Source organism: Lactuca serriola, chromosome 7 (genome assembly GCF_051521515.1).
Source record: "Lactuca serriola cultivar US96UC23 chromosome 7, Lser_US96UC23_V15, whole genome shotgun sequence".
In the NCBI taxonomy this organism is placed as follows: Eukaryota; Viridiplantae; Streptophyta; class Magnoliopsida; order Asterales; family Asteraceae; genus Lactuca; species Lactuca serriola.
The window spans coordinates 2,644,404-2,716,492 of NC_136414.1; the positions used below are offsets into that span (position 1 = coordinate 2,644,404).

The 72,089-nt window shown below is 38.9% G+C and overlaps 1 protein-coding gene and 2 long non-coding RNA genes across 4 annotated transcripts; 1 reads left to right on the forward strand and 2 right to left on the reverse strand.

Annotated features, from left to right (window-relative positions):
- Positions 1-23,314: 23,314 nt before the first annotated feature.
- On the forward strand, positions 23,315-25,041 carry LOC145061463 (abscisic acid receptor PYL9-like). Its single transcript, XM_079008941.1, has 3 exons — positions 23,315-23,685; positions 24,258-24,494; positions 24,659-25,041. Exons 1-3 carry the CDS (start codon positions 23,584-23,586, stop codon positions 24,878-24,880), a joined length of 561 nt encoding a protein of 186 aa, XP_078865067.1. The 5' UTR covers positions 23,315-23,583; the 3' UTR covers positions 24,881-25,041.
- Positions 25,042-25,438: 397 nt separating this feature from the next.
- Positions 25,439-27,054, reverse strand: LOC145061464 (uncharacterized). Of its 2 annotated transcripts, XR_013687225.1 has the most exons (3): positions 26,664-27,003; positions 25,917-25,990; positions 25,439-25,671 (listed from the first exon to the last, which is right to left on the reverse strand). It is a non-coding gene; the product is annotated as an uncharacterized LOC145061464 (long non-coding RNA). The 2 variants fall into 2 exon arrangements; XR_013687226.1 differs by lacking the exon at positions 25,917-25,990 and having other exon boundaries at positions 26,664-27,054.
- Positions 27,055-34,324: 7,270 nt separating this feature from the next.
- On the reverse strand, positions 34,325-36,161 carry LOC145063182 (uncharacterized). The gene is made up of 3 exons (XR_013687866.1): positions 35,998-36,161; positions 35,058-35,823; positions 34,325-34,892 (listed from the first exon to the last, which is right to left on the reverse strand). It is a non-coding gene; the product is annotated as an uncharacterized LOC145063182 (long non-coding RNA).
- Positions 36,162-72,089: the final 35,928 nt, after the last annotated feature.

Genomic DNA, 72,089 nt, shown 5'->3' on the forward strand with positions numbered 1-72,089 from the left:
ACTCACATTTGGAGAACTTGGATTACAAGCTCTCCCTCCTCAAGGTCTCCAAAACCTCTCTCAGATGCTCCTCGTGCTCTTCCTGCGTCTTGAAATAAACCAAGATGTCATCAATGAAAACTATCACAGACCGATCCAACATCGGTCTACACACGCGGGTCATGAGGTCCATGAACGCAGCAGGAGCATTGGTGAGCCCGAACGGCATCACCACGAACTCATAATGGCCATAGCGCGTCCGAAACGCGGTCTTCTGTACATCCTCTTCTCTGACCCTCATCTAATGATAACCTGAACGCAAATCGATCTTGGAGAACCAAGATGCTCCCTGCAGCTGATCAAAAAGGTCATCAATCCTCGGGAGTGGGTAACGGTTCTTCACCGTCACCTTATTCAGCTCCCGGTAATCTATACACATCCGATGTGACCCGTCCTTCTTCTTCACAAACAGGATCGGGGCTCCCCAGGGTGAACTGCTCGGTCGAATAAACCCCTTGTCTAGCATCTCCTGCAGCTGCGTAGACAACTCCTGCATCTCGGGAAGAGCCAACCGATAGGGTGCCTTGGCTATCAGAGCCGCACCAGGAACTAGGTCGATCCTGAACTCCACCTGGCGCTCCGGAGGTATTCCAGGAAGCTCCTCCGGGAACACATCAGCATAGTCTCGCACCACTGGAACCTCGTTCACCGTCGCCTTGCCCGTCTCCCGGGTATCCATAACATACGTGACATATCCCGTGTAACCCTGCTGAAGGTAGCGCCTAGCTCTCGCTGCTGAACATACTACAGGTCCACGTTGTGGCCTCTCGCCGTGGATCACCAACTCTCCCCCGCTTGGGGTCCTGACCCGCACTAGCTGCTGTGCGCAATCTATCACCGCCTTATTAGGGCTCAACCAGTCCATGCCTATGATCACCTTGTTCCCCCGCAAAGGGATGGGAACCAAATCCACCAAATAGCGCTCATCAAATAACCTTAGGACACAATCCCTGAATACTGTTGACGCTCGCACCGATCGATCATCGGCAATCTCTACCTCTAAAGGGTAATCCAACATGCCCGAAGACTCAGTAAACCTCTTGCTAAGCGCAAGGGAGACAAATGATCGGGTGGCACCTGAGTCAAACAACACCTGGACAGGAATACCGTTCACATGGAACGATCCTAATGCATATACACAAAGCACATATCAATATCATAACATCATAAAAATAAAGTAGAGGGAAAGAATCATACCCATCACCACATCGGGTGCGGCACGTGCCTCCTCTGCCGTCAGCTGAAACGCCCAGCTCCTCACCACCGGAGCCTCTGCCTTGCCCTGCCAGCCATCTGTAATACGCAGGGTAGCTGGGGCTGGCGCCTTAACCGGCGCCGATACTGTCAACTGGGGGCAATTGGCCTTCATGTGGCCCCTCTGGTTGCAGTGGAAACACAGCAACTCAGATGTCTGAACAACTGAGACAGGAGCAGTACAATCCCTGCTAAAATTCCCCGCCTTGCCGCACTTGTAGCAGCCTGATGATCCCAACCTACATGCTCCCTCATGCGACCTGCCGCATTTCCCGTAGCGGCCCGGCCCTCCTTGGCCTTTCGGCCTACCATCTGATCCTTTGGGCTTCTTCCCCGAAGCCCCAGCCACCTGCCCCGCCTCTGCCTTCCTCTTTCAAATGTGCTCTAAATCAATCTCCCTTTCCCTCGCCCTGGAAATCATGGACTCCAGGGTTGGGCAAGCTGAAAAGCTAACATGCTCCCGGATGTCAGCCCGTAGCATGTCATGATAACGGGTCCTCCTCATATCCTCATCTCCCGCGTACTGGGGCACCAGTAATCGCCTCTCCCGGAACTTGGCGGTGATCTCCACCATAGTCTCCGTCGTCTGTCGCATGTCCAAGAACTCCCTGGCCAGCTGCTGAAGCTCGACAGCCGGCGCGAACTTCGCCCTGAACCTGGTCATGAAGTCCGACCAAGTCATAGCCCCGACAACCGAGGCTCCCAACGAGTCCCCCACGGACTCCCACCAATCCCTAGCTCGATCTCGTAAACACCCTGCTGCGAACCTCACCTTCGACCCCTCAGGGCAGAAGCTAATCATCTGTGCAGACTCAATGTCTGCAATCCATCGTCTGGCAGCTGTGGGGTCCTTCACCCCGTGAAAATCCGGCGCACCACTGCCCCGAAAGTCCTTGAAGGACAGCGTGCGAGATCCCGACTGGCCAGATGCCATGTCGCTCCTGAATGCCCGGAGGTGATCCTCCATCAACTCCAATATCCCTTCCTTGATCGACCCGAAGATAATGGGGGTCGACTCAAGGATGCCTCTGGTGATCTCTAACGCGATGAACTCGCGTAGCCCCTCATCTACTGGCTCGGAACCTGATCCCGAACCCGATCCCTCTCATGTACTGCCAATTACTGGCCTCGAGCGTAGTACCACCATTCTGAAACACAAAAGAAATAACAACTGTTAGCGATACTGATACTTCTGGAGGGATCACCTCTACTACAAGTTCACTGGTCTTATCTGGGCCTTCCTCGATTCGGGTACGGATCCTCTGCTTTCAGTAGTACGGGCCCATACTACCTTCCACATCTATCCGTACCTTCTCCAAGGACTGCCTTGACTCCACCAGGTCCCTTTTCACTACTGCTAATCTCATCCTAGGCTTACCCTAGGAAACCTCTAACTCCACTCAACACAGTCCTCAGCTACGGAAGGTCTCTTGGTGATGCCAATTAGCTATTACCTAAATACAATCACAATGGACGAGGCTCGGATAATCCTTTGAGTAAGGGACTCATCCCTACAACGGTTAGGACTCAAACAAGAGCTACGTAATAGGGTCAAATCCAACACTCTGAGATTATTCAACCCTGATCACATGTGACCTTAATGTATTCACCTAACAGCTAACTCTCATCACTCAAGACCCACATAGCACAAAGCAAACAGCATTTGGACAAAAAAGGAAACAATTCTCAATCAACTCTATTCTCTTAGAGAAAAACTGAACTAGCATACAATGCTAAACTAGTACTATCAGGCATAACCTAAACAGGCTATCCTACTGCTGTCTACTCAGTTCTAGCATGCAACTTTTCATACACTAAAGCACATAAAGCAGGCACATAAGGCATCACTCCTAGATCCTTAGTCCTATTCTAGCATGCTGTTCTACTGAAACTGATAAACATAACATAAGCTTGTATGGGTACTTTGGGGAATACTTACTTGAGCTCAGCCGGTCGCGCACATCACACACTTTGTTCTTTTTTAAAACCCTTTACTTAGCCTTTTAGAAAACATTTTTTTTTTCCCATAACCTTTTAATCCCCCGATTTGAGTTCAAACACCCCCGAAGGTGTGTCCGAATCCCTCAAACCAGGGCTCTAATACCAACTTGTAAGGTCCCAAAAATACGAGCCAAAATTTTCATTTTTAAAAACATGTACTTAGCAAAACTTTAGAAATAAAACTTTCAACAATCATATCATTTCACAAAAGATGTTGCATGTCTGGAAAACATTTTTATAAAACATAAAAGTGTCAGAGTACAAGTCCCCAGGTGACAACATAAAGCGGAATATAGAGCATGTGTGTGATGTACCGCTACCGCACCAGCTCCTTCCCCTTCGAAGAAGAGGTACCTGAAACCAAAACTGAAAACTGTAAGCACGAAGATTAGTGAGCTCCCCCATAATACATCATAACATACAAACATACAAACATACAAACATACAATGAACAACTAGGAGATACGGGCCTCACCCACACTCCGCTGCTAACCCATAATATACAAGTATCACACAGACAACAAGTATAGACAACTCTATCGTACTGGCATATATCATAATCACCTCAACCAAGAGATACGGTCTCGGCCCACACTCTAATACTAACATCTCGTCTATACGGGCCGGCCTTGGTGCCTTAGACCCGTTACTACTGGAAGGAAACTCACCTCAATGTAACTGCTGATCTGCGTGGGAGCTGACTATCTGCTGCTGCTGCCGCTCCAGAAATCCTCCGGCTATAAATCCCACAAAACCCTTAGTCAAATACTACTAACCGACCTTAGGGTAAAATGACCATTTACCCTTAAAAAATCACGAGCCAAGTCAAGTCAACTGTCAGTTGGCCCGACTCGCCGAGTTGACTTGCCAACTCGCCGAGTCCCTATCTCTTGTCCGACCCTAAACCCATCTCTACTCGTCGAGTTAAGCATTGACTCGACGAGTTCTCCTTCTAAACTAAAGGCCAATAGTCCTTCATCCTACTCGCCGAGTTGTATGAACAACTCGCCGAGTTCGTCTTCATCCGAAGAACATTCTAAGCTGCGACTCGCCGAGTTGTATGAACAACTCACCGAGTTGTTCTTGAGGCAAGAAGATTGCCTTGAACGCGCCGAGTCATGGCACTGACTCGCCGAGTTGCTTCACGAGTGAGTCTAGCTTCCGACTCGCTGAGTCCTATCCCACGACTCACCACTCCACCCCGCAAGCACGAAAAGGGGGAAACTCGGGGACTCGCGACTCGACTCGCTGAGTCAGATGAACGACTCGCCGAGTCGGCCACATGCAAATACTATACACGTGATTCTGCTTGAATCCAGCTTATGCTATTCATTGATCTGGGTTCCTAGGGCATGAATAACACGTAAATTTCCAACTTTACGTGTAAATATTCACCAATGAAGGTTTTAGGGCTCAAATGCACCAAAAGAGTAGATCTGGGGCTTTCATGCAATATGGCTCCATAAAGGCAGTAGATCTAAGCTCCTTGAGCTCGATCCCACCTAGATCTAGAGGCTAACAACTTATTACAAACCATAAGTCACAAAACAAGCTTGGGAAAAACTCAAGAAGGACTTCCATGGAGCTCAAAAGGGACTAAAAGAATGAAAACAGAGGGAAAACGAGTTATACCTCAAGAAAAACACTGAGATAGCTCAAAGATGCCTGGTCTTCTCCTCTTCTTCTTGATCCACTCTTCTTCCTTCTCCAAATCTTCAAGAAAACATACTAAATGCTTCAAACTCACAATGAACAAGGCCTTGAACGAAGAATAGGGCTCTGAGGGTGAAGGGGGCGAGCTTGGGGGCGGATAAGAGGGTTTAAATAGGGTGCAAACCCTTGAAATTTAGGGTTTCATCAGACAGCGGAGACTCGTCGAGTCCGGAATATGGACTCGCCGAGTCGCCAACTTAAACGCGTTCCGGGTCCCGTCTCTACTCGGCGAGTCGGACCTACAACTTGCCGAGTCCAAGGCTAAAAAAATGAAAAACACTAGGATAAATTTTACGTACCAGGAACCAAGTGCTACATAGTGTCTAAGTCCATAACTAAAAATGGTATGTACTTGACCCAAATTTAGCATGGTCCATTTGGGTTGCACTTCACCGGAACAATTTATATGGATAGTCTTTTGTGAATAGTATGTTTATGATTTATATTAATATATTATAAGTTCTAATATATTAATATGGAATCATATTATTTAATTAGTATTGATCAAGAATTAATTTAGTGATAAAAAAGTAACTAACTAAATATGGACTCTTATATATATATATATATATATATATATATATATATATATATATATATATATATATATATATAGAATGGGCCAAGTTGTAACGTCCCAAAAATCCGAACCAAAAAATTTTATTTAAATCATTACCAAAGCTATATTCATAAAAACATATCATGAGTTATAACATGAATTCAGAGTATCATTTCCAAAACGTATTTTCATTATCAGAGTAAACATCCCAGGCTGACTAAACAATGGTGTGTGCCATGCGATCACCCCAAGCTCTTCCATCCATCCATTACCGGAAGTACCTGAAACCAAAACTGAAAACTGTAAGCACGAAGCTTAGTGAGTTCCCCAACCTACCACATACCCTGCATAAGCACATACAACACATACTGGGCTACGCCTGCTACAACGGCCCCGCCGCTCCAGGCCCCACCTAGCTTCGAGCCCCACTCGGGTACAAATCTGTTTCACTTAGGCCTCGCCTGTCACTGGGCCTCGCCCGCTAACATATACTAACACATAAACATATCACAACACATAAGCTAAACATTTACTAATGAATCTTGTCCTAAGGCCTCGCCTATCTTGGGCCTCGCCCTTGTCCTGTTACTGATGAGTCATGGAACCCCGTCCACGCTCCTACTGATAGTGAGATACGGGCCCAACCCACACTCACTCCTTCTCTAACTTGGGCCTCGCCCCTGTTCTGCTGCTAATGAGATGTGGAACACCGTCCACACTCTGCTATTGGTGAGATACTGGACCTCGCCCACACTCACCTCCCTACTAGGCACATACAAGTATCACACAGACAACAAGTATACTCTATCATGCAAACCCTTCCTTGGGCACCCGCCCGCTATCAATGGACCTTGGTCCTAAACATCATACTGGCATACAGTGCCTAAGGCTAACCCCTGGGTCTTCCAACTCATATCTACATGGGCCGGCATTGTGGCCTTAGACCCATTCATACAATGGGAAACTCACCTGCACTGCTGAACTTGCTGACAACCCTCTGGCTGCTGCCCGATAATTCTCTGAACCGCTGCTCCACTAGCTCCCCGAGCTATCAATATCAATATCATATAACACTCAGATCCAAACAGAACTCTAGAAGCCAACTAAGTCCACTCTTGACAAAGTCAAAGTCCTGGTCAATGTCAACCTTCCTGACTGACCCTACTCGCCGAGTCAACCCGTTGACTCGTCGAGTCCTTATACTCAGAAACTCACACAATACGCCTCAACTCACCGAGTCACCCCGACGACTCGTCGAGTTCAACGATCTCCGAGTCCCATCATGACCAACTCACTGAGTCACCACTCAACTCACCAATCTAAGTCTTAACCCGGAAAGGTTAGTGCTTCGCGACCTGACTCGCCGAGTCCATGACAATGTTCAACAGACTCACCGAGTTGTTCTTCCAACTCGTCGAGTTCCTGCCTATCTTCATCCAACTCGCCGAGTCTACCCATGTGACTCGCCGAGTAGCTTCAGTTCTTAATCCATACAGTGGCTTTTCGAGTCATGCAGAGGCTCCAAACCATAGATCCATTCTTCCCAAGTCTATTCCTCACGTAAAGTTGCAAACTTTACGTGAAACCAAAGAGATATGGGCTTAAAACACTCTAGGGCTAGGTTTTGTGACCAAGGGGCTTCACCAACAACTTATTGGCATAAACTTTATGGCTTTCTGGATCCTTAATAGCCTAGATCTGAGGTAGCAACCTCAGATCTACTCGAAATAAACCTCCTCCATACTCAAAAATGCCCAAATCTCAACCATAAGATAGAACTAAATGCAATAAGGTCAGCTTATTACCTCAAGGGATCTGAAAAGTCACACCAACTCTGGATCTAAAGCCAATCCTTAAATCACCAAAGGTTCCCTTCCTCTTTCTTCCTTCAAATCACCCAAAATAGAAAGAAAGCTTGAATGTGCTAAAATGGAGGCTTAGGGTTTCGTGTTTTGGATAAGAGAGGCTATAGAGAACCCTAAGGGAGAGAATGAGATGTTTATATAGTGCACAAAGTCCCGGATTTAGGGTTTTCCTCTTCAGACCGGACTCGCCGAGTCCTCTTGCCGACTTGTCGAGTCGGTCACTTACTCAGAGACCCGGATCCCGCTCTGTGACAACCCGAAATTTCCATTTTGTACAAACAATATCACTTCAATAGAAGTTATAGCAGTCACAGTTAATTTTCAGACTTTTTTGTGTAAGTTTGAGTAATTCAGGGTTTACACTTCAGGAGATATCAGGAGAGTGGATGCACTAGCATTTAGTGCAACACTGTTATTCCAACACTCTGTTATATTAGAAATCATTACTGGAATAAAAATATTTTCTGCCAAAAATATCTCAGGACTATAAATAGAATTCTGAACCAAATTCATTCATTATTCGCATTTCCAACTAGAGAAAAGTCATTTTCTCTCTCACGGATCTTCGGGTTTTTATGTCAAATCATGAGTACCTCTCTCTAGTAGTGTTATATAGCTTAAAATGTGTTCATAACATAGATTACATAGCTAAATAACTAGATTTAGGAGTTTACTCCCCAAGGTGTTCTTGGGCGGTAAACTCCCGAAACAATACCTATACCTTCCCTTATGATATGATACTACCTTGGACACATATAGAAGTGTATTTAGGACATGAAAACAACCAAGAATCACCAAGTTTTGGGTTTTCACGGCCCAAGAAGATCTTGGGCCGTGAACTCCAAAATCATGGACAAAAGGGTGCTTTTAAGGCACCTAAAGCCTTGGACATTTACTAGGAATTGTTCCCACTTAAGTCAAGGACCAAAACACATCAAAAACACCCCTCAAACTAAGTTCATGGCCCTAATAAGGTTCTTGGGCCGTGAACATCAAAGGAGGGCACCAAAGTGTGCCTAAGGCCTTCATATGCTTAGGATAAAAGTCTAAGACCTATATCACATGTGTAAGGGACTTGAAAGCAACAAAAACACCATTCCAAGGGAGTTTACGGCCGTAAACTCCAAAGGAAATGGCCTTGGGGCCATAAACTCCTCTAAGGAGGGTTTCTAGGCCTTAAACCCCTCCAAGGATTTAACCACCAAGTTGGAATAATTCTAGGAATCATTTAGAACTTCAAAACACAAAATACCACCAAGTTTGGGAGTTTACGGCCGTAAACTCAAGAGTTTACAACCGTAAACTCCATGTGTGATGCTATATGAAGAGTAAACTCATATATGGGGTCCTTTGGAACCCTAAACCCAAGTACCTTGTCCCACAATAGCTTAGATGCAATCCTTAGGGCTTAAAACACTTATATAAAGTGTTTATTATGTTCTAGGATGTCTTAATTTTATCAATTAGTAATTTAAGACTAATTGAGTGCATATATGTGTGATTATATGTTCATTAGGATCATAGTGTGTCTACAAGTCCTCACTTGACACCTAACAATCCTACACCGTCCAGTTCATCCGAACCACCATCTACAGGTGAGTTCATACCCCAAATCAATGTTTAAATGTTTTTAAATGCTTTAATGGGGGGGGGATACAAGTAGAAAACAACATGTTATTAAATCATCTATATGTATTTTATAACTGTGTTTTCATTCAACAGATTTCACATACTACAAAATGTGATGCATGAAATGGTTTTCTATCTTTAAAATACTTTGTTATCAAATGTATTACTTTTGAAATGTTTATCAAAATGACATCAAGTCACTTTTATATTTGTTCAAAACCCTTAGATGTCTTACAAAACCATTTTACATTCTTGAACTAAACTATGCATATACACTTATATTCTTATATATGTATTGATGATATAGTTTACATCTTTCATTTAGTTTCCCACACCCTTGAGTAGTAAGAGTGTATAAACCTACTTGAACAACCAATTACCTTTCAGTAAATTATCATAGGGATAATTTGTAGATATGAAACATTATTCCTATTACAAGGAATCACACAAGAGTCAGTTCATTCATGAGTCTATACCAGTACATTACCTTATACATGAGTATATTTACATATGATTACATGATACATGAGTACGTTTACATATGCTTACATGACACATGAATACGCTTACATGAAGACATTACATGAGTACCTTTACGTAGATACATTTACCTGTGTATATTAACATGAATATTTGTATCTCGAATTGCGAGGATGATTTATTAGTACCTTCTGTGTAAATCTTCCTGCCTATCCCTAGTACCTTGGGATATCTAGACAGGACCTTATCCCTAGTACCTCGGGATATCTAGACGGGACCCTATCCATAGTACCTCGGGATATATGGACGGGACTAACCATTCCGGAACCCAGCTGTTAGCAACAGTGGGTGATGAACATCTATGGATGTATAAGGTTATCACTTATAATAGATAGATTGATATCGGAACTAACCATTCCTCCATCCCGCTGTTGCAACAGAGGATGAGATGAAAATCTTCGGATGATCATTAGGTTACCACTTATATTAGGAGTCGGCTACGGGACTAACCCTTCCTCCAACCTGCTGCTGCTACAGAGGACAATTGGACCATCTTCGGAGGTTCATTAGGTTATATATGTCGTGTTAGCCCTAGTACCTCGGGATGACATTTACATACGTCGTGTTAGCCCTAGTACCTCGGGATAACACTTAATTTAGTATATTTTCCTATTTACTTTATTTTGTGATATATTCACATAAACGATGAGTTACACTAATTACTGTTTGTAGTAGTTGAGAAGAAGGAAAAACTATCATTTTACTTACAAAACATTTGGGTCTTGGTAGAAGACTACATTATCATAAACAAAACATTCGGGTCTTGGTAGAAGACTACATCTCAAACTACTAGAAAATAAGGGATTTTCTAGGGCTTTTCATACTTACATCAACATTTTCATTTAAAGGTTTACATGACTTTTAAAACAGCTTTTAGTAAGCAAGACAATGACACTTAAATACTTATGAATTCACTAGCTTTAAAGCTGATACTCTCTTTCAAAATAACTTGTATTCTCAGGTCATCAGTAGACAGGTACGGTGGCCAGGTTTTGAGAAGATGGAGCAGACAAGTCTCGTCTTTTATTTTGATCATATATTTTGGTGTCTTATTACAATGAAACAACACTCATGTATTAAAACTTTACTTATAATGCAATGGATGATGTTGTTGCTTGTTTACTATTTTACATTGTTGTGATACTGTACATGACGTCCTCCACCCCGGAACGTTTCCGCCGTTCTTGGTTTTGGGGTAAGACAGATTGGTATCGGAGCATTGTTTATAGTGAATATAGTATATCAACCCATAAAAGATATACTAACTATAAATACATAGGGATTAAAACACTCTGTCTAAGAGTTATACTTTTAAATAATAAAATATTTAAGTAAGTATACGTGCCTGCATTCATACTAAAATCAGTGTCACAATGACAAGAACAAAAGTATTACGATTGTTGAATATCACAAGTAAGCCTGGGGATATATGGTCAGTCTTGGGAATGGCATAGCCTGATCAACTATGCTGGTACGAGGAGTGATTAGCATATGCTCAAGAATGGTTGTGATATGGCAACAAGTCTAAAAACTTACCAACACAACCATAAAGAAATACCATAGGGGTATTTGGTCTTACTATAATTATCTTAGTCAGTTCGTCTATTTAGCTATTTCTTATAACCCTTTTCTCGCATAGATTAAAATGGTTGGATTTCACCACGGTGATCTGTACTTCCCGAACCAAGGCAATGCTGGTTGGCTAGAGGCAGAACCAGAAGATGATCACCCAATCCCTTTGGATGATCACCATGCTGAGGGTTTTTCCGATAGTTCTGACTCGGAGCCTGAAGTCAACAACCTACCCCCAGGTGCTCAAAACCCAAACCCGAACCCCCGTCCCGCGTTTCACAACCCACACCTCTGTGGGCCACTAACTTGACTAGATGGAGTCAGGAACAAGGTCAGCCCATTCCCTACAATGGAGACCGAAGTTTCTACAACCTCACTGAAGGAGGTTCTGCTGACAGGGTCCTACCCATCATGGTTCGTAGAATTTCCAGAAACACGATACTGGGTCAAGCAACTATTAATCGGGTCGTGGAGATTGAAGCCAATTCTGACCTTAACACTGTCCACATTCTCCAACTGGAGTCTGCTCATGAAAGGACTCTGGTCCGCAATGCAAATCTGCAGAGGGAACTTGTTGAAACTCAAGCTGAAGTTAGGGAACTTCGAGCTCAGCAAGTGAGAGCTGACAGGCGTATGAGAGACATGGAACGTCTACTATCGGGATCAAGAACCCATGCTAGCAGTTCTCGTCGCCGATAGAATCTTGTCGACTCATCTTTTGGATATAACCTAGTTTATGTAAAAACTTTGGTCTAATTTCTTGTCTTTATAAATCTTAGACCTGTTAGGTCTTGATCTAGTATTAATTCTGTCAAAATTTTCCATCTTGGTTGATGTAAGGCCTACTCCTAGGCCAATTTTCCCGAACTTGTTACATCTGTAATTCCAGTATTATTGACAGATACCTAATCATATGGAAATTATTATCCAAATATGTTATCTTCATTTAGTCATACTATACCTTATGTTGTTGGGCTATGGGGAGTTAGTCCATGAGACACATTCATTAATCATTTATTCTTATCCATGTCGTCATCTTTTAAACGTATAGTTAAAGATGCCGCCACGCAGAAATACCAGGCGTAACCCAAACAACGAAGCACCGATACCACCACCACCTGAACCTCTTCAACCACCTAATCCTTTCGATGCCAATATGTTCCAGGCAGCTTTCACAGCAGCAGTTGCAACTGTTGTGTCAGCAATCAACGCTCCTGCCCCTAGTGGATCAGGAACAGGTGCACCTCCCTCGAACCACGGCGAAAGCCATGGGCACCCTCGGGGATGCACCTACAAGGACTTCATGAACGCCAAACCCCGCAACTTCAATGGAACTAGGGGTGTTATGGTGTTGAGACAATGGATTGAAAAAGATGAAATCCGTCTTTGAAATCTGTGCTTTCCAGAAGGGCAACAAGGTCAAGTTTGCAGCTTGTACCTTCTCTGACAGAGCACTAACATGGTGGAACGGCCATGTTAACTATATGACTTTGGTGGTAGCGTATTCCATTAGCTGGGAAAAGTTAAAGGACATGCTGATGAAAGAGTACTGTCCTCGACGTGAAGTACAGAAACTCGAACAAGAATTCTGGGGTCTACAAATGGTTGGATCCGAAATCACAACCTACACAAATAGGTTCTGTGATCTGGCGAATCTATGCCCTGATATGGTTGCTCTTGAGAGCAAAAAGATAGAGAGATATATCTGGGGACTGTCACCCCAGATCCAGTCAAGTGTGATAGCTTCTAGGCCTATTACCTTCGATAGCGCCAAGGAACTGGCACAATCTCTCATCGATCACCGGAAACCTCAGAACCCAACAATCCCTACACCCGTACCACAAAAGTCCAACCCTGACCACAACAGGAAGGGGTGGAATAAGAGGAAAAAAGGGGCTTCGCAAGGATCCTCCAAGAAACAACAACTTGTGGCGGTCAATGCTGCCATAGTGACTCCCGTTGTCCCTGCGAACCCCTTACCAGCAAAAACTTATGCTGGAACTCTTCCGAAGTGCAACAAATGCAGCTTCCACCACCACAGACCTTGCAAGGAGATGCAGTGCTCTAACTGAAACAGGAAGGGGCATACAGCCCGTTACTGCAAGGCTCCAATAGCTCAGGCCGCCCAAGTTCCTAATGCCGGTATGGGCCAAGCTTGCTACGGTTGTGGCGAAGTGGGCCACTACAAGAGGAACTGCCCTAAGGCAGGGATGGCTGGAGGAGTAGGAAGAGTTATGGCCCTAGGCCACGAGGAAGCAGTAGCTGATCCTACGATAGTTACTGGTACGTTTCTCCTTGATAACTCATATGCTTGCATACTATTCGATAGTGGAGCAGAGAAAAGTTTCGTAAGTCACAAATTTGCACACCTGCTTAAACAAAAACCATGTGCGTTAGATAGTTCATTCACGGTAGAAATGGCTAACGGGAAAACAGAGAGTACTAACTGCATATACGTAGGTTGTACTTTAACTTTAGATGGCCATACTTTCAAGATAGATCTCATGCCAGTCCCAATTAAATGTTTCGACGTTATCATCAGCATGGATTGGTTGAGTCTTCTTCGTGCCGACATCATGTGCTTTGAAAAAGCAGTCCGTCTTAACCTTCCTAACAACGAAACTTTAATTATATACGGCGACAAACCTAGTACGATCCTTCGCATCATTTCGTGCATTCAAGCCCAGAAGTGCTTGCGAAAGGAGTACCATGCATTCCTCGCACACGTCGTTGATACAAGTCAAGAAACGAAAGACATTCAGAACATCCCAGAAGTACGCGACTTTCCCGACATCTTCCCAGAAGAACTTCCCGGTTTACCACCGCAACGCCAAGTCGAGTTCAGAATCAACTTAGTGCCAAGAGCTACCCCAGTAGCCAAATCTCCTTATCGTCTGGCACCGGCCGAGATGCAGGAACTTTCCAGTCAACTTAACGAAATTCTAAAGAAGGGATTCATTCGACCAAGCTTCTCACCATGGGGAGCACCGGTCTTGTTCGTCAAGAAGAAAGATGGATTGTTTCGCATGTGCATCGACTATAGAGAACTCAACAAACTTACCATCAAAAATCGTTATCCTTTGCCCCGCATTGACGATTTATTTGATCAACTTCAAGGAGCCAACTACTTCTCGAAGATAGATCTACAATCCGGATATCACCAACTACGAGTGTTAGGGGAGGATGTTCCCAAGACAGCCTTCCGAACTCGTTATGGGCACTACGAGTTTGTAGTGATGTCGTTCGGATTAACTAACGCGCCCGCAGTATTCATGGATCTGATGAATAGGGTGTGTCGTCCTTACTTGGATCAGTTCGTCATCGTCTTCATCGATGACATACTCATCTACTCTTGAAGTAAGGAGGAACATAGTCAACATCTCCGTAAAATCTTAGAAACATTGCGGTCGGAGAAGCTCTACGCGAAGTTCTCCGAGTGCGAATTTTGGATTCGGCGAGTCGAATTTTTGGGCCATGTTGTTAGCGAAGAGGGAATACACGTGGACCCTTCCAAAATTAAGGCCATCGAGAACTGGTCAGCACCGAAGACACCTACAGAAATTCCCCAATTCCTAGGTCTCGCTGGCTACTATCGCAGGTTCATTCAGAACTTCTCCCGCATAGCAAAACCTCTTACAACACTGACCCAGAAGGGCGTAGCCTTTAACTGGGAAGAGAAACAAGAAAGAGCGTTCCAAATGCTCAAACGAGCCTTGTGCACCGCACCAATACTATCCCTCCCCGAAGGGATAGAAGACTTCGTTGTCTATTGTGATGCATCAAATCAAGGACTCGGATGTGTTCTGATGCAGCGAGGTAAAGTCATAGCCTATGCCTCGAGACAGCTGAAGACACATGAAGTTAACTACACCACCCACGATCTTGAGCTAGGAGCAGTTGTGTTTGCTCTAAAGATCTGGCGACATTACCTATATGGTACAAAAAGCACGATCTTTACAGACCATAAGAGTCTACAATACATTTTCGACCAGAAAGAGCTTAACATGAGACAACGACGGTGGTTCGAACTACTCAGTGATTACGAGTGCGATATTCATTATCATCCGGGTAAAGCCAATGTAGTAGCCAACGCCCTAAGTCGAAAAGAATATTCTGGTCGAAGGGTCAAATCTTTGACTCTAACTATCCATTCACACCTGTCCACGCAAATAAAGGAGGCTCAGCTCGACGCTTTGAAACCTGAAAACGTGGCTGGTGAATCCCTTAGAGGGATGGATAAGAACTTGGAAGTAAAGGATGGCGGAGCCTTGTACCTCATGGATCGGATCTGGACACCGAAATGCGGTGGCTTCAGAGACTTGGTCATGACGGAAGCTCACAACACTCGTTATTCCGTCCACCCGGGTTCAGATAAGATGTATTTGGATCTTAAAAAGTTATACTTGTGGCCTAACATGAAAGCAAATATTGCTACCTTCGTGAGTAAATGCCTTACTTGCGCAAAGGTCAAGGTCGAATACCAGAAACCCTCCAGTCTCCTGCAGCAACTGGAGATACCAGAATGGAAGTGGGAGCGGATCACTATGGACTTCATAACCAAGTTGCCCAAGATGACGGGTGGACTTGATTCCATATGGGTCATCGTCGATAGACTGACCAAGTCTGCACACTTCCTACCGATCAAAGAAACAGACAAGATGGAGAAACTTACCAGAACTTACATTAGGGAGATTGTAAGGCTGCACGGTGTTCCTTTATCTATCATCTCGGACAGAGATAGTAGATTCACTTCGAGGTTCTGGCAGTCATTACAAAGTTCCCTAGGAACTAGGCTGGACATGAGTACAGCCTACCACCCACAGACCAACGGGCAAAGTGAGAGAACTATCCAAAACTTAGAAGATATGTTGCATGCCTGTGTGATTGACTTTGGAAAAGCTTGGGATACTCATTTACCCCTTGTCGAATTTTCCTACAACAACAGTTATCACACGAGCATAAAGGCAGCTCCATTCGAGGCCCTCTATGGCCAAAAGTGTAGATCCCCTCTCTGCTGGGCTGAGGTGGGTGATACCCAGTTAGCTAAGGGACGAGTTCCCAAAAGCACTCTCACGGGCCCGGAGATCATTCGGGAAACGACAGAGAAGATCGTTCAAATTCGTGAACGATTGAAAGCCTCTAGAGACCGACAGAAAAGCTACGCTAACAAGCGAAGGAAACTGTTGGAATTCCAGGTGGGCGACCGAGTCCTACTAAAGGTCTCACCCTGGAAGGGCTTGATACGCTTTGGAAAGCGTGGAAAGCTCAATCCAAGATACATAGGGCCTTTCGAGATTCTCGCGAGAATCGGCCCTGTAGCTTACAAACTCAATCTACCGCACGAACTCAGTAACGTACATCCTACCTTCCACGTCTCGAACTTGAAAAAGTGTATGTCCGACGAGACTCTTGTTATTCCACTCGACGAGATCGAGATCAACGAGAGCCTCAACTTCGTGGAGGAACCAGTAGAGATCATGCACCAAGAGGTCAAGCAAACAAAGCAAAGTCGTATCCCGATAGTGAAGGTTCGCTGGAACGCAAAGCGTGGACCTGAATTCACTTGGGAACGAGAGGATCAGATGAAACTTAAATACCCTCACCTTTTCGCTTAGTTATTTATAACTTCTTAATTGCTTAAATTCTAATTTCGGGACGAAATTCCTTCTAACGGGGGGATGATGTGACAACCAGAAATTTCCATTATGTACAAACAGTATCACTTCAATAGAAGTTATAGCAATCACAGTTAATTTTCAGACTTTTTCGTGTAAGTTTGAGTAATTCAGGGTTTACACTTCAGGAGATATCAAGAGAGTGGATGCACTAGCATTTAGTGCAACACTATTATTCCAACACTCTGTTATATTAGAAATCATTACTGGAATAAAAATATTTTCTGCCAAAAATATCTCAGGACTATAAATAGAATTCTGAACCAAATTCATTCATTATTCGCATTTCCAACTAGAGAAAAGCCATTTTTTCTCTCACGGATCTTCGGGTTTTTATCCCAAATCGTGAGTACCTCTCTCTAGTAGTGTTATATAAGTTAAAATGTGTTCATAACATAGATTACATAGCTAAATAACTAGATTTAGGAGTTTACTCCCCAAGGTGTTCTTGGGAGGTAAACTCCCGAAACAATACCTATACCTTCCCTCATGATATGATACTACCTTGGACACATATAGAACATGAAAACAACCAAGATCACCAAGTTTTGGGTGTTCACGGCCCAAGAAGATCTTGGACCGTGAACTCCAAAATCATGGACAAAAGGGTGCTTTTAAGGCACCTAAAGCCTTGGACATTTACTAGGAATTGTTCCCACTTAAATCAAGGACCAAAATACATCAAAAACACCCCTCAAAGTGAGTTCACGGCTCTAATAAGGTTCTTGGGCCGTGAACATTAAAGAAGGGCACCAAAGTGTGCCTAAGGCGTTCATATGCTTGGGATAAAAGTCTAAGACCTATAGCACATGTGTAAGGGACTTGAAAGCAACAAAAACACCATTCCAAGGGAGTTTACGGCCGTAAACTCCAAAGGAAATGGCCTTGGGGCCGTAAACTCCTCTAAGGAGTGTTTCTAGGCCTTAAACCCCTCCAAGGATTTAACCACCAAGTTGGAATAATTCTAGGAATCATTTAGAACTTCAAAACACAAAATACCACCAAGTTTGGGAGTTTACGGCCGTAAACTCAAGAGTTTACAATCGTAAACTCCATGTGTGATGCTATACGGAGAGTAAACTCATATATGAGTCCTTTGGAACCCTAAACCCAAGTACCTTGTCCCACTTGACACCTAACAATCCTACACCGCCCAGTTCATCCGAACCACCATCTACAGGTGAGTTCATACCCCTAATCAATGTTTAAATGAGTTTAAATGCTTTAATGGTGGGGGGGATACAAGTAGAAAACAACATGTTATTAAATCATATATATGTATTTTATAACTGTGTTTTCATTCAACATATTTCACATACTACAAAATGTGATGCATGAAATGGTTTTCTATCTTTAAAATACTTTGTTATCAAATGTATTACTTTTGAAATGTTTATCAAAATGACATCAAGTCACTTTTATATTTGTTCAAAACCCTTAGATGTCTTACAAAACCATTTTACATTCTTGGACTAAACTATTCATATACACTTATATTCTTATATATGTATTGATGATATAATTTACATCTTTCATTTAGTTTCCCACACCCTTGAGTAGTAAGAGTGTATAAACCTACTTGAACAACCAATTACCTTTCAGTAAATTATCATAGGGATAATTTGTAGATATCAAACATTATTCCTATTACAAGGAATCACACAAGAGTCAGTTCATTCATGAGTCTATACCAGTACATTACCTGATACATGAATACATTTACATATGATTAAATGATACATGAGTACGTTTACATATGCTTACATGATACATGAGTACGTTTACATATGCTTACATGATACATGAATACGCTTACATGAACACATTACATGAGTACCTTTACGTAGATACATTTACCTGTGTATATTAACATGAATACTTGTATCTCGAATTGCGAGGATGATTTATTAGTACCTTCTGTGTAAATCTTCCTGCCCATCCCTAGTACCTCGGGATATCTAGACAGGACCTTATCCCTAGTACCTCGGGATATCTAGACGGTACCCTATCCCTAGTACCTCAGGATATATGGAAGGGACTAACCATTCCGGAACCCAGCTGTTAGCAACAGTGGGTGATGAACATCTACGGATGTCTAAGGTTATCACTTATAATAGATAGATTGATATTAGAACTAACCATTCCTCCATCCCGCTGTTGCAACAGAGGATGAGATGAAAATCTTCAGATGATCATTAGGTTACCACTTATATTAGGAGTCGGCTACGGGACTAACCCTTCCTCCAACCTGCTGCTGCTACAGAGGACAATTGGACCATCTTCGGAGGTTCATTAGGTTATATATGTCGTGTTAGCCCTAGTACCTCGGGATGACATTTACATACGTCGTGTTAGCCCTAGTACCTCGGGATAACACTTACTTTAGTATATTTTCCTATTTACTTTATTTTGTGATATATTCACATAAACGATGAGTTAGACTAATTACTGTTTGTAGTAGTCGAGAAGAAGGAAAAACTATCATTTTACTTACAAAACATTTGGGTCTTGGTAGAAGACTACATTATCATTCGGGTCTTGGTAGAAGACTACATTATCATAAATAAAATATTCGGGTCTTGGTAGAAGACTACATTGTCATAACAAAACATTCGGGTCTTGGTAGAAGACTACATCTCAAACTACTAGAAAATAAGGGATTTTCTAGGGCTTTTCATACTTACATCAACATTTTCATTTAAAGGTTTACATGACTTTTAAAACAGCTTTTAGTTAGCAAGACAATGACACTTAAATACTTATGAATTCACCAGCTTTAAAGCTGATACTCTCTTTCAAAATAACTTGTATTCTCAGGTCATCAGTAGACAGGTACGGTGGCCAGGTTTTGAGAAGACAAAGCAGACAAGTCTCGTCTTTTATTTTGATCATATATTTTGGTGTCTTATTACAATGAAAGAACACTCATGTATTAAAAATTTACTTATAATGCAATGGATGATGTTGTTGCTTGTTTACTATTTTACACTGTTGTGATACTGTACATGACGTCCTCCACCCTGGAACGTTTCCGCCGTTCTTGGTTTTGGGGTGTGACACGCTCGGACTCGTCGAGTTCCACCCTGGACTCGACGAGTTGACCCCCTTGACTTAGGGTTTTCCTTTCCTTTCTTAGTCTTTCTGATTATGGGTGTTACACAAGTTCATTTAGGTTGGGCTATGCTTGCATGGATAGTCCATGGAGTTTTTAACGCATGGATCCTATGGAAATGAAAGATCATGGGTATTAGGGTTTACATGGATGAAACCCTAATACTCCATATTATATAAAGAGGTCTTGGCACATGAAATGGCATTACTGTGTGAGGATACAAGAGTGGGTCACTTTCTAGTGTGCTTACTATTCTCTTAAGTTTTCCAAGGTGTTTTTGGTGATTTGTGATTCCACTTGAGACTTCCACACTATAAGGGCTAAGCTCTTAAAGTTCAAGACTTCAAGCTTCATCAAAAGGTATGTAATCTAACTAGGCTTTTGTAGTATAGTTGCCTCATATTATCCTAGTTAGGATTAAAACCTTGGAATATTGAATATTTGTATGTATAATATAGAAAACATAGATCCAAGGTTTATAGAGTTGCATGTACACCATAGGAGTGTTAGAATGCTCAAAACCCTTCACATATGTGTATGAGCAAATGTTAGTGATATTTGTGTTAAATACCTGTAATGTATTATGGAAGGTAAATGATAAAACGGTAAATTACACGAATGGTCCCTATAGCTTAGGGTAAATTACACGTTGGTCCCTAACTTATTTTTCTAACTCAGAAGGTCCATATTGTTTGTTTTTGTTACATGTTTGGCCCTTGTCTTATATAAAAAGTCTATATTTCCCTTGATTTTTTTAATTTATTTTAATAAACACACCCCCAACCCCACCCCTTCACCTTACCTTACCTACCATATCATTTTTTTTCTTATTTAAATAATTGTCTTTTTACGTAACATAGGGACCAAACGTGTAACAAAAACAAACAATAAAGACCAAACATGTAATAATAATAAACAATAGGGACCTTCCGAGTTAAAAAAATAAGTTAGGGCCAAACGTGCAAATTACCCCAAACCATAGGGACCATTCATGTAATTTACTCATGATAAAATTGTGATTAGATGTGATGGTATTATGTTGAATACCTATAACATGTTAGATGAAGATAAATGATGATTATATATTTATGATCGTGAAAATGAGAATGTGTGTATGTGTAGTTGAGATAGAGTATGTGTGTGTAGTTAGATATAGATGGTATTGTGTTAGATTACCATCCTAAATTATACGGAGATAGAGTATGGATGCATGGCTAGATGTCAAGGGTATTGTGTGAAATACATATATGTTAGTATATAAAGATTTAGATTAAGTACTTAATGGTTTAAGTACTAGAGTGGCAGTAGAAGATTTCTTGAGGAGATAATGAGATAGATAGAGATAGGACATGTGATGTGTAAGACTATGGTGATACCATAGCATTCACATGAAAGATTATGTGAATGTAGAAAGATGATTCCTTCGAAAATGAGATAGATGAGTCCTTCTAGAATGAGATAGATGGTTCCTTCGGGAAGGTAGATAGATGATTCATGCGGGAATAAGATGTTGTGTGGTTAGAAAAGATTGAGAAAGAGTTCTAGGAGTTAAAGAAGGCTAGAATTTCTTTAGAGATAGTTGATATAATCCATGAGGGATTAAGTGTAGAGGATCCGTAAGGGATCATTGTAATTCATGAGAGATTCAAGAAAAGATAAGTCGTTAAAGTATCTGTGTGGGATCAAAGTGAGGAGACTTAGTCGGGATGGTTATCTTCCAGTAAGTTACAATTATGGTGTCCCCTATATGATAAGTAAAGAAGTCATAGATGATTAAACTGATTGGGTCTAAATGAGGATAGAGAGGCAGATGGCAAGAATAGATAGTGAGTAAAGATGAGATGGGATGATGAGCGAGGATGAAGTGTGCCCTAGATCGAGAAGAGACAAATAAGCGAGGGAGAATGGCATAAAAAGAGATATAGATAGAGTGGAACAAGAAGGAATGGGATGATCCAAGAAGAGGCTGAAATAGAGTATGAACAAAGCATGAGACGAGTGTAAGAAGATATGAGAAGGTAGGAGGAAAAATAAAGAAAGAGTAACGAAAGAAATAACAGAGTAGTAGAGTATGAGTACATAAAAACATATTAAAGTATAACTCACCAGGCTTATGATCTGACGTTGTAGATTTTTTCATGTTTTTGCAAGTTTAGGTGATAGTCGTTGTACGAGAGGAAGTATGAGCACAAGGACTTAGACTAGAAGTAGTTTTACTTAGATAATTCCTTGTTGCTTAGATTTTAGTTATGTTTTATTGTAAACCCAATTATACCTTGGAATGTAAGTGTTTTGAGTTTAGAATTTCACAATTTTTTTGAGATAACTTTGATAACCACTAGAATGTTTAGAAAGAAAATTTTGGGTTGTTACAAAAAATATAGGGTGATTTATAGAATAAACACAATTTATATATTGGTAATTGGTTCTACGGCTGAAATAACAATGAATTGGTAAAAGTTTGGTCTTTTAAAAAAAATAGGTTTAAAACAAAAAAAAAAAAAGTCAAAATATAGAATCTTTTATAAAATAAACTGTAAAAATAAAAATTGACCTACACACCCAATCAACCGAACAACCCCTCCCTCCCTCACCCTCTTTCTCTCTCAATGATGCTTAAACACTAGAAAGTTTTGGAGATAGAAACCTTAAAAAATAGAAATTGTGGTTATTGGTTATATTAATGGTCAAATCAAGTGGGGTATGGGATATTGGTTAATTTGTAGTCGCTTCGACCTAAAGCTACTGCGAATATATAGTTTGAAAGTGGTTTTCATCATTGGAGACGGGGGCAACAAAGTTGCTTCTGATGAAGGTGGGAAGATGGTGATAGGAACGATGGTGGTGCTTCACCACTTCTTTAGATCTAGGGTTTCACTACACAAAAATTACAGGTTCAATACAAATTTTAAAATTGCAAATTTATAAAACAAATTTAGTTTCTGTGTTTTACATAAAATTGTCTCAAGTTCGGTACAAAATTTGGATCTGTGTTTTACCCAAAATTGTCTAGTACAAGTTTATTTCAAATTTTATATCTTTAATAGGACAGAGACAATATCCGCAACAAAATACAAACATAAAAATTGGATTGAAATTTTGGTAAAGTGTGGGGACCAAAATTGTAAAGTACTCAAAAAACAATGTAACTTTAAACTATATATTTGAATCAAATAAAAGCTGATTATATTATAGTTTATATATTCTAATTAATATAGATGATGAGGATTTAAAGTTAGCTTACTGCTATGTGTTATCCTAAATTTTTAATATGAAAGATATATTGATATAAAGACCGGCTGTGAAATCTTGTCCATTAGTTTACGCATTAATGCATGTCATCGCCGAGCTTCTCTTGGGAACGCCTGTTGGTTGGGTCGAATCACTTTTAATGATTTACTATGTCAGTAGTGGGGTTCTCCAATTAGATCGTTTGTTTGTTTGTGATATTTTAAAATATAAACACACATGCTATTTCCATCACAAATTCCCAATCTTTCACCTTCAAAAAGCAAAGCACAACAATTCTGGTTGTTATTTTCAACTATAATCGCTCCTAGGGTTCGTGTTTTTATCTGCAATCGATAAATTGAATTAGAAGAAGATCTTGTCAGCAGCAATCCAATGGAGGCAACTGACTACATAAGAAGACATCAAAGACATATTACCGACCATAAACAGTGCGCTTCAGCCGTAGTGAAACACATCAAAGCTCCCGTCGATATCGTAATTCTCTACACTAAACTACATGCATTTTTGTGTGTTCTGTTCTGTCAGAGGATTATTGAATGGGTTTAAATTTATGCTACGTCGATCTGTAAGCTCAAAAAAATTGCTTGCAGTTTTCGGAGGCTCGGGTTCTGATATAATTCTTGATAGTATGCATTGTTTCTCTGTGTTGGGTAGAATATCTTATATAGTATATATAAATAAACCAACATCTTTAAGAATCGAATAAAGTGGGGTGAGGTGGATGGTGTGTGTGTGTTTATTGCTCTGCTTATTTTATACGTGTAGGTTGTCTTTGTCATATATTTGGTAGTAAAATGCAGAGATGTTGGATCGATGTTTCTGGATTTGTGTTTTAGTTTATACGATCAATTGGTTTTGTATCCAGGCCTTAATTAATCTAGTTTAAGCTTAGATAAACGAATAGCTAGAGGCCAGATTCAGTTTTTGGAGAAAATGCATGCATAAGCATAACATACCGATGGAGTTATATTTGTTTGTTGGTTAAATTATTTGATTTGATGATGGTATAATTAGTTAGTATTAACTGAAATTGTATAATTTGTCAGGTTTGGTCATTAGTACGGAGGTTTGACGAACCTGAAAAGTACAAACCTTTCGTGAGCAGGTGCAGGATGTGTGCAGCAGGGGCAGGGGTAGGGGATGCTGTGAGTATAGGAAGTGTTAGAGAGGTGAAGGTGAAATCAGGTCTTCCGGCGACTACCAGCACAGAAAGGTTGGAACTTCTGGATGACAAAGACCACATCCTCGGAATCAAAATTGTTGGTGGAGACCATAGGCTAAAGGTATATAATTACTTTATCACAAGTTGCAGTGTTTAACACAGTCTAGTCTAACTATATATATATATATATATATATATATATATATATATATATATATATATATATATATATATATATACACACACACACACGCTACTACTATTCTTTGTAAATTATGATCACAGAACTATTCTTCAATCCTAACTGTCCATCCAGAGCCGGAGGTACTGGAAGGAAGATCTGCAGGGAGTGGGACACTTGTGATAGAGTCATTCGTGGTGGACATACCCGATGGCAACACCAAGGACGAAACATGCTACTTTGTCCAATCCATAATCAACTGCAACCTTAAATCGCTTTCTCATGTCTCACAAAGGATGGCCATGCGATCACCTCAACTCACTTAATCATCTTTACTTTGTAGGACTAGATTTGGACCATTGGATTATAATTCTTAACGGCTAAGATTGTGATGGTATACCATAGTTACTATGCCATAGATCACATATTAACAATGATTTCATTAAGAAAACTTTGCATATAAGGGCATTATAGACATTTTTATTCATCACCAAAAAAGGAAGATGCTATTATTTAGGGAGTTACGATTCTTTTTTTTTTCAAATAAATTTAGAAACGATGTTTAAGATCATATAATCATGAACACATATAGGTCTTTCATTCTTAAAGAATCTAATTGTAGTTTTGTGATGGATTGAGAACTGTCATTCTTAAATAATACGTTTGTATAAATATTTCAATAATAACAACTTGCATCAAAATAACAATAATTTCTATTGCGAATTTGGCAAATTTACTTGAGAATATTATAAAAAGTAATAAAAAAATTCAGAATTTCACAAAGGAAGTATTCTGTGAGAATTAGGTGCAATCTTTGTATTCTTTATATCATATTTTATAAAAATAGGAAAGATTGGGAAAGAATGGTTAAGAAAGGGAATAAATGACATAAAACAAGAAAATATACAACATTTAAAAGAATGTACACAACCTTTTATACTATATTTTTCAAGAATCTATCATCATTTTTGAAGAATTTACAAAAAGTCATGATATATAGTACATTCTTTAACAATTTGTCATTATTCTTGAAGAATTTGTCATCATTCTTGAAGAATCTCATTTTTCTTTTTGATGGTTTTCCCATTCCTCTATCTTTACCTCTCCATGTTTGATCCTAAACACACAAAAATACATAAGAGATCATATGGTGCAAAATAGCTCAAGAACATTCAAGAGAATGAAAAATATAAACAAACACGTTCAAATTACCTTGTGAACAAGGAAAAACCTGTAACCCCTCTAATTTCTCAATTCTATAGTTGTAGAGTGTTGTTCAATTTGAAATGGTATAAAAAATATTTCACATAACTACGAACAAGACTGATGAGAATTAAGTTCACAAAATTTTATAGAATTAACCTTGTTACTTTATCCTCAACAAACACTTGAGAGGCGGCAAACTTCATATAAATTTCCATTTCGGTTGTTACCTCCTGGAAAATAGGGAGGGACTAATATAAAGATTCAAATCCAAGATTGCTAGGTATAGCCCATGATACAAGTTATAAATCAGCACATATACCAAAAAGTTACATTCATTATACTAATTTGTATCTCCATTATTAGCCATATAACTTAGCCCCTCATTATGAGCTAAGTTTATACTTGATGACAGCTGCTCGTCTAATTGTATTTTATAGCAGCCTTTTCATAAACTTGATAAATCATCAACAAGTTATTTAAAAATAATCCAATCAATGTTGAAAGACAGAATGGAGGCTTAAAATTCATAACTTGCAGATTGGGTTCATTGTCAAGAAACCCAGGTAAGATGTAGTTGTTTTTTCAAATAAATTGCCCCATTTGAACTTCTAATTGACCATATTTCTGAACAACTCATGAACAAGGATGGTAAATGAAAGAATTACATATTTCTTCCGGATCACTTATATGGAAACAGATTTACATAGATTTAGCTCAAAATCTTCTAAATACATGCATCTTTGACAGCTAGGCTTTCCAAATTCTTCCAATTTCTTCCAAACACATTCAAAATAAGAAACCAACACCAGACTCATTAAAAATCAAACCCTAAGAAGGTAGTAGTCGGAAAAAAAAAACTCTGAAAAGGATCGAAGGACGTAGATAGCAAAGGGACTAGATTACCTGAAGAGTGAAGAAGATTGAGCGGAATGAAGAAGATGTAGTTCCTAAAGAGTGAAAGGCGTCAGATATCCCTTAAGAAGATTACTACAGGTGGCAAGTTCCTACATAGTGTAGATAATCAAAGGAGGTGAATCGGAATCAGCCCGTCAAGCGTGCGTCTCCAGTCGACAATCTTCACATATTGTGTTCTTCAACCTTCTGTGCTTGTCGATTCGTCGATGTATGAAGAAAAACGGAAAGCAAATAAACCCTAGGAAGAACTTGATATGGGTTAAAATCCTTAATTATAGGATTTCAGTTAAGACTATTTAATGAATCAGTAAATAGAAATTATAATTAAATTATACAATTTGACTATTTTACCCCTAAATGTTGATTGGTCCAGAATTAACCATACATCACACAATATTTATAGGTTATATATGAACCCCTCTCTCTCTCTATATATATATATATATATATATATATATATATATATATATATATATATATATATATATATATATATAGCAGCAGCAGAAGCAGCTCGCTCATTGTTTGCAGGATTGTTCAGGTAGCTCTTTCCTGCCAACATTTGTAGCGGCCCTTTAGTTTATATTATGGTCTTTCCTGCCAACATTTATAGCGGCCCTTTAGTTTATATTATGGTGTTAATAAAAAATATGTGGGTTGGGTTTGTTTCCCATTAATTATCCTTTTGGGTTGTATTGCATTGATTACATATTGAATTCAGCAGTTCTATAGCAACTCATCATCTGTCTCGTCCACATACCAATCACATAAATAAACTAACAAATGATGATTCAATGCAAACTAAACATTCATATAAACTAAATTGTTAAAGGAACGGATAAACCACGCAATCTAAAAGCATACGGATTCCTTGAAACAAACCAGTTAGACATTTAATATAATTTTAATATTTGATTACAACAAACATTTTGTGCATGTAGCTCGTGTAAATTGAGTTGTCATCAAATTATTATTTAGAGAGGTCAAATATAAAATTCATGTCATATTTTTAGCCAGACACAATTTTTTTTTGTACAACACAGGAATGTCATGACATCGATATCATTATTTGTTTACTAACACCAAAATGACCAAATTAAAACACGATAAATACGACTAATACACATAAAAAAAAGATAAAACAAATTAATAACCATTAGCGTATTTAGTTCACAATTGATCATACAAAACACAAAAAACACATGTTAATATTGTATCAGTTGTGTCAAATTTTAAACACAAACATGACACAGCACGACATATTGTTTTTTACACAAGACGCTAACACAAATTCAAATTTCAATGTGGTCTCAATTATGTTTCGTATCATAGCATCAATTGACACCTTACTATTCAAAATACATTATACAGATATAACACCATTGTTTTTCTTCAATAAATCATACTTTACATATTTGCATAGGAAGCATAAAAACACATTCTAGCAAAAAAATGTTTTTAGACTAAGAAAAGGTTGCGTCACCACAATCAACATAATGATTGTACATTTTTGTAACATTCTAAGTTTCTAACCAATGTAATAATATTGTCATACATGGATTACTTGTTAAATATTCAACTATCTATGATCAAACGCTAACCATTAATAATGCGTGCGGTTAACATGTTACAAACGAGGGTTTTAAGTTTGTGTATTTGGGCGGGAGTTTAAAACTACAATTTTTTTTTTAAAGTACATGGCTATAAATGAAAAAAAAACATAATATTCATTTTAATGAATTTTTGCAAATCTATTTAGAACACGGATCTAGGAAAAATATTTAGCTTCCCTTCCATAAGGATAAGGGGCAACTTCATTTTACGTTGATGATATTATAACTCTTTGTGCTTATGTTAAAATGCCACAAATCTCATTTCTTGCATCCACAAATCTCATTTCTTGCATCGCCATTTAGTTGCTTAGTGGGCATTTCAGTAGTTAGTATTCTCATTGATGATTTGATGGTGCCTAATCAATAATCAAACTACTTAATTAGGGAAAATTGCAAAGAATAGTAATATACTTTACTTTTGATTTTTGATTATTGAAAAGGTTTTATCCACAATAGCATTGTACTTTCTAAACATAATGGTTTAACACGAAAAAAATGTTTTAAAAAAAAGAATAAGAAGTGAAAGTAAAGTGCTATATTAGTCAACAAAATGAAAGTATATTGCTATTTCATGCATTTGGCATGTGATTGGGCTAAATACAAGAAAAACAAGGTACTTTCATTTTATTATTTAATATAGCATCTTACTTACCTTTAATCTTCTTTAACAATAGTTCTCATACGAGACTTATTTTTAATTATTCTCCCCAAGGACCAAGGATAGAGGTGGCAATCGTGTCGTGTCGTGTCAAAACACTAAACGGGTTGAAAGTGCTCGACCCTAACCTGACCCATTTAATTAACGTGTCGTGTCGTGTCAACCCGTTTATTCTCGTGTCGATTTCGTGTCGGGTTTCGGGTTAGGGCTATACCTTGAAATATGTCGTGTCATGTGAGGTTAAAAGATTGAGCATGTTGAAAAAGTAGGAGTTGGGTAGACGGAAAGGAAAAACTAATAGTTTGGAGGCAGAATAGATGAAGTCATAGTAAGTTCAGATGACAAAATTAAAAGAGTGGGAGTTTGGAAGACGGATGATAAGGTCATGAGGATGTGAGAGTAGTGAAAGAGACTGTGTAGTTTGGAGAGAGAATGGAAAAACTGAAATGATGTCTTGATCTAGACGGCTAAGTCATTTCAACATTACAAAACAATTCAATTCAAAGGTTCTATTTTTCTTATGGTTTTGGTTTTATATCTTTCTAGATTATTTAAATAATTCAGAAAAACATGTATATAAATAAACGGGTCATTTTCGAGTTATATTCGAGTTGAAATTCTCAACCCTAACCTTACCCATTTAACTTCCGTGTCGTGTCGTGTCAACCCGTTTATTTAAACGGATTGAAATATCTTACCCAAACCCGTTTATTTCGTGTCGGGTTCGTGTCGGGTTTCGTGTCGTGTCAATTTTTGCCACCTCTAACCAAGGATGGCCTAACATTCGTTTGTAATCAATATTCAAACACTGTAATATGATTATATGTATTAAATAAACTGTTATGTTTGTTTTTGAACATTAAAGTTGTTTATAAATATATTCATACTATTTTAAATGATGTATTATATTTATAATTGAGAGACTATAAATTTCCACTTCTTTTAGGTGCGTGGGGGAATGCATTTCAGATTTACCGTAATTGGAAGGCATGATACAAGTGGTCCAGTACCATTCACAATTTCACAATTCACATGCATTATGCATATGATATAAAGTGGGTGGGTCCATTATTAATTTTGGAAAATTCTGTTGGACAAAACATAAAGAACAGAAACAACATAGTCATAGTCAGTCACAGAATCATAGAGGAGAATAATAGAATACCGACTTCATATGGTCCTACAAGCCTAGCCCACGTCTGGGTCCGCCATAATATAGACTTAACCCTCAACTTTAAGTTAAGGAGGAAGAATAACACCAGATATCGCTGGGTTGAAAGTCCTTTAGTGGTACAAATTTTATCTTACATAATAAAATAGGTTTTGCCATGAACCGGTTCTGATATGATACAAAACTGCTTTTAAAATCCAGTCCAAAATCCTATTTTTCACTCCTTTGTCGCATTTCTAACACAACTCACAAGCCCTCTCTGGTCTCATATTTTTATAGAACATTAAGTTCCATAAAAAGAAGAAAAAAAAACTTTTGTATTTGACAATCAAACAGATAAATTAACTATTTTATTGGAGTACATCTAGAATAATTAACAATCAGTTAAAAAATATGCTCATGTCCTTTGGCTAGTTTTTGGTCATATCAAAGATGATGACTTAAAAATGTAATATATTTTCAACTTATACACATTTGGTCATTGAGTTTTGTTTCGTCTACATTTAACCCTTCAATTTGTTTAATTATAAACATTCAATCTTTATGATCAGTCACTCTATGTAAACCGGAAAAAATGACTTGATATGGTAATATATTTCTCAATTTGTACACATTTAGTTCTTCATATTTTTTTTGTACATTTAGTCTTTAATATTTTTTTTTGTTGCAAAAATAACTCCTTGTTATTTTTGTACACATTCACTACTTATGAACATTTTCTTTAAGTTTTTTTTACGACATCCTACATAGGACAATCACTAATGAGGTGTTTACTTATAGCCATTGCAACCTCGATTGTTTAGTGTTTAGTGTTTAAGTTTTGTGTTCTGAACGTCTTAACTTCTTCATACGATCCCAAAATTTAACGATCATTATATCTATGCGTTCGTATTTAAGTCTACTACAATTTTTGTTTAGATTACTCCCATTAAAAAGTAATATATTTTTACTTACAATTGTATAAAAAACCATTCATACATACACTTTTATAAAGAATGCATGTATATAAAGATTGTAAGTAAAAATATATTACTTTTTAACGGGAGTAATTTAAACGAAAGTTGTATTAGACTTAAATACGAACGTGTGAATATACAGATCGTTAAAATTTGAGATCGTATAAGAAGTTATAACGTTCAAAACACAAGACCTAAGCAACCAAGCAGCTTAGATTACTCACGTTAAAAAGTAATATATTTTTACTTACAACTTTATAAAAAACGTTCATACATATGTTCATAAAGAGCACATGTCTATAAATATAGTAAGTAAAAATATAATATTTTTTAACGGGAGTAATCTATACGAAAGTTGTAGTTGACTCAAATACGAACATGTGGATATAAAAATCGTTAAATTTCAGGATCGTATGAATAAGTTACGTCGTTCAGAATACAAGACCTAAGCAACCAAGCAGCTGATGAGGTCGCGGTAGCCATAAGTATCAATAGTCCTGAACACCTCATTAATGATTATCCCACCTAGGAAGTAGTGAGAAAAACTTAAAGAACTCGATCATAAGTATTGAATGTGTATAAATACAACAAAAACTTATTTTGCAACAAAAAATATATTAAGAACTATATATGCAAAAATATATTAAGGACTAAATATGTACTAAGTGAAAAATATATTATCCTATTAATTCTTTTTTTTTTCGGTTTACCTGGAATAGCCGGTCATAAGGACTGAATGTGTGCAGTTAAACAAGTTGAAGGACAAATGTGGACGAAAAAAACTCAGTGACCAAATGTATACAAATCGAAAAATTTATTACTCATTTAAGTCATTATCCCTTCAGAATATAACCAAAGTATAATAGTTCTGGGGTTAACCACTAAACTGACAAAGAAAAAATGATGAAAGCAATAAAACAGTTTTTTTATAACAAAAGACGAATTTTCAACGGGCTCATCATTTGTAATTCAGTTAAAATATATTTTGTATGAACTAAAAACAATTCCTAAAATAATTTTGAAACAAAAAAAAAAAGTAATTCAATATATATATATATATATATATATATATATATATATATATATATATATATATATATATATATATATAGAGAGAGAGAGAGAGAGAGAGAGAGAGAGAGAGAGAGAGAGAGAAGGGTTATATGGAAAACAAAAAAAACTCTAAAAATCATAAAAATAAATACATAGACATCACAAAACTTTTTTTTGACTTTACACATAAAAAAATCGTAGTTTTTTTCAAAATTTCGTTGAAAAAAAAAATAATAAATCTGTTTTTCTTTTATAAAAAAAAAATTCAAAAAAAATTTCAGCGATTTTATGTTAAAAGGTGCGATTTTTTCAAAACGTTCATACATATGTTCCGCGATAATGTTCAAAAAGTAGTCAACGACCACCCTCTAGAGCAAGCCAATTGTGTATATTTGACTGTATTCAAGTAAATTGGTTGAAATTGCATCGTCTTTAAGAATTAACAACACCCAATAGCAACCTCAAGTCTTTAAACCAATTCTCATTTCAAATAATACAATTTCAAATGCAAAATAACACGGCACCTGATTTTCCGCTGCTAAGTGTTATATCTAGTTTGGCCATCAAAATTTGACAACTAAAATACAAGAAAAAGGAAGGAACTGTTATCAATGGCTAAAATTGAAGTACATTAGTTGCTGCTCCTAGTCCTAGATCCTAACAACAAAACAATTGATCCTAAAATGATGAAAATATAGGATTTAGGAAATTGTTAGTTTATGTAAAACATGCTATACACAAAATAGAAAGCATTGCTAATATGATTATTCTACTAGCCTTATTTACAATTTAAAAGTTGAAATCATTTAGTTTAATTATCTATGCAAAATCAAGGAAGCATGTCAACAATACTACATTAACTCACCATTGTTTCTCGGGGCTAGAATAGAGATTGTGATGAAGATTGAAGGCATCAATTTTCATACATGGAACTTAATAAAGACACAACTTAACCAGTACTTAATACACATGTGTTAGTGTTGCTGTTTTGCTTATATGGAAATGAATTAACAGATAAAGCTCGGGATGGGATATTAAGTCCTTCCTAAGTTTTTAGTTTTTACATATAGTCATTCTATTATCCTCTGATTTCCCCCAACAAGTTTGGCATGATTTTGGCAAACATTTTTGGTTGCAGGATTAGAGCAAATATACATAGATCAAGACAACGGTTTGCCATCCCTCCTCAAAGACCCCAGACATTGGAGACTTTTGGCCATTTCAAAATGTCAGAAGTCTTTGAGGGAGAGATGGCAAAAAGCTGCCTTAATAGCATCCAAGTTTTCAGTTTTCACACAGCAACAACAACAACAACAAAGACATTGTTTGTTAAAACCCCCCCAAGACCTCCTTGCATATATGTTTCATAATCTCAACAAAACATAACAAAACTAAAAGGCAAGAAGCCCTTGAGGGAGAGTTAACAACCATTGCCTTCCAACTAGTCACTCGTTTGTATTTTCATCAAAGAGGCGAGACTCGTATTTATAATCACAAAAAAAATCAGACACAAGATATTGGTGGGACCCATAAATTGACATTAGTCAGTACCTAAGATCCTTATAGTAACTCTCCATAGGGTCCTAGAATTTGGCTCCTAAGGATAGAGTCAACCCTATTTGGATTGGATAGAGAATAAAAGCATATCTAATCTAATAAAGGCATCTAAAACCATATCATTTTGACACATTTATTTTTGTTCCTAATCTCCTCTCCACATTTTATCACAGCGGGAGGAATCTTGAAAACTGGAACCTGATCTTAAATCTAAAAACACCCAACTAAGTTTTGGACACATTTGGTAACTGGTATAGTAATAGTACAGTTTTTCACCTTTGCGAATCATCCATGCAGCATGGTGTTATCACTATGTATTGCATAAATCAATCATACCCCCAAAATTCCCATATTAAGTTTGTACTTTGAAACTGGATATATGGTTATTTTAATATTATTCTACAAGAAACAAAAGAAAAATGTTTAACCTGAAAATGCTGGATGCAGTTACTAGTGCCATATTAGCATATACTGCATGCTCGCCTTAGAAAAATCATGTGTACCCAGGACTGGGAAATATTCAAGATTATGCAAATTTTTATACTATCAAACATAGTATAATTTTAACTATCCACCTGTGACTCGATGCAACTCCATTATATGAAAACAGTTTAGTTAAGTGTAGTTCCAGACCTCAATACTTGATTCTCAAATTGTCCAATTTTTCAAGATTCTTTCCATAAAGTATCAACTATAACAACAGTTAATATTACAGATACTCAATAGTTAGTAGATATTACAAACCAACAAAAAGAAAAACAAACCAACCAACCAATGGAGCTGAAAAGTAATATGCAACTTTTAATCTTTAGTTTTAAGTTTAGTGGTTGTACTCCTGAATGAATGCATGGGTGTTGAATAAAAAAAAAGAGCTCCTGCAGCTTCATCCTCAATCTATAAATAATAACCCGCAACTGTCAGATAATGAGATTTAATGAAGTTATTACCTATCAAATGCCCTTTGAATATAACGAATCACATAGGCAATCAAGGTGTTTGGGTTAAAAAAGGAAGGAAGGAAGGAAGGTTTTGGTAAAGCCTAGGCTAACTTCGCAACAAAGGCCCAACCAACCTACAATCAGAAATGAATGCCCGTATTATCAGTTACACAAAACCATATCAACATTTTAATATTTTATTACAAAAAGAAAAAACCCACTAATAACCATTTGCACATCACAGCAAGCTGGATCCTCCTTCAAGCCATAGCTACAAAAAAATAAACATATATATTATACTATGTCACAATCAATACGAGACATCATCAAACCACATTAAACAAAAAAAAAAAAAAAAAAAAAAAAAAGACATAAATATAGAAGATTAAAGATTGAAATCACTTAGGGTATGTAGTCAGATATTGTTTGTACACACCTTATTTAAACTACACTTCAATGTAAAAATTCTTCCTGAATGGGATGTAATCCTTTTGTCTTCTTTACACGTTTCATGAATTCATCATCCAAAGGATCTTCATCATTTTCAACATTGGGATGATGAATCTTCGCCAGGAATGATCCCCATTTGATCTTTTTTCATTGCTTCCCATTCTCCTGAATCTTGCCATCTTTCTTTTGACCCAAACCAGTATGGGGATCAACTTGTTGACTTCGGGTATCACCATGGAATTCATGAAAGCATCTAAAGGATCAATTTCCTCTTCTCACCACCATTCTGCAAAGGAGCCACAGTATCTGATGATCCATTAACAATTACATCACCTTCTTCATTCTCTACATTCTCCTTCTGAACTCCAACTCTTGCCTGATTTGGGTTCATCGCTCTCTTCTCTCTCAGATTCCTACTTTTTCTTTTTCTTTTTTCCTGCCATTCTTCAACTCTCCTCCATTTCCTCATGCAACTTCATGGGTTCTTACTTCTTTCTCATCTGAAGAATTTTCATCAGCCTTTTTTGTCCCACTATTATCTACACTATCTTCCCTCTCCGCCTCTTTCTATCTCTATCTCCGACATCATCATTTCCACCACCTCACCTTCTCTACGTCTCTCTCTCTCTCTCCCCCTCTCTTTTCTCTACTTCTCATCAACACTCCTTTCTCTCTCCCTCTTCAACTCTTCCTCTTTCTTCACATAATCTTCCTTCTTGCTAGATTTATGCTTCGAATCCGTAGTTTTAACTCTAAACAAACAGATAAAAAAAAAAAATTAAGATCCTTGTAGATAAAAACCCTAATCCCCAACATACAATAACTATATTACGTTTTCGAATCACATTATCAATGAATAAAGCAATTAATTTCACATGAAAGAAAGAATATGATGAAATAGAAAGCGATACGGATAACTGAATTACCTAATAAACGTGCGTCTTTCGAGTCGAAAGAACTTGGATCCCCTTGTTAACCCTAATTTCTTCGAATTTTTTACAGCTTCGTACCTCAAGATCAGAACGTGAGAATCAACCACCCGCGCAAACAGTGACGTAACGACGAAAGAAAATTAGGAGTTGGACTGGAAGGGGTTCGACCCGGTACCGACTCTACGGTATCCATAATTTGGTGAACCGGGTTCATGGATCCAGTGGACGGGTATAGATAACGAGGTTAAAATATTAAATGCAAAACCGATTTAATTTGATTAGTGTATTGGACAAAATTAGAGTTATTCACTCATTTTTTAAATTATTGAAAAGAGTAAAATGCAAAAATGGTGTTTATCGTTTGCATGTTTTTTATTAAGATTTATTAAGGTCCAAAAAAATTCAGCTTGCAAAAATAGACCTTATTTGAAGGTTTTCAATTTAGGGGTGAGCGTTTGGACCGGTGAACCGCACCGGACCAGATCGGTTTTTTGGACCCCCAGGTCGGTTTTCGGTTCTAGGAATCCATCAAAACCGGTCTGGTTTTTTCTGATCCGGTCCGGTTTTTATCGGGTTTAGAACCGGTTGGACCCGATTTAAAAAAAAAAAAAAAAAAAAAAAAACTGTAATTTGTGAAAATTTTTAAACAACCATAACTCATTCGTTTTAAGTCGGATTGACACGCTGTTTTTTCCAACTTTTAATTTACATTTTGTAGATGAATTTAGACTATAATTTTGTTGATTTTGGGACTATATTCAATGAGTTATAATAGTCTTTCAAAGTTGAAGTATCAAAGCTGAAAATTTTCAGTTTTTCAGCAACATTTTTATAATTTTGTAATCTGCGAAAATTTTAAAACAACCATAACTCATTCATTTTAAGTTAGATTGACGCTCGGTTTTTTCCAACGTTTAATTTACAGTTTTTAGATAAATTTAGACTATAATTTTGTTGATTTTAGTATTATATTCAATGAGTTAAAGTCTTTCAAAATTGAACTATCAAAGCTTAAAATTTTCAGCTTTTCAGCAAGATTTTTAAAATTTTGTAATATGTGAAATTTTTTAAACAACCACAACTCATTCGCTTTAAGTCGGATTGACCTCACGTTTTTTCCAACATTTAATTTACAGTTTGTAGATGAGTTTAGACTATAATTTTGTTGATTTTGGTATTATATTCAATGAGCTACAATCCTTCAAAGTTGAACTATCAAAGCTGAAATATTTCAACTTTTTAACTATTATTTTAGACTATAATTCTGAATTTTATGTGTCTTTGACGGATAAATCATATGAAAGGGATATTGGGGAACTTGATTTATATGTTAATTGCTTTTATTTGAAAAATTAATTTTGTAAGTTATAATATTATAACATCAAGGTAGATTAGTTATGCATGAAACGGAAACGTAATCATTTTTACAAGTTGTATCGTATCAAACTCAATAACATATTCGTTTTAACGAGTTCTATCAAACCCAAAAACTTATTTTAACGACTTGTATTCTATGCAATTAAACTTTTACCGATCCAAACTGGTCCAAAAACCGGAAAACCCAGACCTGGACCCGGACCCGGATACGACTCATCCGGTCCGATCCATGGTCCACAATATTCTCCATAACCGGTCCGGTCCGGTTTGGTCCAAATGCTCACCCCTAGTTTTCGTTGTAGATTTGATAAATATGAGAGTATTGAATCTCAATCTCGTATCTGTACCAAATTTAAACATATGAGATGGTATTCCGTATTCAAAATTTATGAAATTATTGATTCGGTATCATCGGTGTTGGTGCTAGTACCGAAAATAGATACCAAATAGATATTGATTTATATAAAATATATAAAGTTTTTAGAAGTGGTATATCAGCAACTAACAAAAGGTTAACAAAAACTCAATGGTTTTATGCATGATCAAAAAAGGCATAACAAAGAACAAAAAATGTGTCGCGAAAGGAAAAAACTTATACCAAAACACGTCTTGCTACACGTCACGCCTAACAGCATCACTATGAGGCTTTTCGAAACGGTGAATTCACACCTCACGTTCTGGAACGCCTTGGCACACGTCATATCGCGGCTTTTAAAACACCACACAGAATAAAGGAATGTAAACAAAGGAACCCAAATATTGTTTTGTATCATGATTTAATTGTTGAGGCAACCATTGGTTGCGTATGAAAAAGACTTGAAACCCGGTCTTTTCAACATGTGGTTTAAACCTTATGAATTTCTATTTTAATTTGTGTGTGGGTTTCAGTTTCTCTCATGTATTTTGATATTGCTATATTTATTTATATATGTTATGCAATATTCAAGTACATTTAGCTACATTTTAGTTAATTATTAAGGTATTTGGTACTTAATTTGTTTATATTCCTATTTTGTAGCTAAAAAGACATTCTCAAAGGAAAATGAACAAATTGGATAGCTGGAGACTTGGAAATTTGAAGCATTTATCAAGGAGAAAAAAAAAACATGCATAAAGTCGATGTCTAAGCCGTGGCCATATGCATGTCACAACGTGGTGACGTGTCAACATTAAAAGGTTCCCTAAATGATTTGCATAGAAGCTTGGAGGCTAGGTAAAGGAACTGTCCACCACGACGTGACGAGCTAGTTGCAACGACATGGCGGTTATAGTATGGCAACTTATTTAAATTCCTTTTAGGTTGGAATTCAAGAAAACGTTGCAACTACCTACGACTAAAGGCGTCCAAACCCTTTTGAGAAACCCTAGAATGTAAAGATTGATTGAAGAACAAGGATTGAGAGATCTAGACACGAAGAACGAAGAACACATTAAACCATTCGGTTCGCTTGAATCCATCATGTCTAATGTAGTTTACTCTATGTTTATGTCGCTACAAGAAAAATCGTAAACAGCTACGGAATCAAAATCCATAGCTCTTCTACTACATTATATGCTATGAAATAGGTTTTCGTAGCTATTTTGCTACGGAAATTGTTATAGTATTTCATTCCATAGCTAAATCCCGGATATATATGGAAAGTTGCTACATAATCAAAATTCGTAGTTATTTGACTATAGAATATGTTACATAATGGCTATTCGTAGCTATTTTGCTACAGAAATGGCTATGAAATTGTAATTTTGTTGCTAAATCTTGAAAGTTGTTGTGGAATCAAAATTCATACCTAATTTACTACAAAATATGCTACGAGATTATTGGTCGTAGCTAGTTTGCTACGAAACTTGTTACATATCAATATTCGTAGCTAGTTGGCTATTGAATTAAAAATTATAGTTATTTTGCTACGGAAATTTGCTACACAATAAAATTTTGTAACTAATCTGCTACAAAGATTGTTACGGAAAATGTTGACCATAGTCTTTTGTATACAACTTGTTCTCAATATAGAAAAATAACTACGAAGTCAAAACTCATAGCTATTTGGCTACGAAGTATTCGTAATCTACTAGCTATCGAATTTTTTCCATAACAAAATATAGAAAATTATTTTACCAATAAAAATAAATTATTGCTTTTAATTGTGTTATTATTTTAATTATAATTTAGTTTCCTTGGTAGTAATCTTTAACTATTATTACTAAATTTTATTTATTATTATTACCATTATTTTGTTATATATTAATTTTAATTTATATAAATAAAAGTATCCTCTTGACTCGATTAAAATGAAAAATAAATGAGGGTATTATTTATAAATCAAGACAAAAACCATTTTCCACAAAGTCCCAAAAATAAAATTAATACCTAATTTATTTTATTGTGGAAAATTGGAGATAGTGGACCATTTGAGCCTTATAATCCTAATACTTCATCAAAAAAACATGCATTCCTCGATCCTCGGTTTTCCCCAGTCTCCAGTGACGCCATTATCGATCAGACTCACCTTATGTGCTCAACCACCAAATTATCGACATGGTTTCATTCTACGTCCTTTGAAGTGTAGGGAGCTCCTTTCACTCCTCTTGTCTGCTATGTCGTTCACCACATACTTCGTCAATCGGTAGGTCGTTCTCGATTGACGATCCTCATCGCTTTCGTGTTCACTATATGTCGTCCTACTCCTCTTCGCCACTATTGCTCTCGAATTCTCGATCGTCTTCATCCCTACCAGGTAACCTTCTTCTCTGTTATGTTTGCTTCTTAAAACCTGTGTGATTCACCACTAAATCAAGCAAAATACTACTAGTTTTTAGTAATAAAGTTTCGATGCGACCCTAACTTCAAGTAAATCTTCACGTTTCTATTTTGCAATTCGATCTCTGTCTTCGCTCATCTTCCGATCTCGCCCTCTCATCTCTTACATCTTAAGCATATAAGTCTCAACTTCAGGTAAATCTTTCTTCTTGTCAATAGAATTTCGATTATGCCTAGTGCCAAACGAATATGTCATTAATGAGATCACGCATACATAATAAGTATGGTACTTACTACCTTAGAAATGAGATAACCTAACACAAGAAACTCATGAAATGTGACATCCCCAATTTCACGGCCAGAAAAGACCGATTTGTTTATGCTTATTTACAAATCAGAGTATCCTTTTTGAAGAATAATATTGCAGAATTTATTCCTTAAAACATGATAATGTTATTATCAAAGCATTTCCAAATAAATGTATTTTATTTATAGTAAAACATTGGTACGTCATCGTCAATACATAAACATAAACATAAAGAAATATTACAAGTCTTACAGTAATTAAACTAGTGGCCTAATACTCATTGAAACTCTCAACATAATGTATCTTTAATATCGCTACCTATGATACAATAAATTGAGTGGGTCAGATTGGGAAACTTGGTGAGTACATAGAGTTTTCAACCCATGATAATATAATTATTATGTTTAATCATCAAACAGTTAACCCAATTTCTCATCCCCATTATCTTCCTTATTCTTAAGGATCTACCCTAAGGATCATCTATGCTGACAGTACTAGTTCAAGGATTCATCCATGATACTTGTTAGTATGTATTCTTCTATATTTATTCCTAATGATTAGTCCTAAGGAATAGGCACGAAGTCCATCGATTCCAAGGTGTATATAACAGGCACTAAGTCCATAGTTGCCATGGTTTATCTAATCGACACTAAGTCCATAGTTGTCAGTGTTATCCATTAGGCATTAAGTCCATAGCTGCCAATGTTTATATATTAGGCACTAAGTCCATAGTTGCTAGGGTTTTATCTTTTTTATTAATAGCATTATTTTAGGGAGTCCACCCACAATACATGTCAATGGGTTTTTAGAGTACATCTGGTGAACACTTAGTTCAAAAACACCTATAGGTTGCGTGTAACGCCCTGTCCCAAATCGTTACCCATTTGGGTGTGGGTGATGTAATTTAGATGATTCGGGTGTTTAGATTAGGTTTTGGAGCCAATGGGTATTTTGGTAAATTAACAACATGGGATTTATGAAATTGGATTCTTGTTCGGGAATTTTTATGGCAAGTATGAGTTGATAAAAGCATAGTGCTTCTCGTTACCTTTTCGTGGATATAAGGATCGTCAGAATCGGATCAATAACAAAGAAGTTATGGCCTTCAGAGTATTTTAGGGTTTAATAGGAAACCCTAGTACGCGGGGCGTACTGGTGCGAAGTGTAGTACGTTGAGTGTGCACTTATGTACGCTTAGCGTACCAAGTGGGAAGGATCGCGAAGCCTCGGCCTCGTACGTTGGGCGTACAAGGAGTATGTTGGGCATACAAGGGGTGCAAGAAACCTTAATTTTAAGTGTGTGTACCCTATTTAAGCATCTTAAGTCTTTAGGGTTGGTCTTTTTACCAGCCCCTAAACCTCCTAAAACCCTAAATCGACCCTTAGCCTCCATTAATGTGCATTTGAGCTCTTTAGGAGAATTTGGTGTTGTTTTGCTCATTTTGAAGATATTGAAGAAGGATGAAGGTCCATAGCTTGGTGGGGAACTTAGAGATCTAGAATCATTCATCACTTTGCAAGCTCCTAGAGGTATCAAGTTCAAATCTTGACTTGTTAAAGCTTATATCTATTATTGTCTTGATTTTCATGCTTTTGGGTTGATTGATGAGTTAAGATGTTTAAAGGACTTATTCTTGTAGATCTGAGTTGTTATGAGGTTCTTAAGCATAAAGGTGCAAGCTTTATGAGGTTTAAGGTCACATGCATGCGTTAAGTTACCTAATAAGTCTTTTTGAGCTTTAAGAGTTTCATTTAGTCATGCATGAACGTAAAGTTAGCAACTTTACGTGATTATCCAACTCAAAGAAGTTAGATATATGTTTTGGATCAATGTCTTATCGGATTAAGGAAGAAAAATGAGATTGGGCTGAATGGAGGAGTACGTCGGGCTTACAAGCCCTTAAGCCAGTATGCTTAGAGTACAATCTGAGTACACCCCACGTAATCAGTATGAATGGATTTTAGTGTTTGGGCTTCATTTTGGGCTTAGATGTTTTGGGCCATGTTGGGCCATTAGGTTTTGGATTGATATTTATTATGAAAGGGCCACTATGGGATTTGGGCCCAATTTGGAAAATTAGGCCATATTTGGGTCTTGGGTGTTTATTTGGAATTTGGGATCGTGGATTCTTGAATTGGGCCTCGACTTTGGGCCAAGTTATGAAGAGGGTAAAAAGATATTTTACCCTAGTTTTGACACTTAGCGTGGTTCGGATCTGATTATTGATGGATGATTAACTTGTGATTGGTAGCACGTGGATTCTTGTGGGGCAGTAGCCAGAAATTCTTTCTGTGAGATTCGGAAGTGTGAGGTAAGTTTTCTCACTATGTTTAGGGGGTCGAAGGCACCAATGTCGGCCCATGGTTTGCTATGTAGGGTGTTAGATGCCTATGTGACTCTTGCATATGTATGTGCTTGTATGCTTACTGGGTGGGGCCCGATGGTTATTCTGTATGTTAGTATCTGGTTATGCATATATGATTTGTATGTTGGTGGGGCCCGATGATTGTACAATATGTTATTATCTTTGTAATTTTAGTACTAATACCCATGACCTTTCATTTCCATAGGATCCATGGGTTAAACATTCCATGGACTATCCATGAAAGCTTAGTCCAACCTAAATGAACTTGGCCACCATATATATATATATATATATATATATATATATATATATATATATATATATATATATATATATATATATATATATATATATATGATGTGGTCCCATAATTATCTAACATCCATTTGGATTTTTAAATTATTTTTGTGTAATTTTGATTTTGTATAACAATTTGTATGTTTTTATAATTATTCAGCAACTTCATTCATCGCAGTATAGCACAACAGGGTAATATTGTTATTTTTCATCATTCAACACAGTCAATCAGATGTATAATCAAACAACATGATTTCTTTCAGAGTCAAAAAACTTTCTTTTACGGACTTTCCTAGACAACACTTTTTTCGGACAGAAACTATTAAACGAGAAATAAAAATTTGAATTACTATTTAGTTTTTTTATTAACTTTAAAGGTAAGTTGCTTTAATTTCACAAAACGAGGTTGTTATTGGGCTTTTGAAAATTCTTACCAGGACCTCATTCTTTCAATTAAAAAGCTCCCATAAAATCATTTTTAATTACTTAACCACTAATATATTTCAATAAAGCAAACTAAATGATGCTGTGATAACCAATAAACCATTCTCTCTATAAATTATTTTTACCAATTATAGACCATCAATGTAAATGCAATTTGATGACACAGTCCTCACTTATATAAAAGATAGTAAAGTAGTAAGTAATAATAAAAATATAAAAAAAGAACAATCATGTTTCTTTTTTAGGCAACACCACTTTAGATGTAATAATAATAAGAGATATCGTATTAATGACAGAACTACAACAGCCTAATTAATAAATTAAATTATTCTTATGCATAAACTATGTAGGGCTAATACATAAACATCATTATATTTTATTATATCTTTTTGGCTTGATCATTTAATTTTTTAATTTGTGTTAAAAAAACAAACTAAATAAATGTCTGCCAAATAAATAATGTCTATTTTTTTAAACCATCATGATTTTCAAAAATTCCGTCACGTCTATTATTTTTTTCTCTATAATAAAACACACACACACACACACATATATATATATATATATATATATATATATATATATATATATATATATAACCGAAATTTCAGTGTTTTTGTTGAAAAAACTTCCTGGTAAATTTATAACTAGTAAACTCATGTAACATAAAACATAGAAAACAAATTTATAACAAATAGTAAATTCATGTTAAGGGTGGTAGGAGTAGATTGTGATGGAGAGATTTAGGTTGGTAGTACCGTCGAGAGCATTGCTCTAAGAATAAGCGGGTTGAGAGAAAAATCTCACATGCGGGTTGTGTAAATCGCTGCCCCCCCCCCCCCCCCCCCCCTCTCTCTTGTTCTAAGTACCATATGTTGTTTTGTATACTTTTAACTGAGTGAGTTGGAAAAAGAATTATTTACATATGTTGTGGATTGAGAAAAATAAAAGAAATAAGAGAAAGAAAATCTGGTGTGAAATTTATGTTTTAAAACGACAATCTAACCTACTCCTAAACTACACCTTAAATCCACATATGTCCACGATGGGACTTGAACCATCAACCTCAAGGAGAGAGGACAACACCGGATACTGCTAGGCTACAAGCCCTTTGATATATTCACATATGTTGTGTTGAAAGTATGTTGTTTTAAATTGAAAATATCAAAAAATAATTTCTTAACTTCTTTTTACTTTATCGAAATTATTATAACTTTTATTTTGACTATAATATCCCAAAAGTTAAAAGATTACACGTAATATTTTCATACTCAATATAAAATTATTTTTCATCTATATTTATGTTGTGAATCTAATACTAAGAGAACCAAGTTAAAAACTTGACCTCGATTGTAAATATTGATCATGTAAAATGTGGCATATGATAACTATTTTTCTTCGATTCTTAATTTAAGCAATTTCCTTTTGTTTATTAAAAAATTAGGTGTAAGACTCATGTATTACATGGTTAATTAAAAAAAATTAAATATCAAAAATGTAAACATTAAGTATTTTTTAAAATTAATTTGAAAATAAAGAAGGAAAAAACATATTTATTGCAATTTAAGATCATATTTATTGCATTTAATACTTTACTTATATAGCTATATGTATTATGTGGCTTTTTTATTTTAAAATTTAAAAAAACCTAGAAATTGACATGTGGATATTATTTATTTGAAAAATACCACAAAATGCCAAGTGTCAAAAATTATGAGAGATTGACATGTGGCAAAATGGATCTTTATTTATTAGAGTAGATTTATATTAGAGTAGATAACATCGTTTTAGTTCTTCTATTCAGCAACAAATTACCAAAAATACGAACGAAATTTTCACTTTTTATGGGACATATCGACGCAATTCTACAACGTTACCTAAAACGAAAAAAAAAAAAAAAAAAAAAAAAAAAAAACTCTAATAAACAAACGTTGCTATTTTATGTAAACTATATATATATATATATATATATATATATATATATATATATATATATATATATATATATATATATATAATAAATTGCTCATGGAAATAGTAAATTTACTAACTGTATTTGTTTAATTTAAAATAAATATCATGTTGATTGTAATAAAATAATCAATACGTTAAAGGAAAATATTAGTGGGAATGGAAAGAAAAAGTATATATGCTATTTGGCACTAATCTCACTCTTTATGACATAAGCTTTGAACAAAGAAAGCTTGAAATTAATAATTTAATTCTTTTGTAATCAATGGTAGTGATGACTATGAAGCACCCATATATGTTGTCTATATAAAGCATTTGGTTTTCACATTCATGGTCCATAAACAAAGTTAGGAAATCAAAGGGAGATTTAAGGTGGATACTTATGGTTGGAGCTCTCTATCGCCTCAACCCTGAAAGGAAATCGATCATGGTGGTTCATGGCTGCTCTTTCATGAATGCTTGTAGGTGCACCAATGTTGTTGTAGTGTGCATTCTAAGGTTAGCATGAAGGTGGAGCCATGGTTTGATCATCTTTTTGGGATTGGGGTGAAGGGAGCTCCTCCCATGATCAATGTCTTTCAACTATTTGTTGACATATATGTTATCTTTTTAGTTGTGATCATAATTTAAACATTCATCTCTTTATTAGGCTATGTATTTTCTATTTACTGATGAGGTATATTATATTAGTGACGATTTTTTGAATGATAAAAATAGATATATCTAAAAAAAAATAAGTATATTTATTGCAGATATTTGATTTCATGGAATCCTGGGTTCTTATGATGATTTATTGCAGAGAGATGAATCCAGTTCACAATCGGTACATGAAGGACGACAAAGATATATGCATATGCAACTTCCATTGTAGCCTCTTCAATGGCAAATGTAACGTTGAATTGTTACTAATGTGGAGTCTATTAACATTAATTAAAACATCTAAATATGAAATTGAATCTGCTAGCTAGCAATCACCAAAGAAGAAGCTCGTTGCATAGTGGTGTATGTATACACATGAACATATTTAACAATTTTAATTAGCTTATAAATATATATTACATAAATCGAAGACTTCAACACAATGTAAATCCTGAATCTGACACAAATTTTAATATATGTTGTAAATATGTAATACGACGAGCAATCAAATATGTAAAAATAAATAGCTAAATTTTAAAAGGAAAAATGACACTGTAGCACAACCAAGTTTTGAATTTGTCCCGGATTGGTCATCAATGTCTTTTTTTTTTTTTGCAATAAGTCGCTAAAGTTGAATATCCGGTGTCAATTACACTATTTTTAAAGTGATAAAACACACTATTTTTAGAGGGATAAAGAGTGACATTGCTGACTTGACATGTCACTAAAGTTGAATATGCTAACATGGTTCATTTAATTATATTTTTTCATTAACCTCAAAATTGTTGTTACTGTTATTATTTATTAATTAAAACTATATTCCAAGAACAAATTATCTTACCAACAGATCCTATGATCACCACCACCACCATTATCTTCCTCTAGCACACCACCACCATTAAAATCTAGAGATGCGATACATCAATGAACACACAATCAAAACTAGAAACCAATAACAAAACAAGGAACAATGAACACAACTCAAAACTATCAATTTGTAAAAAAAAATGAAAAACCTGATTTTGTACAAAACCCCAAAACCTAAAAAAACTATTGATCATCATCTTTAAAAAATAAAATCAAGGAAATCGGAAGAACAAAGAAGAAGAAATCGGTACTACCAGATACAAAGAAGAAAAATCAGAAAAAGAAATTGATGACACGTCCCTCAGAGCGGGTCAGAATGTGACGTCCCTATTTTAACGGCCAGAAAAGACCGATTTTGTTTATGCTTTGTAAAAATCAGAGTACTTCTTTTCATAAAAATGTTGCGGAATTTGTTCCCAGAAAAACACGATAAATATGTTATCGAAACATTTTCGAAGATACGTATTTTATTCATTTTAAAACGTTTGGGATGTCATCGTCAATACAGAAACATAAGCATAAACGGAACTTACATTTATTTACACTAGTGATCTACATCTCTTTAATCTCTCAGTGTAATGTGACTTCATATCAACACCTGTGATATAAATAAACTGAGTGGGTAAGGTTGGAAAACTTGGTGAGTACATAGGGTTTTCAACCCACAATAATATAATTATTATGTTTAAACAATCAAACAATCAACCCAATTACTCATCCCCATTATCTCCTTTACTCTTAAGGATCTATCCTAAGAGTCATCTATCCTGCATTCGTTTATTCCGAAGTCCCTTGCTTCCAGGGTTATAGGACTGGCACTAAATACATAGCTGCCAATGCTCGTTCGTAAAGCACTAATTCCATAGCTGCTATAGTTTATTCATCGGGTACTAAATCCATAGCTACCGGTGTTTATCTAATAGGTACTAAGTCCATAGCTACCAATTCCTAATAGGTACTAAGTCCATAGCTACCAGTTCCTAACAGGTACTAAGTCCATAGCTACCAGTGTTTGTCCAATAGGCACTAAGTCCATAGCTGTCGATGTTATTTGTTAGGCACTAAGTCTATAGCTGCCAATGTTACTCACATCATCTTTTATCTCTCATCATTCATCTACACATCTCATACCCAACATACTTGTATATTTAAAATACGTATACAGTTCAAATCATTTAAAACATGTATAAAAAAACGTTCATCCAGCATTGACAGCAAGTATTCAGATAATATGCACACATAGCACGTAGTTTATATAAAATACTTCATATCTATGTGTAAGATGAAAGTAACTATGCACTCACTTGAGAAAGTGGTAACTCGGTACTCGGACAACATTTCGTTTACTTTAAAATAATTTTCTTCAACGAAACCTAGTATTATTACCACTAGATTTAGTCAAATATTTATCGTGACTAATTATTAGTCTTATTATTATTATATAAGCGTTTAAAAAATACTTTCCAACCACTATGTACAGACAGAGGGCAGACATAAAACACCAGAGGGCAGGACCATTTTGGCGTATAGCACTTCTGAAATCCAACAACCCTATGCAGCCCTTTAAACCAGATTCCCCGTACCGCGAGTAGTTAAAAAGATATTATAACGACACTTATATAAGTTATAATAATAGCTCAAATATTTATTATAAATTTATAATAACAATACTAATTTTAAATATAAACTATATTTAAAATAGGGTAAGCATAACTTACTTACAAGGGGATTTTAGCTAGGAGTCGGGCTCTGCAGGGGCAGAACTTCGTCGCTGAATCTTTCTAAGAAAGATTCGTGCAGCGCTTCAGCGCTCACCTTACTATACTAAAACTACAGAAAGAGAAGTCGAATCACGAGAGACCGAAATGCTCGGGGGATAAGAAGAGAAAGACTCTTGAATCAAGAGAATGATGCAAAAAATATGAGAGCCCAAGCCTCTTATTTATAGTAATTGAATTTACAAAAACTACCCTCCATGATTACTTAATGACCTTAAAACGACTAAACACCCCTTCATAATACTATTTTAAATAGATTTAACAATATTTGTACTAAACTAATGTCGAAAGAACTCAACATTAGTCTTATAATGACCGCATAGTCGATACCTTTCTAATGATATATACATATGTATATATATGTGTACGTATATATGATTTATACTTTATTTTAATACGTAAATATGCTATTATAATTTTTAACTCGTTCATACGAACTCCGTTTTTGACGTTATTTATATCCACGCGTAGGTGGAGACGTACTCTACAACTTTCGTTTAGACTCCGTCGGCTAATTTTGGCTTTATTTTTAAAGTTATATTTTTAACAGGACGGGACAGGATTGGTCCGTTAAAATCTCATAACTTCTTCATCCGATGTCCATTTTCGTCTGTTCTTTTATCGTTACGCTAATAATAACGAGATCTTCGATTCTCGTTTAGGTTGTGTCGGCTAAAAACCGCTCAATCTAATACTCGAACTTCGGGCTGTACACCGCTAATCCGAAACTTCGAAAAATCATAACTTCCTCATACGAAGTCAGATTTAGGCGTTCTTTTTATGGGCGTTTTCAGGTTAACATATTCTACGACTTTCATTTAGATTACTAAGGCTAAAATTCGCTCTATAATAAATTCACTATTTACGTATTCGCGGTGTCGTGTCGGTTCCGTTGCTAAAATTCGACGGGTCATAACTTCTTCGTTATAACTCAGATTTCGGCGCTCTTTATATGTACGGAACCCTTGACACATATTCTACAACTTGGTTAATATTATTTATTCTAAATAATCTTTTGTCAAAAAGTCCTTTTCGACCCCTATTATCTCTAAATTGACTAACCTGAATCTACTGGCGTTACACAGAAGTAAGAGAGCCCCCGACAAGGAATTCCTAGAAAGGCCTGGTCGAGCCTGACTCGGCCACCTTGGTTGCCAGGAACTCTAGCGGGGCGACCGCGCAAGAGCTTCTCCCTCGCCAAATGTTGTCATTCGCTACAGTCCAAAGATAACGGCTCCAGGTGACAAGGAGCACATCCAGAGCATTATCGCATGGACCAATCGTTAGCTCTGATACTACAAGGCACAAAACCCACCAATAAGGACGACAGATCTTGTGGGATCGCATTTCTTTTCCCTCATACGGATCGAGGAGGATCCTCAGTATAAAAGGACGTTCACCTTGCCTTGATGGGTAAGCTATTCTTTCCAGATCCTCAGCTCTCACACTCATTCACTCTACTAACTTGACCATCAGAGCGTTTTTTCGGGACCTCCTCCCAGAGAGCGGCTGACGGTTTTCCTTTCCTTGTGACCTTTCAGGTTTCCTTCCGGTGATCTTTACTAACAACTTATGTGGTTGGAGACCAGGTCGCATCATTTTGGTGTCATCCATTTGTGTGACAACAGATACGCAAACCTTTTCTCTTTCTCTCTAACCTAGCCACATGACAAACAACACCACTAGCGAGCCACCAGAACCACCGCACAACCTAATACATCTGATGGCGTCGTTGGAAGCGGCCAACACTCCAGCAGCAACATCATCCAGTGGCCCGCCACCTCCTCTTGTAGTAGCACCATCATCCGTTGGCCTGCCACATTTTCTCGTAGCAACCATGCCATCTGTTGTAGCCCATAACCAAAAACCACTACCCACACTGATTTACGCAACTTCTCCACCATTCCCAAATAGTGGCGTACCCAATCCATGCATTGTGCCCCCTTTTCTACCGTTTTTTCCTAACACCATCGAATTTAACAACACTAACTACATCCCTCTACCACCATCTGCCCAAACCACTAACGACTCATAACAAACAACCCCCAAAGCGCCACCGTTAAATAACTTTCCCACACACACACACATACATGTAGCACCGACGAATAACACCACAACCGGCCCAAGCATCATATCACAACCAAAAAACCACCCGCCATTGGTGATGGGCACCATGTCAGCACCACCATTCACGCCTTACCAACAAATACCCATGGCCCACACACTCCCCATCTCGTTTCAGCCGTCAAATTTCTATGGCCTAGCAACGCCAGACCTTACAGCCTACAATAACATGCTAGTACAACCTTTCTTGGCAATGCAACAACCAGGGTACCATTTTGTTCAGTGGACACCAAACCAAGATTACCTTTCACGAAGTGTCACGTCGTCGTTCGTCAAGGAATTGTAGGAATATAAAATTCCCAACACCGCCAAACTTCCCCACCTCAAAACGTACAACGACACCACAGACCCACACAGCCACATCGACACATATGAGTGGACCATGACATCTCTCTATCTAGACAAACGGTTCTGGTGCACATATTTTCGCTACCACCCTAGACGGCAACGCATGAATGTGGTTCAAGACACTACACCCGAGCAGCATCAGCAACTTTAGCCAACTAAAGTATCTCTTTCTAACTAACTTCATGCAACTCTGGAAGTAGAAAGGTCACTGTCACTCCATCATTGGGTGTAAACAAAGGGAGGGGGAAACAGTCAAGGACTAATTCTCCAGATTCACCAAGGCAACACTAGACGTCTCAGGGAACAATGAGGGGTTGATCGCGGGAGCGTTCACTTGGGGATTATTACCAGGTTTGTTATCTCAGAAACTCATGGATAAGCAACCCCAGACAAAGGTAGAACTAAAGGAGCGAGTGGAACGATTCTTACACCAAGAGGATGGTGAAGCGTCGAAGCAAGCATACCTCAACGCCATGTCTTCCTCAGCCGACAAACGACACCACCGGTCTACTCCCCATCATGATTCTCGAGGATGAGGCATGTTCTCAGGACGAGATAGACGATCACATGGATGTTTCATACCTTTCATCAAAGACAAGAGGCGGGGACGATGAGCACAAGTCTATATTGTCGCCAGAAAACTAGCAACAAAGGGCACTAAGACGCGGTACTGCGAGTACCACAAGAGTAGGACACACGATACGGTCAACTGCTCGGTCTTAAAAAGAGAAATGGAAGAGAAGAAATTGAAGGGAAACGTGATAGAAATCACCAAGAGTCTACGGGCCAAATTCGATGCAGAAAATCCCAAAGACGACACTGGAAGAGCAGATTATAGGCAAGAAATCCTCATGATCCACCATAAAAGGGGGAGCGCGGAACATACAACCAGTGTACACAACATCAAGGAAAACATGCAAGGGCTAACATTCTCCGTGACCGACCCAAGCCCAACCGGTTGGAAAGGGGACAACCCCCTTGTCATCCACGGGTCCATTCGAGACATCATGATCTACCGGGTGTACATCAACAGAGGAAGTTATACAGACATCATCTATGAGCATTGCTTCCGGCTGCTGCCAAACTCATGGAAGGAATGACTAAGGCCAGTCCCGGTCCAGCTCACAGGGTTCACAGGACACAGCCTGTGGCCCCTAGTGTAACGCTCGCAGATCAGGGCTAGTTAACTTAGAGACGATAAGCGTCAAAAATGACTTTTTGATATAATATTATTTTGAAGGAATATTCATAACTAAGTTGTAGTATATGTTACAAGGATTTCGTACATATAATGAACGCTAAAATCCGAGTTATAACGAAGAAGTTATGACCTGTCGAAGGTTCGCGACAGAACCGGCACGACATTGCGTGACGTAAACAACGAATTTACGTTAGAGCGATATTTGACCTTAGTGATCTAAACGAAAGTCATAGAGTTCTTTAAACCAAGAGCGTGCATAAAAAGAACGTCCAAATCTGACTTTGTATGAGGAAGTTATGATTTTCTAAGTTTCAGCTTAGCAGTATGCAGCTCGAAGTTTGGATTTGAGATCGAGTGATTTCTAGCCGAAACAATCTAAACGAGAATTGAAGATCTCGTTGATAGTAGTGCAATGGTAAAAAGACAGGTGAAAACGGACGTCGGATGAAGAAGTTAGGAATTTCTAACGGAGTTTTCCTGTCCCGGCCTACTAAAAATAATATAATAAAAATAAACGTTAAAATTAGCCGACGGAGTCTAAACGAAAGTTGTAGAGCATAATCTCACTTACGCATGGATATAAATAATGTCGAAAACGGAGATCATATGCGAAAGTTATGATTTTATGAAGTTTGAGGCACGCATCCCAAAGGGGGAACGCACCGCGTTCAATTGGGGAACGCCATGCATTCAATACTTGGCTCCGGAGTGGCAACGTCGATGCTAACTCAGCGAATAAGGGATAGGATCGGAACCCCGCTCCTACGCAACGCATTTGAAGCGAACGCCCTGCGTTCGTTTGGGGAACGCACTGCGTTCGCAACCAGACTCCAACCCTATAAATAGATCATTTGGGTAGCCGAATTTGGTTGCCCGTTTATTCTCTCTCTCCTGTATTTCATCGTTTTACGTGAAAATTATACCCCCGAAGCCCCGGTATCATTCCCGAGACTCGAAGCAAGTCCCAAAGCCCCGAGAAACAGAGTTCTCGAGCCGAAACTCTGCCCGCGAGAAGACCGAGTTTTTTGAAGATCTTTCAGATCTACCGAAGAATACTACTTTTATAAGCCGTAGTGTTGCCCGATCATCTTCTGATCAAGTGAGTGTATAGTCCCTTTCATAAAAACGATTTTAATACAAGTATTTTTTAATGTATTAAATATATGATATGTGTGAGTGTGTGTAGTTACTTCCGTCTACCACATAGATATGAAGTATTTGCTATGAAATACGTGTTATGTGTTTATACGTTGTTTGTTTACTTGAGATGGTTGTTGAAATAATGTTTTATATAGGTTTTAAAATATTTAAATTGTATATGTGTTTGCATCTTCAAATATGTTGGGTAAAACAAGGGTAGATGAAATAGTTGATGTTAGACGAAATAATAAGTGTTTTTGAACTCAATGTGTTCGTTAGGTATTTTTGAACTCTATGTGTTCACTTGGTGTTTGAACTCAATGTGTTCATTAGGTATTTTTGAACTCTATGTGTTCACTTGGTATTTTTGAACTCAATGTGTTCATTAAGTATTTTTGAACTAGATGTGTTCACTTGGTGTCGTTGAACTGAGTGTGTTCACTAAGTGTTTTAGAACTGAGTATTCACCAGATGTTTTGAATTAAGTGTTCACCAGGAGTGTTACAACTAGGTGTTCGTTAAGTATGTTGAACTAGGTGTTTACCGGTTGTAATTTGAGGACCTTGGCATTGGTGGACTTTGTGTCAATTCCTTAGGTCAATCCTTAGGAATAAATGAATAAATGATAGTTGATTCTTAGGGTAAATCCTTAAGAAATAAAGGAGATAATGGGGATAGTTAATTTGGATTGATTGATTGATGATGAAATATAATAATTATATTATTGTGGGTTGAAAACCCTATATGCTCACCAGGCTCCCAAGCCTGATCCACTCAGTTTTCTTTGCATTACAGGTAATGGCACAAGAGTCTAAGTTGGTGGAGTCGACGAGAGATTTTGAATTATAGATCAGTAGTTATAAATAACTGTTATAAGGTCTATTATATATTGTTTATGCTTTTGGTCTGTATCGGAACATGACATCCCGAGAATTTTTTATTTAATGAAAATACATTTCTTTAAAGAAATGCTTTGATAAATTCTTATCATATTTTGTTTTGGGAACAAATTCCGCAACTCTTTTAATCAAAGGATTGCTCTGATTTTACAAAAAAATCATAAACAAATCGGTCTTTTCTGGCCGTGAAATTGGGGATGTCACACCTAGGTACGATTCACTTACCGTTTACATTAACCAGTCAAGACAAGACCAAGCAATGAACCGCCCTTGTAGATTTCGTGGACATATGACACCCATCCGAACACAACGTCATATTAGGACGAACAACCCTACTAAAGTTTGGAGCAGTATCGTCAACAATCCACGGAATAGTGAAATCCATCATGATCTTGGGCCCAGGGACAATCCTCGCCACCCCTCAAAGGGAGCTCAAATGCTACGAGATCATGTAACATCCCAAAAATACAGGCCAAAATTTTCATTTTTAAATACGTTATTAGAAAACCAACAGTGTAATAAAACATCCGTAATATCATGTCATGTCAAAACCAAAGTAGAAATAATCAAAACAAGTTATCATAAAACAATATCATGGTGTAATCCCAAAGATCTCATGTGCGGAAAACCATATTGTGATGTGCTGCGATCGAGCCGGCTCCTTTCCTTTAAAAACGAGTACCTGAAACCAAAAATGTAAATCGTAATCACAAAGCTTAGTGAGTTCCCCCATCATACCACATACCATACAATATACTGTCAGACAATTCTGGGGCGCCTGCCTTACCCAGGTCAAACCATTATGGGGTGTTTGACGTTGTAACATCCCAAAATTCAAGACTAAAATTTTCTTTTAATAAAACATTACTTAAAGCAAAATCATCAATCCAAATATAATCAGAGTATTAATTTCCAAAACACATGTTCATTATCAGTGTAAAACATTCACAGGCTGTCTAATCTATGGTGTGTGCCATGCGATCACCCCGAGCTCTTCCCTCCGCTACCGGAAGTACCTGAAACTAAAATTGAAAACCGTAAGCACGAAGCTTAGTGAGTTCCCCACCCTACCACATACCATGCATAACCACATATTGCACATACTTGGCCACGCTCGCTATCCTGGGCCTCGCCCCCTACCTCGGGCCTCGCCCGCAACAACATCCCCCCCCCCCCCCGCTCCAGGCCCCGCTTGGCTTCGAGCCCCGCTCAGATACAGATCTGTTTCACTTAGGCCTCGCCCACTAACATATAATATCACATAAACATATCACATCACATCACATAAGCTAAACACATACTAACGGATCTTGTCCTAAGGCCTCGCCTATCTCTGGGCCTCACCCTTGTCCTGCTACTAATGAGTCATGGAACCCCGTCCATACTCCTGCTGATAGTGAGGTACGGGCCCAACCCACCCTCACTCCTTCCCTAACTTGGGCCTCACCCCTGATCTGCTGCTATTGAGATGTGGAAAACCATCCACATTCTGCTATTGGTGAGATACGGAACCTCGCCCACACTCACCTCCCTACCAGGCACATACAAGTATCACACAGACAACAAGTATAAACTATCACATAAACCATTCCTTGGGCACCCGCCCTCTATCATTGGACCTCGTCCCGAATATCATACTAGCATATTGTGCCTAAGGCTAACCCCCGGGTCTTCTACTCATAACTACATGGGCCGGCATTATGGCCGTAGACCCATTCATACAAAGGGAAACTCACATGCACTGGCTGAACTGGCTGATGAACCCACTAGTTGCTGCCCGACAACTCTCTGAACTCCTACTCCACTCGCTCCCCGAGCTACCAATATCAATGCAACACTGAGTCTAACTGACTCCTGAAAGACAACCAAGTCAACTTTGGTCAAAGTCAAAGTCCTGATCAAAGTCAACCTTCCAGGTCAACCCTACTCGCCGAGTCACCCTATTGACTCGTCGAGTTCATATGTTCAGTTTCCTCCCGTTTTGTAGATGTCAAAGTACGACAACTATGGTCTTCCCAAATCCCATGGAACAAGCATTTCACATGAAGATGATATTCCACAATTCGATTGAGGAACAAGAGATCATACTTCACTTCCTCCTCCTCCTCCAATTATTCTCCCTAACCCACAAGTTCGAAGGCTTGAAAAGTTCAAGATCACTCAAGCCCTTTTGGCAAGTAAACATAAAAAAGGAAAGTCGGTGTGTGCACACGTCCTAGGGATGAAGTCACACATTGATAGGTTAACAATGTTGGGATCCATTGTCTGTGAGGAAATGGTTGTTGATTGGGTTCCTCAGTCACTTCCTAACACATATAGTGAGTTTGTAAGAGAGTACTATATGATGAACCGCGACGTGACCCTTATAGATCTCACCTATATGCTTATTGTTGCTGAATCAGCAATGGTTTGGCGCAATAGAAAAGCAAAGTTGATTGGTGAATCTGCCTTCAAGACCTCTATGGATATAGACGATGGCAACAAAAGACATGCTATGATCGAAAGGTTTGATCATAAGAGAAAGGCAATGTCTAAAGTAGTTCCATGTCATGTTCCAAAAGAGTCAATTTGCTTTTATTGCCAAGAGAAAGGACATTGAAGACGAAGCTGCCCTATTTACCTAAGAGATCTAAGAGATGGGAGAGTCGAAACGTATGGCTCTAATATAGGTAAAATCCACTAACTAACTCTTTTAATCTTCTATTCTAGATTCTTAATACATAATGTGATAAGATTACAATTGATGTTTTGTAGAATCGAAGAAAAGAAAGGGAGCTTAAAGGAAGAAGTGAGCAGAATCTAACCGTGAAGGAATGGATTTCGATCACATTTCTCGAAGATTAGATTCTTAAGCTACTACTTATAGTTAGAATTAGATTGCTAAGAAAGATGTATTAGCATAAGTTTTTCAATGAGTTGCATTGTAAGGACAATTTTTTCCGCCTAAAATAAATTTTTGATTTTTATATTATCCTTGCAATGGCGTGTATGAAAAATTGATGTTAAAATGTTTCTATTATTAGCAATAATGGATTTGGTTCTTATTATGTTATTTATGGAAAGTCGAGAGTTTACCAAATAGGGAGAGTTTCTCATCGCCCAAGTTTCAATTGGACAGAAACTTGGAATCATACAACTTGGTTGCACGATGAATGAGAAATTTCATATTTGGAAATTAGACTAATTCGTTGACAAAATGTCAAGTGAAGGACTAGGAGATCGAGTACACTAAGTTATGTGTTGATCAAGTCCACCATAAGAGTAACAAAGATATTCGTCATGATTTACTAAAGGTTTAGTAAATGTGATTATACTCACAAGATTAAGTGTAATTCTGAATTGATTGAAAAAGGTTTAAATCAATAGCAGAACGAATAAGAAGAATCAAGTCGGCAGAAAGATAAAAGTTTCTCCATTCTAAGAAGAAGGGAGAGTACATTTTATGCTTTATGATAGGACTTAATGATTGATAACCATATCTCAATTGATCCTCTAAGTGAGTCTTAGTACAATTGTATGTTTAAGAAGAGGAATCAAGGATTGAAGAAATGGTTAAATCAAGAAGTCTATCATACTTCGTTCCAATAACAAGTCTTAAAGTTAATATTGTGACAATGAGTGAAAAGTATTAAAGGTTTATAACATTCATCAAATGTGGAAAGTTGTGATGTCTTGGATAAGACAAAGACCAACTAGGACCAATTTATGAAGAGTTTTGATAAAAGCTACACTAACTCTTGAATATTTGTTTGTCAAGAAATGTTTTGACAAGAGAATCTTATATGTCAAGGAGTAAGTGGGAGTCTTAATGGTCTTGAAAGGTTTCAAGAACAAATCAAATAGACCTTATCAATCATCACTAGCACACGAGTTGAGGTTTACAACCTATCGTGTTGACATTATTTTGTTTCTGTGCCAATCCAATCAAGTTAATTATGCATATGAGTCCTATGAGTTCTCATTTGAATGCATAAAAGGCAAGGACCTTGATCAATGGAAAGTACATTGATAAGAAAAGGTGAGTTGTTTAACTACTTGGAAGACATGGTGGGCAGTTGTGCTACCATATAAATCGAGATCAAGAAAGTTCGATCCATATGAGATTGAATTTGTCGTAAACTTTGGTTTTGACAAATTCATATGGATAGGAACAAATACTCCGTTAAATCTAAGTGTCATACGATTTCCTCCTTCATGAAAATGATTGTGAGGAAATGCTTTCACTAAGAAAGATTTTAAGAAGATAGTGATTGTAAAATTGCATTCTCGAATTCGATTATGGTTACGGTATCCCTTTCCATAATTTGAATTGTGAGGTTTGGCAATTGTTTACACACACATATGAACTATCTAAGGCAAAGGTGTATAAGTTCAAGAAGCCTTGATAAAAGATTATCAAAGCACTAAGTATTAGAAACATGAACTTAAGAAATTCAATAAGCATTGTTTTTCTGAAAGTTAAGCTGTTTCTGAATACTTGTCAAAGCTAGTGGGAGCATAAGTGTTATGTTTTATAGTAATCATCATGATAGTGGGAGCATAAAAGTTATGATTGTATGATTATTATGGAACGTATTGCAAGTTGACAATATTAATTATAGAAAACAAGAGTTATACCTTGCAAAGTCGTAAGGGTTGTAAAGTTGTTTTGCTATAATTAAGGGAGAGAATATTATGCTTCATTTCAAATCTAAAGGCTTAGGTTGTGGAATGTTAATAATATTTAGTCAAAGGTACATAGTGTGTTCTTAAAATTTCGATTATGATTATGGCATTCCTCTTCACAATTCGAAATTTGAGAACATAGCAAATAAAACATTATGCGTCGTGTCCCATACGCTTCGGGTATAGGATCGATTGCAAATGCTTTAATGTTTGACCATTCTAAAATTTTCCAAATGTCGAGCGCATTTAGAGGGAAAAGGGACTAGAATTGGTTTTGACTAAAATAATTAAACAACTATCAAAGGACAATCCAAAGTTCGACGAGGATTGGTTGCTTGTGAGTAGTTGGAAGCATGGTATTGAATGGACCATATCGACATTATTATAGAAAAGATTCTATTAAGAATGAGTTGTCATATGGAAATTATGGAAATATTTCCATATTGGATGGACCATATCGACATTATTATAAATAGACAAGATTCTATTAAGAATAAGTTGTCATATGAAAAAAATATGGAAATGTATCCATATTAGGAATTGAATATTGAAAATCTATGTCTAGATTAGAAACTTTTATGCAAAAGGATGTTCAAAGGAATGTACTTTGAGTGAGAGACATCATATCTAAGGAATTGTCTTGTAACAATCTCCGTTAGAGGACTTGGTAATATCATTGGCAATAGTCTTCGTGACTTTGGTGCAGTGACATTACGAAAGGATCATTGCATAAAGTGTTAGAATCTAGCATATTTTATAAGTAACAAGAATTTGATATTCTCACACTTATGAAAAAGGATTTGGAGTTGTGAAATGAGAATGATTGGAAATGTGTTCAATTTGATCTATTTCACAAAAGTAAGAACCATAGGTAAACATTGTGTGCATGCTAAGAGCATGGGACAAGTGTAATAATTCAAGTAAGAAGTTGATTATCTGAAACAACAAATAATGAGTAATCGATATGGTGATAAATAAAAGGAGTTTTATTTATACTCAAAGGTTTGAGGCCATATGGGATTAGTATTATTCTTGTGTTTCACATTTGCATGTTTTGACTTCCAGAATAATTGAATTTATTAAGAATAATCGAATTATTCGAACGGGCCACAGTCGTTCATATGTTGGAAGTAGATATGAATGAAGACTGTCGTGAATTGGTATGTGGATTGTCTAAAAGAGTATTAGACATAAGCAAATGTTTGCTGCAACGTTCATGAGTGCTTATGAATATGATTTGAGCATTGGATTAAACCCACACTCACTTGGATCACTCCATGAATTGTATCACGAGTGATTGGTGAGACGATAACATCTTATATTCTTATAACCGAGATGTGTGAGTTGTATCTTGAAAATCGGTTGCACATTGATAATATGTAAACGCACTAGTAACTTGGTGTTATAAAACATATTGTTGTGTGTGATTCGGTGAGTGAGTGCAAGCAAGCATTGTATCAAAGTTTATCTGTTCCTTTTATCCAAAGTAGGAAAAAGCGATATCTTTGGGCCCCTCGATGATTTAGTGATGACAAACGTAAATGCTCGGCCGGGCTAGGGCTAATTTGATTTGTTCAATTAGTCAGTCGTCATAAATCGGGAATCGAGATATAGTACAAAGAGAATGAGTTGAAATCATATCTCATATGATATCTAGAATGGAGGAATATATGATCCCTTATCTAAGGACACGCGTATCTGATATGATCAGAGTTGACAGCGGCTTTGGAAAGCTACGATTGCAGATCAGGATCTGAAGTCATACACATAATAGTTATTAGACTTATCCAAGTGGGAGACTGTTGGATTAGTGTCTAAGTCCATAACTATTTTGGTATGTACTTGACCCGATGGTGAATGGTCCTTTTGGGTTGCCTTCACCAAAGCAACTTGATAGGATGAATTATGGAGAGAAAGGATTAAATATGATTTATTAATATATTATGGGAATAATATATTAAAGGAGAAATCATATTGTTTAATTAATATTAGTCAATAATTAATTGGTAATTAGTTTTGTGACTAAAAGAGATTAATTAAACTTAAGGGACTGGAATTGTAATTATAAGATAATTGCAATTTGGGCCATGGATTGCCTTATATCATAAGGTGGACGAATTCTATGGGGGAAGCCCATATGAAATCGTCCAAGGCCTTATGGAAAGGGCTCCATGGGTTGCTTAGGGCTTAAGCAACTAAATTAGGGTTTCCTTGTTAGATAACCCTAATTGCCTCGCTATATATAGATCCCTTAAGGACCAAAAACGTGGCTAAGCAACCTTCTAGGGTTTCACACGTTTTTGGGCAGCCTCTAACCTTTATCCTCTTCATCCTCTTGCTTATGGTGTTTGTGAACCATTAGAGGAGTGACAATTGTGACTCTATGCTTTCTAAAGTCAATACAAGGAGGAGTTGGATTGTTATTGCTACATAACAATCAAGGTAACATCTTAAACCTATTCTCATGTTAATATGATTACTTGTATGTTAGAATTAGGGTTTATAGTCTTGGATAACTTGCATGTACAATAGAGAAACCTAGATCCAAGCATTAGGGTTTGTATGAGCACATAGGATGTTCTTAGGACCAAAACCCATCACATTATGCTTCTCAAGACCATAATATGCTTAGATCCGAAGTAGCAACTTTAGATTTGGCTTCTAACTCAAAAGGGGTAGCTAATCATGGCTAAAAGCCCCCAAAACCTACAACCATACTAGATCTAAAGGAGGGAAACGACTTAATACCTTCAATAACTCAGAAAGTTTCCCCAATCTTCAGAGCTAAGGCCAATCCTTGAAGCTTCAATGATTCCCCTTCTTCTTCTTCCTTCAAATCACTCAAAGATGGCTTGGAAGCTTGAATGGGCAACAATGGGGCTTAGGGTTCGATGTTCTGGGTGAAAGAGGCAATAAAGGAACCCTAGGGGAGAGAATGAGATGTTTAAATAGGCTCCAAGTCCCGAATTTAGGGTTTTGCTCGCACAGACCAGACTCGCCGAGTCCCCTTGGCCGGCTCGCCGAGTCGGTCACTTACTTCTCGACCCGGATCCCGCTCGGACTCGCCGAGTTCCTCCTTGGACTCGCCGAGTCTCCCCTCAAAGTTATGGTTTTCTTTCCTTTCTTGACCTTCAAAACTTTGGGTGTTACAACTCTCCCCCACTTAAACTAAACTTCGTCCTCGAAGTTTGCTATGACCCACCGCCTGCGATCTGCCTCCAATATCCCACCAATTATTCCAACACCAGCTGGCTACCTTCGCTGGCCTTCCGCTCGGTCATTCCGACTAACACTAATCCTTGCGGATAATAGACTCGGGTCACCCTAACCCTGAACATCCTGGAAACACAAATTACTCACCGACAATCCTTCTGGTACTCCCCGAGTACTGCACTGAACCTATAGGGGTTCACCCCTTCTTTCCTTGCACAAATTCCTTGCCTTCCCAAGGCAAAGCTCGATAACCAACTATTTCCTCTGTCACTGTGAATGTCCTATCCTTCACCATCTCCATCACCCCCACTATTTCCAGTACGGGTCATCACCGCCAGTAACCACTGACACTCCTCTCTGTCAAAACTTGGTGTCGAGCACCCCTCGATTCAACTAACTGAATTCCACCATACACTGCTTACCCGCAGTACTACTGACTGAAAATTATGCTATTCCTTGTCTGCCTTCCGGATGAACTGAGACCACCCTGGTCCCTACCACCCTATCAATGTTTGGATTACCGGCTCCCACCGGTAGCTAGTCCCAACACCACCACTAGTCGCTCCCAGCGACTTCCGAAGAAACTTCGACCACCTATAACTGCTCAATTTATTCTGCCATTCAGGCACTACAAACCTGGGATCCCCGATCCCCTAACTTGACACTAAGGCCCCTACCAGGTCCCACCTGCGCTGCTAAAACTCACGGGCCTCGCCCACGGGTCCCACCTACCTCTATCCTTCTAGTCCCACTAGTCTAATCACTCTCGCTTGGGCCTCGCCCACGGGTCTCACCCAACCATACTACTGAGCAACCCTACTCTCAGGTCTCACCTACACTGCTAATCTCATACAGGCCTCGCCCACAGGTCTCACCCAACTATATCCTGGATCGGCCTCTCCCAAGGTCTCACCTCTCTAGGGCTATACAGGCAAACTCCCTATCATTCTCATCCATTACCCATTCCTGATCCCTATCTAATCACTAGGAGATAAGGGCCTCGCCCCAACTCCGCTAACGAAGCTACTAAGGAATGCTACGGCTTACTCGTAGTCTTACATCACCATCCATTGTTGACTGCTAGTGAATGCTACGGCTGCCCCATAGTCTTACAACACTTCCACCACTGACTGCTAGTGAATGCTACGGCTGCCCCGTAGTCTTACATCACTTTCTACCACTGACTGCTAGTGAATGCTACGGCTGCCCCGTAGTCTTACATCACTTCCTACCACTGACTGCTAATACGAAGGCACCCATGTGCCATTAGCTCTTAAGATCCTCATTCCGACTCTCTCGAGTCCTACGGGCGATCCACAACCTGAATTCCCAACCACGTACTAACCATTACCATCACATGCACTAGCTGATGGGGAGTTTCTCAAACTCCCAACCCTAAAATCCTCAATCCATCAAACGCTGAACCACTTCTTTTCCTTCTCGGAGGTCGCGCACTCTTTCTGGGTCTGCGTGCTCCTACCTCTGCACACTTAGAGGATTCTCCCCCACTTCGATCCTGCTTACCCCTTGTTGATTGATGAGGAATGGTCCACTAGCGTGGCCTAGACTGCTTTAGTGCGCCAGCTTGGCCTGACGCGCTCCTGCCAGCCCTTGCTGGAGACTCCCTTGCCAGCCCTGCTGGAGACTCTCCTGCCGGCTCGGCCAGGCGCTCCCTCGCCTGGTACTCCCTTGTCATCCTCTCCTGGTGCGCGCCCGCCAGCCCCGCCCGGCGCCTTCGAGCGGCCTTGCCCAACTCCTTGCTAGTTGGGCCTGAATTGGGCTGGCCCAAGGCCTGACCTAATTGTCCCCTATATAATGAATAGTATCTCCTCCATGGAGAGGGAGCTTCCCTTAGACTCTTCCCCCATGGCTTAGCCGCCACTATACTCCGGCCGGGTGGCTCATCCACCACCCGCCGCCGTCAGCCACCACCAACACCAAGATGGTTCTCTCCAGCTATGGAGGACCATCTCAGATCTTCTAGCTGATCTAACTTGACCGTCGGAGCCCGCTCCCTGGGCACAGTCCCTGGAGCGGCTCTAACGCGTCTCTCTGATGGTGACTCGCAGATCTCCGCCGCAGCAGAAGACCCAAAGAACCGCCGGAGGTCCATGTTCCATCATTAGGCGCCATCCCGGATTCGAGCAAGTAGCAAAAGCCTCAGTTGGCCTGAAGCTCGTTCTTGTCTAGATCTGATCAGATCTGTTGTTCTTCACCTCAGGTTCTTCTCAGATCTGTTCATTTCTAGAACCTTGGTTCAGATCCTTTTGGCTTTGGCCAAAGATCTGTCCAGATCCGTTTGGATCTTGACAAGATCTTCTCAGGTCTGTTTAAACATCGTTTAGATCTCAAGAACTACTTCATTTTCAGTTAAGATCTTTAGATTTGCTTTTGTTTTTATGTTCAGATCTCATGATCTGTTCAGCTTTTAGCTCATATGAGCATTCACGAAGTTTGCATAGACACTTTGGATTTGCTCTCGTTTTTAGCTTAGATCTCCAAAATTTACATGTTTTTTGTTCACTTAATCACCTCTTAATTTTGGAAACACCAGCTCAAACACGTGTTTACCTGAATTTTCGGGGATAAAGGAGGTTTTTACAAGCTTTCCTCCATGTTTGTTCATATTTTGGTGTTTATGGAACCAACTTGAGAGCTGAAGAACTTTTTGGTAAATATTTACTTTATTATCCATTTATGTTGTGGAGAATTCACATTCAATTTATGGTTTTCTTTAAGGCTGTCTATTTTCTTTAGATGCTTAGAAAATGAAACGAAAATTTCTCAGATCTGTTGCTGCTCATACCTTAAAGGCTTGTTGAGCAAGCTGAAAGAAAAAAAAAGTTTATGAGGAAAAATCCTCATCAAATCCCGTTTTTTGTTTATATCTTAAGGTTTTTCAGCAAAGTTTGAAAAGAAAAGAATATTTTGTTATTCATTTGGTGTTTTCTCCTTAGAAGTTTGAAGAAAAAAGAAGAAGAACAGACGAGCTTCTCATGGGTTTTCTGAAAATCCCATTTGGTGTATGATTTTCAAGATATTTAGAAGCTTTAAAGAAGAAATAAGTTTCTATAATTTTTTACCTTCTCAAACTTCCAGTAAAATCATTTTTATCCCAAGTCAGTTTTGTCATTCTTTTTGATGACCTATTAAGAAAGGTTAGGAGAAATTGAGCCTTTATAAATCTTACAATCTTCCAGCTCACATATCATGAAAAATTTTCATTTTAATCATAAGTTTTTGTATAAATTTACTTATGTTGTGCTGGGATCCTTATGCATTTCAAAACATTGGTAAAATTACCTTTACCCTCATAGTTTTACCATTTTAATTAATGGTTATGAAACACAAAAAAAAAGAGGGGGAAATGGAAGTGACTTCTGTAAGAAGTTCTGTAAGAAAAGTGATACAAAAGAAAAAGATGATACATACAACAAATCGTATTTGCTGTCATCTTAAGCTGACAAACAAAAAAGGGGGATGGATAGTATATACAGTGTATAAAGTATACATTAGAACAAAACCATTAATGGTTCACAGTATAGACATGGACCCACATGGTCCAATCCCTTTTGTACAGAAAAAAAAGAGTCGGGACCCATAAGGTCAACACATCGCAGTCAAAGATCTTTAGATACCCCAACATCTCGCCGACCTCCTGCAGCTGTACAATTTTGGCTTAAACGGTGAGCACCTGTGGTATCATTGGACAACCGACGCGGCATCAGCAAAACCTTTAATAGTCACTCCAACTTCGGCTCCAATCCGGCCACTGGTCTCCACCTGTTTGTCCCGTCACCGCCGCATCTCTGTGTTCAATCAATCGCCGCTCGCCAGAGTTAGGGCACCACCAAATCGCCTCCAGCCACTAATCGGGGCCACCTGACGCAACTAATCTACATCGCCGACTAAGCTTGCTGCTCCAAGATCCTCCTACAGCCACAACGCCGCCAAACCTGCAACCCCCAGTCGATCATAGCTAATCGCCATTTTCATCCATGGAACCCTAGAGAAGTGATCATCAAGAACTACCACCTGCCAAGCCACCTGTAATCGTCATTTGCTTTCAACGGCGACCCAACAACCCTCCGGAATTGAAGAATCGGCGTCTTGATTCTACTCCACAGCCAACAACAGTTTTCGCTCCCAACAGTCTTCGTTCCACAGCCCCAACACCGCCCATCGGGCGACCTCCAATCGACAACCGTAGATCTGCCACAGTCGCTGACCAGTCGTCGATCTGCAGCAGTAGCTCCAACGATAGTCGTCGTCGATCTCACCATCACCTGCAGTCAGTCGGCGCCACTACTCCGACGAGGTGGTTTAGATAGCAACCATCACTTCACAGTCACCATCGCCAGTCATTTTTAGCTCCATCAATGGCCGTCATTATCAGGGGGAGAAGGGGATAACATCCCTAATTGCCAACGTCTTTTGTTTATGTTGATCGAGATATGGAACAATATGGGCTAGATAGCTTTTATCTTTCTCATTAGTCCAAATTGATAAAAGAAAGGTGGGCCCGCATATTGAAAATGTTGCCTTGCTAATACAAAACCGTGTATACAAACATGTGTACAGGCAAAAAAGAATTAAAGAAAATGACTTAGTCCTGGTTCATTTCTCACAAACTCACACACGAAAAAGAAAAAAAAGGAAGTTATATATGGGTTGTAAGTTCTTTGGGCTATCATTCCTATAAATGGGCTACATGTTACAAGGTATCTAGTCCAATACAACCCAACACAAAATTGGAGAGAATAAATTTGGGACGGTCACATGGGTTGTATTTCTTAGCTTTGGCTTCTCTTTGGCTTTTTTATAAACAATCTTAACAACACATATGGACCTAATTCTTCAAGTTGGTTTCTTCCAACTCTATTTTGGGCTTCACGAGATAAGTATTTGCGTTTTATTGGGCTACTCCATCAACAAATAAAATGGGCTACCTTTGCGAGACAAAATAAGTTGTTTAAAGACTGCGCGCCGCAAGCCCCACTCAACCAGAATACATGTCGCGGCCCAGATCACTTGATAATTTCATATGAAAAAAGAGGGTGGGAGAAGAGTAGTACGCTACTACTCGTAAAACACTTCGAAATAACCTTCAACAATTGTGTTGCTCGGCTATCAGCAACTGTGTTGACCAACTTCAGGCAGTCCTGCTACTTAGCTCTCACCACTCATGTTGACCGGCCCTCACTAGTCTCGCTGCTTAGCCCTCAGTAGTTGCGCTGCCTGGCTCTTAGCGGTCGTGCAGCCTGACCCTCACTAGCCATGCGACCCAACTCAGCAGCTATAAAACCTAGTTATCAGCAGTTACGATGTTTGACTCCCAGCAGTCGTGCTAGTCACGCTGCCCAGTTTTGTTAGTACTTGGGTCGCTTATCTTTTCTCATTAGCTACATCGCCCAATTTCCTGCAACTATGCATTCATCGCTTTCATTACTTGCCTCCTCTAAGAAAGAAAAAAGGGGGGGGGGGAGTAGGGTTAGTACGATACTATGCAGAAGTGTTCTTGACTCCAAAGGGGCAAAGTTAAAGTACATGAAGGGATGATGTTATGCATGACAATGCACTCCCGAGGTGAGATTAATATTCTGAGTCGGAAGCTCAGCCCTGCTGTTCAACCCCCGGTAGTCTCGCTGCCCAGCTTTCAGCAGTCGTGTTGCTCACCCATCACTAGCAGCTCGTTATCCAGCTCTCGAAGGCGCCTCGCTATGCACCACTTGACGGTACCTACACTATCAAGCTCTAAGTAGCGCCGCCACATAGCTCTCCGCAAACAACCAAGACAGCGAGGCATCAATTATTAGTACGACTAGTGATGCAACAAAGCATCAGGTGCCATTCTGCTTTAACTCAGACTGGTCACACGAGCTAGACACAAGGATTGTAGGGTGCTATGCCCAATCAGGCGAGGTTCAGTACTCTCGCCTCGAGTCGCCTGGCTTCTCAGCCAGACTCCATTGTAGCGACAAGCTCCGCATGTGAGGTTTAGTACCCTCGCCTCGAGTCGCCTGGCTTCTCAGCCTGACTCCATTGTAGCGGAAAGCTCCGCATGCGAGGTTTAGTACCCTCGCCTCGAGTCGCCTGGCTTCTTATCCCGATTCCATTATAGCGGCAATCTCCGCATGCGAGGTTCAGTACCCTTGCCTCAAGTCGCCTGACTTCTCAGCCTGACTCCATTATAGCGGTAAGCCCCACATGCGAGGTTCAGTACCCTCGCCTCGAGTCGCCTGGCTTCTTAGCCCGACTCCACTATAGCGGCACGCTCCGCGCGCAAGGTTCAGCACCCTCGCCTCGAGTCGCCTGGCTTCTCAGCCCGACTCTTCTATAGCGGCAAGCTCCGCATGCGAGGTTTAGTACCCTCGCCTCGAGTCGCCTGGCTTCTCAGCCCGACTCCATTATAGCGGCAAGCTCCGCATGCGAGGTTCAGTACCCTTGCCTCGAGTCACCTGGCTTCTCAGCCCGACTCCATTATAGCGGCAAGCCCCGCATGCGAGGTTCAGTACCCTCGCCTCGAGTCGTCTGGCTTCTCAGCCCGACTCCATTATAGCGGCAAGCTCCGCATGCGAGGTTTAGTACCCTCGCCTCGAGTTGCCTGGCTTCTCAGCCCGACTCCATTATAGCGGCAAGCTCCGCATGCGAGGTTCAGCACCCTTGCCTCGAGTCGCCTGGCTTCTCAGCCCGACTCCATTATATCGGCAAGCTCCGCATGCGAGGTTCAGTTCCCTTGCCTCGAGTCGACTGGATTCTCAGCCCGACTCCAGTATAGCAACATGCCCTGACCATTCCACTCGATGCTCTTCTGTGTGATTTATCTACGATCGTCGGCAGCCAAGCCCGATCCATTCCATGCGAAGCTCTCCCGCGTGATTTATCTATGATCGTTAGCAGCCAAACCCGATATGTTATATGTGATGCTTCCTCGCAAGACATCTCCAGTCACCATGGTTCTCTTGTGCTTGGACGATCGATGAAGTGTTATCCACATTACAACCTGCTATAGTGAAGATACTCTCCAGCAAGAAGGTCATCCCGACATCGGCCCTACTACCTACGACCCCACGACACCTCTGTTTCCTAGCTCTCGGAAACAGTCCTGCTGTATAACCCTACCTCTAGCCTCGTCGCGTACCCCACAGCATCTCTGTTTCCTGGCTCTCGGAAACAGTCCCGCTGAGTAACCCTACATGTAGCCTCGTCGCGTACCCCACAACATCTCTGCTTCCTGGCTCTTGGAAACAGTCTCGCTGTGTAACCCCACCTGTAGCCTTGTCGCGTACCCTACAGCATCTCTTCTACCTGTCTCTCAGCAACAGTCTCACTACATGTTTTCTACCTATAGCCTCACTACCTGTTCCTCAAGAATTCTGTTGTCTGACTATCGACAATAGTCTTACTACGTTACCCTCGCTAAGCAACCTAGTCGCCAAGCTCTCAGAATCTATTCCTTTCCTCCCCTAAGAAAGGGGGGGGGGGGGATAGGGTTGGTACGCCGCAATGCAGACTATATAGATGGTGGTGGCATCCCATCTCACATGGCTACCACAACAATCACGTCGGATAATAGTCTCAGGGACTGAATGGCAAGCTTACGCTTCTTAGCTACCCCGGTCCGACATTCCACCGACATCAGTGTCGTGTAACACTTTGTAGCAGCCTCGGTCCGCACGATCACAGCAACAGTTATGTTGCATCTCACCGATCGGCTCGCACTCCTCTCAATGAAGGAGTATCAAGTCAACTCAAGCAGCGTTTGGCTCATCGCATAACCCCACGGCTTTCGTGGGCGAGGTTCGGTCATTTTTCTTTATTATTTAAATGCTTTGGTGCTTTAACTAGTCCGATCTGATTATCAGCAACTCAATCGCATCAGACTAGGGGGACTTGACGACGCACAGTTTATATGACTAAGTCCAGTCTGATGTCATTGGTCGCATACCAATAACAACAGACTGGGGGGACTTGATGAGATATGGTCCATTAGCATGGCCCAGACTGCTCTAGCGTGTCAGCCTAGCCTGGCGCGCGCCCGCCAGTCGTGCCTGGCGTTCTCCTGCCAACCTTACCGGGGACTCCCTTGCCAGCCTCGCTGGGGACTCTCCTGTTGGCTTATATGACTAGTTCCAGTCCGATGTCATTGGCGGCGTACCAATAACACCAGACTGGGGGGACTTCATGAGGAATGGTCCACTAGCGTGGCCTAGACTGCTCTAGCGCGCTAGCTTGGCCTGGCGCGCTCCTGCCAGCCCTTGCTGGAGACTCCCTTACCAGCCCTGCTAGGGACTCTCCTGCCGGCTCGGCCAAGCTCTCCCTCGCCTGGCACTCCCTTGTCATCCTCTCCTGGTGCGTGCCCGCCAGCCCCGCCCGGCGCCTCCGGGCGGCCTTGCCCAACTCCTTGCTAGTTGGGCCTGAATTGGGCTGGCCCAAGGCCTGACCTAATTGTCCCCTATATAATGAATAGTATCTCCTCCATGGAGAGGGAGCTTCCCCTAGACTCTTCCCCCATGGCTCAGCCGCCACTATACTCCGGTCGGGTGGCTCATCCGCCACCCGCTGCCGTCAGCCACCACCAGCACCAAGATGGTTCTCTCCAGCTATGGAGGACCATCTCAGATCTTCTAGCTGATCTAACTTGACCATCGGAGCCCGCTCCCGTGGCACAGTCCCTAGAGCGGCTCTAACGCGTCTCTCTGATGGTGACTCGCAGATCTCCGCCGCAACAGAAGACCCGAAGAACCGCCGGAGGTCCATGTTCCATCATTGCTCAATACTCAAAAAGAAATCCCAATCCTTGCTACCATTCCGTAATCAATCTGTTGAGGAACTTAAGCTTACAATAGGTAGGGATCTAACCAATCCATCTCTTACACTATACAACTCCGATCTAGCGAGACATACCAAGTCCCTCCCAAGCATGCTACAGTTACTGCATCCTATGTAACCTTCTTCAATAGGGGACATCCCCTCACTACCATTCGAATATCCAAGGTATGCAGATGGCATATAACTCGATCACAATCAACCGCTAAAAAAAAATACTCATACCGATAATGATGCAGAACCATAACAATATAATCATGCACAAATAAAAGAACTGAAAACGGAAATCACATACCTGCAACGTCCGGTGGTGATCGCGCCTCCAAGGTAGTCATCTGAAGAGCTCTTCCTCCTACCGCAGGCGCCTCTACACAGCCCTGACGGCCGTCTGTGATCCTCAAAGTTGCAGGGGCAGGTGCCATCACCCGTCCTGCTGAAAACAAACTGGGGCACTGGGCCTTCTTGTGGTCCTGCTGGTTGCAGTGAAAACATAACAGGTCTGATCCCTGTGAGGTGGTAACAGTACCATCCCTGCTAAAATGACCAGTCCGACCGCACTTGAAACAACCAGACTCACCACCGCTACCACTCCTGCACGCGCCCCCGTGCGCCCTGCCACACTTCCCGCACCGACTGCAGTCCTGATAATCCCTCAACCTCGAATCCGATCCATTGGGCCTTTTGCCCGAACCTACAGCTACCTGAACCTCATCCGGCTTCCTCTTCCAGATCTGCTCCAAATCGATTTCCCTCTCTCTAGCCCGAGAAATCATATCTTCTAGCGTCTTACAGTTGGATCTGCTCACAAACTCCCTGATGTCATCCCTCAACATCTCATGGTATCGGGCCTTCTTCATCTCCTC

Coding starts and splice junctions, on each gene's coding strand:
- LOC145061463 (XM_079008941.1), top strand. CDS start 23,584: ATGGAGGCAACTGACTACATAAGAAGACATCAAAGACATATTACCGAC. Junction 23,686..24,257: donor TCAAAGCTCCCGTCGATATC/GTAATTCTCTAC, acceptor ATAATTTGTCAG/GTTTGGTCATTAGTACGGAG. Junction 24,495..24,658: donor GTGGAGACCATAGGCTAAAG/GTATATAATTAC, acceptor TTATGATCACAG/AACTATTCTTCAATCCTAAC.